The sequence below is a fragment of the Rana temporaria genome, chromosome 1 (genome assembly GCF_905171775.1).
Source record: "Rana temporaria chromosome 1, aRanTem1.1, whole genome shotgun sequence".
NCBI lineage: Eukaryota > Metazoa > Chordata > Amphibia > Anura > Ranidae > Rana > Rana temporaria.
The window spans coordinates 213654636-213726724 of NC_053489.1; the positions used below are offsets into that span (position 1 = coordinate 213654636).

The following is a 72089-nucleotide window of genomic DNA, read 5'->3' on the forward strand; positions in this document are numbered from 1 at the left end:
ATAATTTAACTTGAGTAAATGTCAGACTGTGAGCATTTATACAACATGCCTAATAGAAGTAATATCTGCTGAAGGGGGCAATGCCAGATTTTGATGCCACTGGTGTACGTGCTTTTTCCCCCACATGATATTTATTGATATTTTTGCTTTAAAAAGATTCAAAAGACATTTTTCTTCAGGTTTCCTGTATTTTTATTCAGGTATCTTCTGATTAGGCACAGTTTACATTTTGATCTAATGCAGGGCTTGACAAATATTGCTTTGAATCTAGGAGCCATTTTTTTTTTTTTTTTTTTTAAGCGTTGCTCAACAGCAGTAAGGGCAAAGCAAGTAATTTTGCGCCCCCTAACTTACAGAAGAGCGTCCAGTCAATAAACCCAGCGTAATGCAGGGTTATAGGCTGGATGGAAAGAATGGCAATGAAAACCTGTTATTGGGAAACTGCACTGTTAGACCCCCTGTTCACACCTGGACATTTTGCGATTGTGGCAAAATTGCTGTGATTCTGCCCTCAATTTTAAAATGCACTACAATCACAAAACACGAGTTTGATGTGTCATTTTCAATGGCACCTACAATGCGTTGCAGTTTTGTTGCGATCTGCCGCACAGTTAATCATGCTTTGCATGAAGCTTGTCACCCAAAAAGAAGCTTAAGCTACTTTTGGGCGACAAGCTTCATGAGATGCTATTTACCATGCAACAGTCATGGTAAAGCTGCGCCACGTTTTAGGCCACCAAAATAAAGCTCTATTTGTGGGGGAAAAAAAAAAAGAATGCCAATTTTATTTGGGAGCCACGTCGCACGACCGCGTAATTGTCAGTTAAAGCGACGCAGTGCCGAATTGCAAAAAGGGGCCAGGTCCTTTACCTGCATAATGATCCGAGTCTTAAGCTATTAAAAAAAAAAAAAAAAAACGCACCTGTACTGAAATTGCATTAAAACCAGAATGACATTGCAATTTAAGTACACATAGGTGTAAACCTAGCCGCCACGGAAAACTGCCCCTTGGGTGGGGTTTGTCAAGCCCTAATCTAATGCATACCTGTTTAATCAATTCTCATCATACACGCTGTTCAGCTGCTGCATCCATTGTCTCCTTTGAAATGCGTCTTCATAGATAAAAATGAGTCAACTTGCAAAAACATGTAGAGAAAATACCTTAAGACCCCTTTCACACTGGGGCACTGTGCTGGCAGGACATCAAAAAAAGTCTTGCAAGGAGCTGTATACACCACTCCTAAAGCGCCCCTGCCCATTGAATTCATTGCGGGCATCTTTAACCCTTTATTTGGCCTCTAGCGGGGGTTAAAATCGCCCCCCTATCAGCCGAAAAGCGCCTCTAAACTGTTGGTAAAGCGGCGCTTTACATCCCCGACGCCCCTGTGCTGGCAGTGTGAAAGGGCTCTCAGGCCTGGTACACACACGATAGAGGATTTATCCGCGGATACGGTCCGGCGGACCGTATCCGCGGATCAATCCTGAGGATTTTGATTCGATGGAGTGTACACACCATCGGATCAAAATCCGCGCCGAATTCCCATCGCGGTGACGTGTCGCGCCGTCGACCGCGATGATGACGCGGCGACGTGCGCGACGCTGTCATATAAGGATATCCACGCATGCGTCGAATCATTACGACGCATGCGAGGGATGGGTTCGGACGGATCGATCCGGTGAGTCTGTACAGACCACCGGATCGATCCGCTGGAGCCGATTCCAGCAGATAGATTTGTTAGCATGTCTACAAATTTTTATCTGCTGGAAATCGGAAATATCCGCTGGAACGTATACACCAGGAGATCTATCCGCTGAGATTTTTCAGCGGATAGATCCTCTCGTGTGTATGGGGCCTAACAGTCAGTGTCCTGCTGTAGCTTTTGCAAATCAACCACTAGATTTGAGCTCAAAAGGTGTAATGAGCATTTATCCAACATTGGTGCAAACCATTTACTAAGTGAGGTTGAAGGTCCCCAAAACACTCCAACTTCCATAAATGGAGACAGTAGGATCATGTCCTCCTCAAAGGCTTGTCCTTATGCCAGAATATAGACAAGTCTTACTTTGGCACTCTGCCTTTTATACACACACACCACAATTGGACTGACTGTATCTCTATTGCAGAAATGCCTTTTACCTTCAGTTCTCTAGACGCTGCTTTGCAAACACTCCAGCGTACTAAAAAGAAATGGTAGTTCTGTGCCCATGCCACCTGCGGAAGGATTCCTCACTGTGCTTTGTCCACACCACCTCTGGGGACCTTCTCCACGCTGCTATGTGCTACTTTGTTCCAAAAATCTTTTAGATAATATAGTTTTTATTTTTTACATTTTATGTATAGAAGAGGGGTTATTGAGAAAAAAAAGCTCTTCCCATCTTAATTTTCTCTTGGTTCTTTGAATAATTGGAAATTATGGCAAGCATGAACTTAAAGTCTATATAAACCCAATTCATGACATTTGACCTAGGCACATATATCTGTACAGTTTACTTATCTCTCTCCAAAGCACTAGGTCCAATGTCTTTCTGCTGTTTCGTTGCTCTGTTATTAGTTCTATGGGATAACTTCTGACAAGTTCTCTGAGATTGGAGATAAAAAGTTTTGTGTCGGGGAGGGTTGCTATAAATAGATAAGCAGAGAGCTTGTCACAGCACAGCTCTGAAAGTATCTTTGTTCTTCTGCCTATGTGGGGGGGGAACTGTTTTTTCAGCTTTGTAATAATCATGCAACTGAAACTGCTTTACAAAAGTAATTTTTTATTTTTTTTATTAGGTATGGAAATCTTTTACAGTTTGATAATACTTGTACAGCGTGATGACAACACAAAAGGCAGTGCACGCAGGTTGTCGCTTGTGTGCTTTGTTTCAGCAATATCCTCCTGTACATTTAGTACCTTCATTCTCTCACAATGTCAGCTTGAAAATCTGGTCTTACAGCTCGTGCCAGCTCCTCAGCATACATTTCATAGCGTCCAGTCATCTGTGGGTACAAAATGTTATATATATTTATACGTAGAGGAAAACTCACCCAAGCTCTACCGCTATATAGTACAGTTGGTTTGTAGAGTAGTTTGTAGAGTAGTCGTGCTCTGGCTAATTAAAGGGGTGGTTCCCCCTTAAAACAAATTTCTAACAATACATTTGGAAGACTGCTTACACTGCGGGTAGGCTGGTCGGAGGAACGTCAATCAACTAGGTCCAGCAAGACTCATACCCGGAAGCCGAGGGATGAAACGGCGATATGATCGAGGTATGTATGAAAAATAAATTAAAAAAAGCCAGCCTACCCGCAGTGTAAGCAGTCTTCCGAATGTATTGTTAGAAATTTGTTTTAGGGGGAACCACCCCTTTAAGCTCACAAGTGATCCATAGAAAGTACAGGCTGGCAACTCAAAAGCTTCTTCATAGAAAATATTTATTGAAGCATTACAACAGTAACATCACCCCAAATCTGACACATTCGGCCTTAATCAAAAGCATGAAGGCCGAAACGCGTCAGTTTTTGCATGATGTTACTGATGTAATGCTTCAATAAATATTTTCTATGGAGAAGCTGTCGAGTTGCCAGCCTGTACTTTCTATGGATATATAAAACTTAGCCTGGTACCTGAAACAGTCAGATAAAAAGAAAAATCTATGGTTTGTAAAACCATTAATAATCAAACCAACAGTAGTGGACCACTTGTAAATGCTTTGTCAATCTCCATTTTCAAAAATCAAGATTCCAACTTCACAGAAATCAGGATGCAAACAAGCAACTGCAATTGTAGCATTAGGCCTCCTTTACATGCGTGACTAGGGCCGATCTATAAATTCTGGCAGAAGATTATTTTGTAGCCAGAATCCCAGGTTTTTGAGTTTAGCTAAGGCCACTCTGCCCATGTCAATGAATGACAAGCTGACAGCAGCTGTGACTGTCCGCTGGTAAACACATGGAGTGGTTACCTGCCGTTAGGATGATGGCCACTGCATCCAGGGTTAGACATTCATCCCTAACTGCAAATCCATGTGAAAAGCGATGGCTCTTCTCAGCTGGTCATTGCCTTGTACAGCCTAAGTGGCCACCACTGTTTGCATACACCTGTCATCCCAGCCACAAGAATCTGCTGATTCTTGCTGCTGGAATCTGTTGTATGAGGCCAATTGCATGTGTGAAGAGGGTCTTATAAAACACAGAATGACCTAAACCCAGGGCCGCCATCAGGAATTATGGGGCCTCTTATGCAGCTTCAGGCATGGGCCCCCTGGAGCACAGAATCGGGGGGGTAACCATTGAGAAGCGGGGGGGTAACCATTACAAAAAAAATAAAAAATAAAATATATATATATATATATATATATATATATATATATATATATATATATATAAAGAGGGGGGGGGAGGACCATCTGGGGACCTCTGGGCCCTTTAATAATAAATATATAAAAAAAAGGGGGGGGTTGTCATCCGGGGCCCTGGGAACCCCCAGGCCCTTAAATAAAAAAAATAGATTTTTTTATATAAAAAAAAGGGGGGGGTTGCCATCTGGGGGCCTCCGGGCCCCTTACCAGTGTACCCCCCTGATGGCGGCCCTGCCTAAACCTAACCTGTTGGTAAGTAAAATTTACCTCTTCCTTAGTTTCATCTCTCAAGTGCACGCTTTATTTTTTTTCTATCCTAAAACTTCCTGGCGACTAAGCTGGTTTTCCATTACCCTTTGTGTATGTGAATAAAGCCACCATTTCCTGCTCACTTGAGGTGGACTACACATCTACCTGCAGTAGCATTTAGCGCTATGGGATTTGTAGTACACATGGAGTGGATCATGTGACCAGAAATAACAGCACCGCTCACTCCACACTAGTCGCAGTGAGATGCATCAGTGGAGGGTAAAGAGTGTGCGCAGGACACAAAAAAAACAACTTCGAAACAAGTGTAAGCGACTGTAAAAAATAAATAAAAATACATGGCGTTGGTGAGGTTGGTGGCACTTTAAATTTACCAAAGAGTACCTGTCGCATGGAACATTTCTGCTGCTTTTCTCCTATTGATATTTAGATGTACAGTATATATCAGGGATATGCAATTAGCGGACCTCCAGATGTTGCAAAACTACAATTCCCATCATGCCTCTGCCTCTGGGTGTCGTGCTGGTGGCTGTCAGAGTCTTGCTATGCCTCATGGGACTTGTAGTTCTGCAACAGCTGGAGGTCGGCTAATTGCATATCCCTGGTATATATGGATAGTATCATAAGACCCTATTAAGACAAATAACAGCTCACCCTTCACTTCTGAGACCCCCAGTCAATTAGGAATTGGAAGTGCATGATCGGCAGTTGCCATATCCTTGTACACACTTTATATACTATGATCAGCACATCCACTTATACAGAAAAAAACTTCACTTTTTTGTAATGTATAGTAAAACAAGTAGGTGAATAAATATATGTTGCACTTAAAGCAGAGTTTTTAAAGCAGAGTTCCTACAATAAAAAAATAAAAGTCAGCAGCTACAAATACTGCAGCTACTGACTTTTAATAAATCGGACACTTACCTGTCCCAGGGTCCAGCGATTCGGGGGGAACGAAGTCCCGCTCATCTCCCCCTCCCATCTGTGGCACCGGCATGGTCACTGTGACTTCACAGCTGGGCATGCGCAAGCTGCGCACCGTGACTGGCCGAGCAATCATCTGGGAACTGTGAAGTGTCCCAGATGATTGCAGAGAGGGAGGGGAACTTCCTTCCGGTGCCCCGGGAGGAAGTGGGACCTGGAACCCTCTAATAAGAAGGTTCCCCCCCACCCCAAAAAAAATTTGGAAGTACCATTTTTGGGTGGAACTCTGCTTTAAATGAAATAAACAGTAAATACATGATATAAACAAGTGAGTCCAAGAGTCACAAAAGTGACACAATAGTGAAAGTTTGAATGTTGTGTAACCAACTTCCTCCACCTTGTGCGACCACCACCAAAACAAAAATAAAAAATAGTATGTGCCCTTACCAAAGAGGGTCAACATAGGCTTGTATGTCTGGAAAACTCCACGTCTGTAAAGAGGTCCACTCAACGGGAACTTCAAGCCACCACCGGGGAAGACATCAGGTCTCTTTTACTCCAACCATGACATCAGGTCATATACCCCGAATGAGAGACAAAACGCCACAATAGTGTAAAACCTTTGTTACCCGGATCGAATGATGCACTTACATGAAAAGACGGTTAAAAGAACATGTACTGGACACAGTGGTTTCAGAGGTAGATTCTCTAAACGCGATGACAGGAAAATTACGCTAACGCTCGACCAGTTTCGTCGCTAATCTCACTTCTTCCGGAGCATAAGCGTAATTCCCCATCATCGCCATGAATACCCTCTGTGGGTCAATACCTCGTTTCCATCGCCCGCTCTGTGCGATTCTTCCTGTGTAACCAAGCCTCATTCTGTGTGATACTTCCCGTATAACCAAGCCTCACTCACTCACATACTAGGGCCAATTTAGACAAGAGCCAATTAACCTACCAGCATGTTATTGGAGCTAATGCTTTGTAACCATTTGCTGGATCATTTTTACCTAGGATTACAATAAAAGTGAAGTTGTATCTGTATGAACGATTGTGTAGGAACAATGATGACACCCACCTTGAAATTCCATTTGTCGCAGGTTTGGCGGCACAGATTAAGGTCCATCTCGGCAATCAAAAGTCCTTCACTAACCCTACTTAGGCCAGGAGTTCGACTCCCATCTGGAGATGAAACATAACTAGATCCATAGAAATGCCCAAAATCATGATGGGCTGCAAAAAGATAGAGACATACATTCAGCATGACAGTGACAGACACTGACAAGGATTAATACTTTAGGATCTCAAATAACATTTTAGTGAAAAATATATAATTATTTGCGGTTTAACCGCTTGCCAACTACCCAGCGCACATACGTTGGCAGAATGGTACGGGCAGGCAAAGCAAAGTACAGGTACGTTGCTTTGAATCTGCCGCCTAGCAAGTGCACCGGCCGCTGGCTCTGTGACCGTGCCCACGGGACTCGATGTCCGCCGGTGTGTCACGGAGAGGCAGAATGGCGGGATGCCTTCGTAAACAAGGCATTTCCCTGTTCTGCCCAGTGACAGGACACTGATCTGCTGCTCCCTGTGATAGGGAGCTGTGATCAATGTCATGTCACTGGTAGCCCAGCCCCCACACAGTTAGAATCACTCCCTAGGACACACTTAACCCCCTTCCTCGCCCCCTACTGGTTAACCCCTTCACTGCCAGTGTCATTTACACAGTAATCGGTGCATTTTTATAGCACTAATGGCTGTATAAATGACAATGGTCCCAAAATAGCGTCAAATGTGTCCCCCATAATGTCACAGTCACAATAAAAAACACAGATGGCCGCCATAACTAGTAAAAAAAATTATAATAAAAATGCTATCTATCCCCTATTTTGTAGACGCTATAACTTTTGCGCAGACCAATCAATATACGCTTATTGTGATTTTTTTTTTACCAAGAATATATAGAAGAATACATATCAGCCTAAACTGAGGAAAACATTAGATTTTATATATATTTTTGGGGGGGATATTATAGTAAAAAAAAATATTGCTTTTTTTTCAAAATTGACGCTCTTTTTTTGTTTATAGCGCAAAAACAAACAAAAAAAAAAAAAAACACAGAGATGAGCAAATACCACCAAAAGAAAGAAATATTTGTAAAAAAAAAAAAAAAAGGGACGTCAATTTTGTTTGGGTTTGGGTGCAACGTCGCACAATTGTCAGTTAAAGCGACACAGTGCCGAATCACAAAAAGTGGCCTAGTCATTGGGCACCCAAATCCTCCGGGGGGGCTGAAGTGGTTAAGAAGTGTGACATCTTGGGAATTTTAACTTGCTGATAGGCAGGATGTGCTGTTGCAGGTTTTGTGGGTCATTTACAAATATTTCAATAAATCCTATTGCATTGCGAATATATACAAGTATATTTTGTCACCTTTCTTGCCATCTCCAGATGTGAATTCATTTTCAAAATGCTCCTAAAAATAAAATAGCCAGGGAAAATTACTGATGGCACAATAAATGTGGTTACTTTGTTAAAGCAACTAAAATAATCAAAAAAGTAGAACTAAAATAATATATATATATTTTTTTTTTTTAAGACAAGTGGATAGAATTTCACACTTACAGTTCCCACACGGTTGATGGCACATGTGAAGCAATGATTGGCAATGGCTGCATTCCTTGCCTCTATTGGCCACAATGACTCACTAAAAAGGAAATAAAAATACCCATCGTTCTGTTCACAAAACCTAAAACGTGCTATGATATGTAGAGATGTAAACATAACAGAATTTTCTTAGTGAACATCATAGTGTATTTGCATATTCACAGCCAAACGCAAAAAGCGTAGTTTTTATTGAAATGTGTCCAGTCTTCTCCCCTCCACCATGCTGTGACTGGACAGTGAAAGGAGAAGCAGCAGACTCATGAGATCATCTCTCCATGTTAATTGTACTGCAGCACCCCTGTCTGGCTCTTTGTGCTGCTTCTCCTCCTCTCTGAGTTGTACTGTACAATAGATTGGGTAGTCAAACTGCTTGCATTTAAAGTAGAACTGTAGGCAAATCTTTTTTTCCACATTTTTGGAAAGAGCAAGGGAGGGTAATAATCCCTGTAATATTTTTACCATCTGGGCATCATTGCTGAGATTTTCCTTCTCTTCCTGCCACACTTAAAAGGAAGTGAGAGGAAATCCCTGGAAATGAACTACTTTTCTACTTACGCTATAGTCGAAGCGCAGTTCTCCAGTTCTGGGAGGGTGTCCAGGATGTCCTCCCAGAACAGTGCCTCCCCAGCTGTGTCCTTTTCACACACCTGATCACAGATTACGGTAAAGGGTCAAACACAGCGACCCTTTAACATGTGATCAGCTGTGTCCAATTACAGCTGGTCACATGGAAACAGACTTGCTGGTTATCGGCAGTCCTTTCTTCACACGCTGTGTCCAGGGGCGGACTGACCGAGGGCCCCATGTCACTAGGGGGCCCCATCAGGGTTGCCAGGCTCAGTAAAACCAGGGACAGTATGTAAAAATCTATGTTTTTTTTACATCTGTCCCTGATATGTCTGAAACCAACATGCTTCTGATGGAAAAATCCCGAGATTTTAGCTGCCCCGCCTCTGCACTGCCTCCTGGCATGGTGGCCATCTGGAAGCCCAGGGGCCCCATAGTCTTCTATTGCCCGGGGGCCCCATGAGTTGTCAGTCCGCCCCTGGCTGTGTCTGTGTGAGAAAAAGGAGTTGATAATTGGCAAGGCTGACAGGGGCACAGCGAGTACCTTCTTTACACTGATAAGCTTCACTGATGATCATCAGTAGGGTGACCACATTTCCCTCCCTTCTAGATTGTAAGCTCTAACGAGCAGGGCCCTCTGATCCCTCCTGTATTGATTTGTATTGTGACTGTACTGTCTCCCCTGATGTAAAGCGCTGCGCAAACTGTTGGCGCTATATAATAATAATACACTGATAAGCTTCACTGATGATCATCAGTAGGGTGACCACATTTCCAAACTACCATTCAGGGACACCCCCCCCCCCCTTCCCAAAAATCAACTTGTGCTGTAACGAATCACAGCACAGTGATTGGACACAAGAGGCGGGATTTCTGATTTCTCCTTTTACAAGCAGGGGGCGGGGGATTGTGCTCCCCCAGGCATACTGTCAGTGATTAAAGCAGTGATGTGGCAGCCTTTTTTGGGGGCATCAGATTGGCCCAGGGTGTAGCTGTGTCGGTTTCATTCCAAGACACTGTAATGTCCTGGAATGAAGGTGCCCGGGACAGACATGCAAAATGCGGGACTGTCCCGGGTAATCCGGGACATGTGGTCACCCTAATCATCAGTGAAGAAGAAAAATTACTTATTTGCAAAATTTTATAACAGAAACTTAGAAAAACATTTTTTCAAAAATGTCTGTTTTTTTATTTCTTTAGCAAAAAATATAAAAACCTAGTGGTGATTAAATACCACCAAAAGAAAGCTCTATTTGTCTGAAAAAAAAGGCGTTACAAAATGTCATGAGTACAGTGTTGCATGTCCATGCAATTGTCACATTTATTTTTTTCTATTCTTGTTGTCCATCATCCAGTTTCATTACCTTAGTTCCCCAATAGTGGCTGAAGGGTTGAAAATAATTTCTGCTCCATTAATGCTGTACATGAGCCAGTTTAATGGATGATGTCTTCCATAGCAGATATTCACAGCAATCCTTCCAAATGCAGTCTGGAAAACTCGATGTCCTGTATTTCCCTCCATGTAATAGGTGGACTGGAACAAATAATTAAAGTGATTGTAATACAATACATTCAGTTTAAAATAGAAATGAAAGGCAAACCAACTGGTAGGGACACCAGGGATTTCACAGAAAGGAAGCAATACAAAGAGAACATGATACTTTATCATACAAGTACATGGCACATATCAGGAATATGATGTGTTGGGGTAACAAACGATTTAAGAGACTTGGTTATCTAAGAAAACATAGGGGGTATTTATAGCAAATGGCTGGGAGTCCAAAGGCCTTCACTTCTACCGTGAAACATAGTAGAGGTCCCACCACAACATTAAAAAATCTTTTTTGGATCCCATGGGGACCAAGTGAATATAGCACTTGACTCTATTCTGATCTGTGGCCCTGTTGATTAAAAACACCCATTTATTTCTGCTAATGCTGGTTGTAGAGGTCCACCCCAGACTGGAGCCCAATTTGTTCCAATGGGGGGGCTACACCCATCACTGTAGCCACCTCCCCCTCTCTCAGTAAAAAAATAAATTTGAGCAGTGTTCCAGCTTGCCCTGCAAGGACCAACTGTGGCAGAAAAAGTTTGTATTACTTCCCAAAAGCTAGAAAGAGAAAGCTGTGCAGGCTTCATTCTGGGACGACTGTCATTTTATGCGGACCAATTTTATGCAGTGTGCGGTGTAAGGTCTGAGCACTGACAGGCTGACCCCCCACCCTGAGTGGAACCTGTCCTGTTAAACCGCTGTATGGTCTTGGCCACCGTGCTGCAGCTAAGTTTCAGGGTCTTGGCAATCTTCTTTTTTTTCCAGATCCTTATGCCGCGTACACACCATCACTTTATGTGATGGAAAAAAATGACGTTTTCAAAAACGTCACTTTAATTGACCGTGTGTGGGGGAAAACGTCATTTTATGTCTTGTAAAAAACGACCAAAAAAAATTCAAGCATGCTTCAATTTTATGTGTCGTTTTTTAAAAGTGCACTTTTTACTTCACAGAAATTGACCGTGTGTAGCAAAAAACGTTGTTTTCTAAGACGTTTTTTCATCCACGCATGCCCAGAAGCTACTTATGAAGCGAGCTTCAATGGTAAAACGTGGTGGAACGTAACCTCACTTTGCAAGAACATTGTGAGAAAAACGATGGTGTGTAGGCAACTTCGTCTTTGAAAATTGAAGTTTCAAAAACGTCATTTTTTACTTCACAGAAAGTGTCGTTTTTTTTCATCACATAAAGTGATGGTGTGTATGCGGCATTAGAGTTCTTTGCCATGAGGTGCCATGTTGAACTTCCAGTGACCAGTATAAGAGAGTGAGAGTGATAACACCAAATTTAACACACCTGCTCCCCATTTACACCCTAGACCTTGTTACACTAACGAGTCATATGACACCAAGGAGGGAAAATGGTTAACTGGAACCAATTTGTAAATTTTCACTTAGGGATGTACTCACTTTTGTTGCCAGCGGTTTGGACATTGTTGGCTGTGTGTTAAGTTATTGTGAGGGGACAGCACATTTACACTGTTATACAAGCTGTACACGCTACATTGTAGCAAAGTGTAATTTCTTCAGTGTTGTCACATGAAAATAAATAATAAAATGATTACACAAATGTGAGGGGTGTACTCACTTTTGTAAAAAACTGTATATGGCAAGAGGAAAAGCTCACTGCATACCCCCAGCACATTGACCCAGCTGTCACCGATCGGTCACAGCTTCTGATTGGGAGACAGTGAGACAGGCTCCGATCATGCAACTGCTGTAAAGGCCAATCACAGAAAAGTGATGCTGCCTCCCAGGTCTCCAGGAGACAGCTGAAGTTGCCTAAGCCAACATTTTGCAGAGGTCACAATAACAATAAACCATGACATTCCTCTCCCAACTAACAGTATCTGTACATAGAGGCTGTTGTGACCTTGCTCCCGATAATGTGACAATTCCCCAGCAATACCTTGGTAATCCAGCAATCCCAGACTAAAAAAAAAACAGTTTTTAGAAAAATAACAATAAATACACATTTTTTAGCAGGTAAAAAATACGGGCAACTAGATACAATTTGACAGGAAGAATCAAACAGGGCCGATCCACCCTATAGGCTCACTATGCAAGGCGCTTAGGGCCCCGCAAAGCTGCGAAGGGCCCCCAAATTACTAGAGGCCCCGCCTGGTGAGAAGTCATTTTCGCCCCTCACCCGCCTTTTCAACTCGCTAGCTGCATGGGAGAAGAGGTAAGAAGTCAGCACCCCCCGCTTCGCAATTTAATGTAAGATGTCATTTCCGACAGCAGAACACCCCCTCCCCCCGCTTCTCAACTTTCTTTAATGTGACATGTCACTGTGGTCAGCGCCCCCCGCTTCTCATTTTTAATGTGCCATGTCATTTTGCTTAGGGCCCCAGGGAGGTCAGGATCGGCACTGGAATCAAACTATCACGGCGCTCACCCATACGCAGCAAATCAATCCCTTTTAGTTACTTGCATGAAAATACCTCCCCTCTCCCTATAGGTGAGGGACTCACCAGCAAATACAAGGGAAGTACATTCTGGGGGCCTATCCCCATCTATATTAACAACCCCTTTATTCCTGCAAGTCCTTTATTATAGCCAGGGGTCAAGTCCAGGGGGAAAAAAGTGTGGGAACTCCCACCCAAGATCCTCTCCCCCACCAAAAAAAAAAAAAAATGATATGCTCATATGCATAATTACTAAACCGCATATTTTTTTTTGTTCAATTCAGTGAACCTTAGTAATCCTTTATGTTACTGGCCGCTTCCTGTATATGGATTCATCGGGTAGCATGTTCTTTCTAAATCCCACGATTACTCGCGGCAGAACTCTGCAATGTCTCCTGGGAACAATGACAAAAGCTCCCAGGAGACATTGCGGCATTGAGGAAGTGACGGAATACCCGCACACTACCCGATGAATCCATATACAGGAAGCGGCCAGTAACATAAAGGATTACTAAGGTTCGCCTGCCCCTGACAGTGACTCGAGCTGGGCATCGCCGCTTAGTGAAGGATTGTCTCGGCTGCTCTAGTCCTGCAAAGGGAACTGCGTTCCTGCTGTGAAAAAAGTGCAGGAACTCCGTTCCCACGCGTTCCCGCAGGACTTGAGCCCTGATTATAGCCCTGTGCTAAGGCCCATTTCACACTGGGGCAGAAGGTGCGGGGTCGGTAAAGCACCGCTATTTTTTAGCTGCGCTTTACCGCATTGCTGGTTGTATAGCCGTGGTGTCCCATTGATTTCAATGGGCAGGAGCGGTAAACACACCGCTCCTTCACTGCTCCAAAGATGCGGCTAGCAGGACTTTTTTTTACCGTCCTGCTAGCGCACCGCTCTAGTGTGAAAGCCCGCATCGGCCGTTTAGGGTCGGTTTGCAGGTGCTATTTTTAGTGCAATAGCGCCTGCAAAACGCTCCAGTATGAAAGGGGTCTTTCAACAACTAAAATCAGGTTTTAGAAGCATATTTTCTATTTACTTTGATCAATAGCACTAGACTATCTTCCGATTGCTTTAATGTATGCATGTGGTACCACTTCAAGGAAACGTTCGGCCAGTAAGCACATTTCCAATCCAGATTCAGAATGCTGGGAGAAATCCTTTGCCAGTATATTTGGTGATCTCACCTCGTTGAAGTCTCCCACTCTTGGGATGTGATTTTTACGGGTCTTCCCCAGAACGGCTCCTGTGTTTGATATGACCACGGCGGTGTTCCATAGTGTATCTCCATGGCTCTCATCCCTCTCCAGAATTGGAGAAACAATTACCATGTTGTGCTTCTTTGCAAGCTGAAAACATTAATGGACAATGCGGGCATTACATAAGAACCAATAACATCTGCACCAATATCGCGTGCAGTTGCCATCTATTATGAGCAATTACTTCATTGCATTTTGATTTTAAAGAAAATGTGACATTGTAAATCAAGTTTCACTGCACTACTTGTTAAAATTTCACAAAGTCGGACATTCACAGAATATTTTGGAACATTAACACACATGCTATATTTAATACTGAAAAACATTTTGCATATAAAAGAATCTAGCCAAGCTTTGGCTATACTTCTCCTTTTATCCATTACAAAACATATCGAGAATTTTCCTCCAGCCTGCACAAATGTTGTGATGTTCTTCTATTCATTTGTATCTACATTCAATACATTACACTTTTTCATAGGCTACTGAAATCTTTTCACAAAAAAAAAAAAAAATCAGTCCTTAACCCCTTTCATACAGGGCATTTTCACCCCCCTTCCTGCCCAGACCAATTTTTAGTTTTCAGCACTGTTGCACTTTGAATGACAATTGCGCGGTCATGCAACACTGTACCCAAATGAAAGCTTTATGTTTTTCCCCCCACGAATAGAGCTTTCGTTTGGTGGTATTTGATCATCCCTGCGGTTTTTATTTTTTGCGCTATAAACAAAAAAAGAGCAACAATTTTGAGCGATGCCGCGGGTGCGCACGCCCTCTAGTGGCCGCGATGCAAAGGACGTCATATGACGTCCACTCTCAGGGAGAGACAGTTCCTGCCGACGTCATATTACTATGGCTTGGTAGGGAACTGGTTAAAGGCGTTGTAAAAGTACATTTTTTTTTCCTAAATAGCTTCCTTTACCTCAGTGCAGTCCTCCTTCACTTACCTCATCCTTCCATTTTGCTTTTAAATGTCCTTATTTCCTCTGAGAAATCCTCACTTCCTGTTCAGGGGCCAGATTCACAAAGGTTAGCGGATCTTTAGATCCGTGTAACCTATGTGTTTTAAGATCCGCCCTCGCAAGTTTGTGAGGAAAGTGTCAAATTCACAACACACTTACCTCCAAACTTGCGACGGCGGATCCTAACTCCCCCAGCGGAATTCAAATTCCGCGGCTAGGGGAGTGTCATATTTAAATCAGGCGCGCTCCCGCGCCGATTTAAATACGCATGCGTCGTCCGGGGAATTTCCCCGGCGTGCATTGCTCCCACTGACGTCAATAGGAATCGGCGTACGCAAACGACGTAGGAAATTTCAAAATCGACGCGGGAACGACGGCCATACTTTTTTTTTTTTAATCAGAAAAGTGTTTATTTTGAAAAAGAAAAACAGTAGCAGTACAGAATACCAGGCATGTACCGTACATACAAGTGACCAAAAGGAAACAAGGCCATTCAGGGTACATATTTAGTTGAACACCAAGCCAAGAAGCAATACATAATCTTAGTACAGTACTAAAGCGATTTTTCCATACTTCCGGTATTCCACCTCGTGGCACATTAAACATAAGAGAAATATAAAGACTAAATAATAATAAAAAATGGAGAGAAAAGAAAAAGAAAAAAAAAAAAAAAAAAAAAAAAATTGGGAAGGAAAAACAATAAGGGGGGGGGGGGGAACCAGCCCAGCCTGATGCCGAAGGTATCACGTTTGTTAGACCATACATCCCATTAGCTGCTCGATCAATAGTCTGGAGAGATGATCCCATCCCACCATTGCATTTAACTAGGTCCTCAACCAAGTAACAGCCTATCAAGTACCAACTGTTGAGGGGCCACTTCCGGGGAACCCAGCCATCCCTGCCATATGTTGTCAAATTTTTGTGGTGCCTTTCTATGCAAATAGGTGTTCTTCTCCCTTATAAGGATCCTATTGACCTCCTGTATCCACTGTCGGCTCGACGGAACCCGGGCAGACAACCAGTATCTCGCTATAAGCTTCCGTGCCAAATACAGTAGTCTAAGCAAGGCAGTGTAGACAGGAGGCAGGTACAGGTCCTCATCTACACCCCCCAGCAAACACACCAGTGGGCTTACCGGCAGTTGGACCTGATAGGTAGAATTAATGATCTTAACCACAGCGTTCCAGTACCTCACTAGCTTGGGGCACCTCCACAGCATGTGGATGAGGTCACCCGGGTGGGCCTGGCATTTGGGACATATGGGTGTATCACGCCTACCCCAACGATGCAATTGCACTGGAGTCCGATAGACTCTATGAAGAATAAACAAATGTGACAGTCTTTGGGCCGCTGAGACTGAAACCAAAGGACCTGTACTCAGTATTTGCTCCCATTGCTCCCCATCTATGGGCCCTATGTCACTCTCCCATTTCCCTCTGCATGGAAGAACATCAGGTGCTTGTATGGGTGCCAGTAGCTGTAGGTATGCCCTGGAAATAAACCCCTTTTTCTCAGTGTCATCAAAGACTGAGCCTAAGAAACGAGACTCTTCCCGTCGCAACATGGAACAATGACCCTGGGATCTAATCGCATGTGCCAGCCTAATGTATTGATATTGTGACCCGACCAATAAGGGGAACTCCTCCTTCAACCTTTCAAATGATTTCAGGGCCGCCCCATCAAAGATTTGACTTAAGTATTGAATGCCCGCTGCCTCCCATCTGGAGCAGTCCTGAATTTTAACTAACTCGGTATAAAATCTGTTCCGCCAAATGGGTGTACTAGGTAGGAAGCCCGTGATCCCCATCCTTCTCCTAACAGCATTCCACACTTTCTTTAAGAGGCAAATCGTAGGGCACGTATCCGGGGCCCCAGGGAAACCCATCTCCATGTGAGACATCGCAGAGTATGAAGTGGTCGGGTCAATGAGCAAGGCCCTTGAAGGGTCCGTCACTGCTGGCTGGTTCCAACCTGCAAAGTGCTGTAATTGGGCTGCATAGAAATACGTCTGAGCATGGGGAACCGCCATTCCTCCCTGATCCTTAGGGTATTGTAAAGTGAGGAGTTTTATTCTGGCCACCCGATTGTTCCAGATAAGGGATCGGAATTGGGAGTCTATGCGTTGGAACCAACATTTCGGGATCCACACCGGGGCATTATGCAAGATATACAACAACTGTGGGGCCCAGACCATCTTAATCAGGTTTACCCGTCCTGTTACTGTCAGGTGTAACTTACACCAGGCAGAACATTTAGTTTTAAATTTATGCAGTAAAGGTTTAAGATTTAGGGACACATAGTCTGTTGGGTCTTTAGTCACTGTAATTCCTAGGTATTTAAAGGAGTCTACTATTTGAATTCTGGACGCTATCCCCGGTAATTCCGAAGGCAAGTCATCGAGTGGGAGGAGCACCGACTTATGCCAGTTAATGGCAAAGCCAGATAGATCCCCAAAACGCTCAATGAGTTGCATCACGGCAAGCAGGGACCCCTCCGTGTCCCCCAAATAGAGCAGTGCATCGTCCGCATACAAGGACAGTCTGGTCTCTCCATGCCTGCGCCGAAACCCCACTATGTCGGGGGACGTGCGTATTCTAGCGGCCAAGGGTTCCAATGCTAGGGCAAAAAGCAGGGGCGACAAAGGGCACCCCTGCCTAGTGCCCCGGAACAAAGGGAAGGCCTCCGACATTTCGTCATTTATCCTAATTCTCGCTGACGGGGCTGCATACAAAAGTTTTACCCATTTGATAAAGTCCTCCCCCAGGCCAAATCTGTTCAACACCGACCAGAGATATCTCCACTCGACGCTGTCGAAAGCTTTGGCAGCGTCGAGCGAGAGAATCGCCCTATGCCCCGGATTCTCCACCGGCAACTGCAGGTTCAGGAAGAGTCTCCTAATGTTCAGTGCCGTGGAGCGAGCAGGGATAAAGCCTGACTGGTCCACATGGACCAGCCTAGCTATCACCGTGGAGAGCCTTGTTGCCAGAACTCGTGCCAGAATTTTAACATCTGAGTTTAATAACGATATAGGCCTGTACGAGTCAGGTTGCAAAGGGTCCTTGCCTGGCTTAGGAAGTACCACCACCACAGCTTCTCCCATAGAGGTCGGTAATCGACCCATCTTAAAGGATTCATTGAGTACCTCTAACAGCCCTGGTAATAGCGTTCCTCCATACCTTTTATATGTTTCTACGGGTAACCCATCCGCACCAGGTGCTTTACTGTTTGCCATTTGTGACACAGCCAGTGACAGTTCCTCTAATTTAAGTGGAGCGTTCAGCATCAACACTTCCTGGGCCGAGGCCTTAGGTAAGGTACATTGGTCCAGAAAACTGGAGACCGCTTCCTCGGTGGGATCCACTTTGGATGTATATACCTCTTTAAAGAAGTCTGTAAACACCGAGGCAACATGAGCCTGATCACAGACTGTGTCCCCAAGCGGCGTTTGGATGGCAGCTATATGTGTTTTACCCTGCTGTGCTCTTGCAATCACCGCCAGAAGGTGCCCTGTATTCTCCCCCTCATTAAAATAGGTTTGTTGGATAAAAAAACGTTTGTTTTCGGCTGCATTTAATGTGACTTGTTGATATAACGTTTGGGCCTCCAACCACTTCCTTTCTGTAATATCTGAGGGGTCTTGAATGTATTGTATTTCTGCTTCTCCAGCCATATTCATAACTGTATTTTCCCATTCCTTGGTTTTAGTCTTAATATTGGATATCTGTCTGATAATAAGCCCCCTCATGTGAGCCTTCAGGGCGTCCCATACCACCGCGAGGTTAGCGGTGTCCTTATTGACTGAGAGGAAATCGGAGATTTCGCCAGAAATCGGGTCAGGGGCGGGGAATAGATCATACCAAAATGGATTTACTTTCCACAATCTAGATTGTGTTTGTTGAGTAAACCTGACACCTATTACCAAGGGGGAATGGTCTGAGATGTTCCTGGGGACATACAGCACTGAATCTGTCTTATCTTGTGCCCCTACATTCCCCAAGCAGAGGTCAATACGTGACAGGCAATGGTAGGTGGCTGAGTAACATGAGTACACCCGTACCTCAGGATTCCTCTCCCTCCAAATGTCCCGTAGGCCCAACTCATTGATCAATTTAGCAAATGGAGTCATACCCCCCATAACAGCCCCACTCACCGTCCGGGGCGAGAATCTATCTAGACACCTGTTGAGCACATTATTGAAGTCGCCCAGTACCCATAGTGGAACATTAGAATGCAGGGCCATAAACTGAGAAAGCTTAACTAAGCACTCGGGCGTGTATGGAGGGGGTATGTATATATTAGCAATGATACAACAAACCCCCATTACCTTACAGAGCAAAAACACATATCGACCCTGATCATCAATAACTGACTGTATCAACACAAAGGGAGTAGTATTGGCAATTAAAATGCTAACACCTCTGGAATATGCAGTATGAGTGGAGTGAAACTGGATTTGGTAGGAGCCTCTTTTAAGAGCAGCTAGGGTGTCCGGCTGCAGGTGAGTTTCCTGCAAGCAAACAACCGCCGCCGCATGTTTCTTTAAAGCAGTAAACAGAGCTACTCTCTTCACTCCGTCACTCAGCCCACGCACGTTCCAAGAGACAAAATTCAATACAGATGCCATATTCTAAAATAATAGCATTAATGAGTATGGGGCGTGTCAAATACATGTATTGTAACAATGTAATATATGGCCCGAGGCTCAGAGGCATCCTCCGTACGTGCCACAAAGTCTTATGTCCAGTCCAGCAGCTAGTATACACTTCAGTACAGGTAAGTAAGTACATACCAACCCCAGTCATCACGTGTAGAAGTCCATAGAAATGACAGGTAGCAGGCATACTGTGTTTCAGTTTCGCAAGAAGATATCGGCAAAAGGCTGAAAAAAAAACAAAATCAAAAAGGGACAAAAAAACTGAAAAAAAAATATAAAAAATAGGGGAAACAAAAAAGAGCAGCAAAAACAGAACACATCTTTGCTGCAAGAACTGATCCTCGCAGGACAAGTGGGGAACTGGGGGGGCCCCAACGTCTCGATACAACACAACGATCGAAGGAACTTGCATCTGTGCTCTTCACATCAGGACGCAACCAAACAGCTTCTTCCAGAGTTCCATCCATCCGCCTTTACAGGAACATAAAGCAAATCCGTATACAGATTTAAAAACCCCCCGTATCTTGACCATAAACAGGAAAAACTCTTGACAACCATGGTGAGGTAGATGAAGCTTAGTGAACAGGAGGGGGCGCACCTCTTAACGAGTGCTCCATTCTGTCTAGCCAGGCGGATGCAGTGGCGGGATTCTCAAAAAAATGGGTTTCGTTGTTAGCAACAACACGTAATTTAGCAGGGTAGAGCATAGCGTATATCACCTCATATTTTCTGAGGCGCCTTTTAACATCAGTGAACTGTGCCCGTCGACGTTGCACCTCCGCAGAGAAATCCGGATAAAAGGATATCCTGGCATTATCAATTTTCATAAGGTCACCCTTGGTTCTGGCATATTGCAAAATAGCATCGCGATCCCTGAAATTCAGGAGCTTAAAGAGGAATGGGCGCGGGGGTGCACCAGGCCTAGGAGGCCTAGCTGGGACTCTGTGAGCCCTTTCCACAGCAAACATTTTTGAAAAGGCTTGCTCCCCAAACGTATCCGTCAGCCAGCTTTCTATGAAGGCCACTGGGTTCTTCCCTTCCGCTTTTTCTGGGATCCCCACTGCCCTTATATTATTCCTTCTTAGTCTGTTTTCCATGTCCTCTAAACGGGCAGTGTGACCAGAGGAGTGAGATTGTAAATGATGCACTTCCCTCAACAATGGCGCCACATCATCCTCCACATTGCTCATCCTCCCCTCCAGGTCAGCGGTGCGGTCACGAAGCTTTTGCATATCGTGCCTGAGCAAATTGACCTCCAGCTTCACCCCCTTAATTTCTGTGGTCAAGGCAGTGATGGCCACTTTGCAGGATGTAACTGCTGACAATACATCTCTCAGAGTGGGTTCCGCCGCAGGCCCAGACGGACCCGGCTCCTCAGCGGTTGTAGGGAGGGGGGCCTGTGTACTCACTGCGTCCCACATGGCGGCGTCCGCGGTGTCGTCGGACCAGACCAGCCCTGAGGCCTCCATCTCCTCACGTTCCGATCGGTCTGAGGATGAAAGGTCAGACCGAGGAGGGATATCCTTAGTCCCGGGCTTGGTAAAGAGCCGTATAGCTGCCTCTTTCGCTGAGCGCGTGGAGCGGGCGCCATCTTGTGCAGCATGGTCTGCCGCGGCCGAGAAGTCTTTCCCCCTCCGGGACATATTTGTGTGCTGCCACCGGTTCTCCGCAGGATCGCGATCCCCTCCGGGCCTCGGGAAGCTAGGTAGTGAAGTTTGCGGTAGTGTAGGATGAGTAAGTCAGGATCTATTACAGGATACCCGGCGGAGCTAGAGCTCAGAGCGTCCTACTCCATCGGCTGCAAGCCACGCCCCTGACGGCCATACTTAACAATACTTACCCCTGCTTTTAGCAGGGGTAAGTATACGACGGGTACCGCGCTACGGAAACGACGTAAGAACACAGCGTCGGGTCCGCGTACGTTCGTGAATTTCGCGTATCTCGCTGATTTACATATTATTCAGTGTAAATCAGCGGGAACGCCCCCGGCGCCATTTTTAAATAAAAAAAAAGATCCGACAGTGTAACACAGTGTGACACTGTCGGATCTCAGCCCTATCTATGCGTATCTGATTCTATGAATCAGGTGCATAGATAGGACCAGTAAAAATCCGAGATACGATGGTGTATCTGAGATACTCCATCGTATCTCTTCTGTGAATCTGGCCCCTTCTGTCTAACTCCACACAGTTAGCTGGATTCAGATAGCTTTACGCCGTTATATCAGTAGATACGGCGTCGTAACTCTGAATCTACGCCGTCCTGAATTTTTTTTTTAACATTAGATTGATGCTCGTTTTGTCAAGGGGAATCGGGTGTTTTTTTAAAATCGAAGCAGTACTTACCGTTTTAGAGAGCGATCTTCTCCGCCGCTTCCGGGTATGGTCTTCGGGACTGGGCGTTCCTATTTGATTGACAGGCTTCTGACGGTCGCATACATCGCGTCACGAGTAGCCGAAAGAAGCCAACGTTGGTGTGGCTCTATACGGCGCCTGCGCACCGACGTTCGGCTACTTTCGGAAAATCGTGACGCGATGTATGCGGCCGTCGGAAGCCTGTCGGAAGCCTGTCAATCAAGTAGGAACGCCCAGTCCTGCAGCCCATACCCGGAAGCGGCGGAGACGATGCATCTCTAAAACGGTAAGTACTGCTTCGATTGTAAAAAAAACACCCGATTCCCCCTTGACAAAACGAGCCTCAATCTAATGTTTAAAAAAAAGGTTTTTGGGTGAACCTCCACTTTAAATTAGGCTAAGATACGAGCGGCGTAAGTCTCCTACGCCGTCGTATCTTAGGGTGCAATATTTACGCTGGCCGCTAGGTGGCGCTTCCTTTGAGTTTGGCGTAGAATATGCAAATGACTAGATACGCCGATTCAGAAACGTACGTGCGCCCGGCGCATTTTTTTTACGTCGTTTACGTACGCCTTTTTTCGGCGTAAAGTTAGTCGAACAAATAGCTGGACTAGTCGATGTTAATTATGGCCGTCGTTCCCGCGTCGAAATTTGAAAATTTTATGTTGTTTGCGTAAGTCGTCCGTGAATGGGGCTGGACGCAATTTACATTCACGTCTAAACCAATACGTCCTTGCGGCGTACTTTGGAGCAATGCACACTGGGATATGTACACGGACGGCGCATGCGCCGTTCGTAAAAACCGTCAATCACGACGGGTCACCAATCATTTACATAAAACACGCCCCCTCATCCTCATTTGAATTAGGCGCGCTTACGCCGGCCCCATTTACGCTACGCCGCCGTAACTTAGGAGGCAAGTGCTTTGTGAATACAGCACTTGCCTCTCTGACTTACGGCGGCGTAGTGTAAATACGATGCGCTACGCCGCCTCAAAGATACACACGTCTACCTGAATCTAGCTAAGTAATGCAAGGCTTTCTCCCTGGTGTGGAGTGTCGTGCTTGCCCCATCCCTTGGACTACAGGAGAGTCAGGACGCTCTCTACGTTGCAGATAGAGAAAGGAGCTGTGTGTTAGTGGGCGTCCTGACTTTCCAGTAGTCCAAGGGAGCGAGCACGACACTCCACACCAGGGAGAAAGCCTTGCATTACTGTGTGAAATTACAGACAGAAGAACAGGAAGTGAGAGATTCTCAGAAGAAATAAGGACATTTAAAAGCAAAATGGAAGGATGAGGTAAGTGAAGGAGGACTGCACTGAGGTAAAGGAAGCTATTTAGGGGGGAAAAAAATTGTACCTTTACAACCCCTTTAAGCTGGCTATAGATGGAGCAATTTTCTTTCCTGCAACCATGGGTCAGTGTTGATGGGAATCCCTCCCGCGGAGCCATTGTATTCTCTTGGCAAGGGGGACACAGTGATCACTACTAGTGGCTATTATAATCACACGTAAAATCCGACACCCTGGTTATACCTAATTTGATCAATCAAATAACTTGGGTACATTCAACCTGTCCATACATAGTTTGAATCCCGGCCAGTCCCTACTGTCTATAGCTGGCTTTAGTTCATGTACCTGGGAGTTACAAGTCTGATATCAGCTTTGGCCTCAAATGCTTATGAGTGGCACCAAACAAACGTTCAGTCAGTCATTGAACTCTAAAAGGGTTTACCGGTGGTAATCTGCTCTATTGTTACCTCCTGGCAGAATTTGGTAGTTGCTCCATTTTCAGCTGATTCAGCAAACTCTGTCCATGGCAACCTCTCTCTGGTGCAGAAAGCAAATGGCATTGCTGTAAAAAAAAAAAAAAAAAGACACATACGCCTGGTTCAGGTAAGTAGGTAAGAAAGTAGGAATGAGCAATAAGGAATGCTACATTCAAAACTGTGTATTAAAGTGTAATTAAACGGTATGTATAGCCCAAACTTTGGGCCAGATCCACAGACGAAGTACGCCGGCGTATCTACTGATACGCCGGCGTACTTTCAAATTTCCCGCGTCGTATCTTTAGTTTGAATCCTCAAACCAAAATACGACGGCTTCTGGGTTCGATCCGACAGGCGTACGGCTTCAGATCGTAGGTGCAATACTTCGGCGCCCGCTGGGTGGAGTTCAGGTCGTTTTCCGCGTCGGGTATGCAAATTAGCGATTTACGACGATCCACGAACGTACGCGCGGCCGTCGCATTTTCTAACGTCGTCTGTAGTCGGATTTTTCTGGCGTATAGTTAAAGCTGGTATTTTGCGGCGTATAGATAGACTTGCCATGTTAAGTATGGCCGTCGTTCCCGCGTCGAAATTTTTTTTTTTTTTTTGCGCAAGTCGTCCGTGAATAGGGATGCACGTAACTCACGTCTAAGTTCAAAAAATGACGTCGTTGCGACGTCATTTCGCGCAAAGCACGGCGGGAAATTACTGGACGACGCATGCGCAGTTCATTCGGCGCGGGGACGCGCTTCATTTTAATGAAACCCGCCGATTTGAATTCCGCTGCCAGAAATACACTACACTACGCCGCCGTAACTTACGGCGCGAACTCGCTGAGGATTCAAATATACGACAGGTAAGGTACGGCGGCGTAGTGTATCTCTCATACGCTGCGCCGATCCAAATGTATGTGGATCTGGCCCTTTATTTTTTTTAAAGTGGTTCTAAACCTAGTTTCACCACTTGTACCTACCTTGTAGGTACTGTAAATATTTCCTAATTTTCCCTGGCCAATTTAGGAGAGATTTACCATATACGCTTGCACCAACGTCACTGGCGCATGCGCACTGAAGAAACGGCCTGCTTGTGCCGTTTCTTTAGAGCCGGTGCCGGGACCGGCGGCTCCCGCGTGCCAGCGCGGGAGTGAAATCATCGCGGCTCCAGCCAATCACTCCGGGAGACATGTCGCCGGTCACAGCAGTGTTCAGGGAGGGACCGCTGCAACAGCTTAGATCTAAGGTAAGTATTTCATAATAAGCTAGTATGGTCTTATGCGGGGGGTTCGGTTTACAACTACTATAAGTTTTGGATGGAGTAGGGAGGGGTTAAAACCTCTGTCTGTATCGATTATATTGGACCTCTTTGTTTGTCCTTGTAATTACTGGGACAGAAAATCCAAAACGTTACAGTCGTCACCAGAGTACAAGGTAAGGATAAATCTTCTATTGGGGACATCTTTCTAGTGACAACTATGGGCCAGATTCAGATACATTTACGTTGCTCCACGGCAGCGTAACGTATCCCATTTAAGTTACACCGCCGCAGGTTTACAGCATAAGTGCCTGGTTCACAAAGCTCTTACCTGTAAACTTGCGGCGGTGTAACGTAAATCCGCTCGGCACAAGCCCGCCTAATTCAAATGGGGCGGGCACCATTTAAATTAGGCGCGTTCGCGCGCCGAACGTACTGCGCATGCTCCGTCGGGAAAATTACCCAACGTGCATTGCACTAAATGACGTTGCACGGACGTCATTTGTTTAGACGTTAACGTAAATGGCGTCCAGCGCCATTCACGGACGACTTACGCAAACGACGTGATGTTTTAAATTTCGACGCGGGAACGACGGCCATACTTAACATTGCTTAGAACACCTAGGAGGTAGCCCTAATTTTACGACACGTATCTCGACGGAAACTACGTAAATTAAGATCGACGGGCATCACGGACGTTCGTGGATCGCCGTAACTAGTCATTTGCATGTTCTACACCGACCGCAATGGCCTCGCCACCTAGCGGCCGGCATAGAATTGCATCATAAGATCCGACAGTGGAAGTCAATTACACCTGTCGGATCTTAGGGCTATCTATGCGTAACTGATTCTATGAATCAGCCGCATAGTTAGGATGGGCGGATCACAGAGATACGACGGCATATCAGGAGATACGCCGTCGTATCTCTTTTGTGAATCTGGTCCTAAGAGTTTGTTCTCACAGGCAGACAGGGTAGCAGTGAAAGCAGGTGGTTTTAATGCCCACCAACCACTTGGCTAGAAGAAGTGCAGAAGCTCAGAACTGTGCACATGCCACATCCGCAATGCTTTGCTTCACAGCTGTAAAAACGAAACAGCATGACACATTTGGCGGGTGGTACCACCTCCAAACGCAACCCATTTAGGCATAATGCATGCAGTAGTACAGCATTTACAAGGTTAAAACAGGCAGAGAGGCGGGGACATTCTCCTTCTCAATACCTGTCAACTGCCTCTGAAAAGTTATCACTTTTCAGAAGGTTGGCAACAGCTTCCACACATATGAACGAGCCCTAATGCCCCGTACACACAATCGGAAATTCCGCCAGCAAAAGTCCGATGTAAGCTTTTGAACGGAAATTTCCGACCGTGTGTATGCTCCATCGGACATTTGCTGTCGAAATTTCCGCCAAGCAAAAGATTGAGAGCTGGTTCTTAAATTTTCCGACGGAAAAAAATTCCTATGGGAAAATCCGGTCGTCTGTTGCAATTCCGACGTGCAAAATTCCGATGCATGCTCGGAAACAATTTGACGCATGCTCGGAAGCATTGAACTTCATTTTCTTGGCTCGTCAGTGTTATACGTCACCGTGTTCTTGACGGACGAAAGTTCAGATAACTTTTGTGTGACTGTGTGTATGCAAGCCAAGCTTGAGCGGAATTCCATCGGAAAAACAATCCAAGGTTTTTCTGACGGAAAATCTGGTCGTGTGTACACGGCATAAGAGTAGAATTCCCTTCATATTGTACAGATTTCCTCTCACTTTCTGTTGCATGCCTAGGCCAGGAAGTGAAGGGAAAACTTCAGAGACAAGAACAAGACAAAAAAAAAAGAAAAAAAAAGGAATGCGATTTAACCTGGGGTCACCTCATCCCTTTAAACCCTAACACGTATTATTTACACAGGTTCTGTGGCTGATTGGGGGTAATTCAATTCACTTGGTGTCTTAACTGCATTCAATTAGCCTCAGAACCTGTGTACTTCATAAGGTCGAACCGTCTACTGCTGGCTTCATCTAAAAAAAAAATAAGGAATATAATGTAAACAAGGAACTGGTCCACACTCACTGATTGTTCTAGGCTCACCGATTGGTTGCTAGAGAGTACTGCGCATCATTATCACTCTCTGATTGGTTGCTAGAGGTTACTGCACACTTTTACTGCTGACTGATTGCCTGCAACACACAGGGGGTCATTTACGAATAGCAAATCCACTTTGCACTACAAGTGCACTGCAAGTCACTGTAGATTTGAGGGGAAGATCTGAAATGAGGGGAAGCTCTGCTGATTTTATCATCCAATCATGTGGATGCTAAAAAAAATTATTTTTTTCCTTGCATGTCCCCCTCAGATCTACAGCGACTGCACTTTCAAGTGCACTTGTAGTGCAAAGGGGATTTTCCTTTAGTAAATAACCCCCCAGTGTCATTCTCTGCAAGCTGCTCTGTTCCTGCCGCTGCTCTATTAATCTCCCCCTCACTGCTGATAGAAAAAGGGTGAGGGAGAAGAATCCACAAACACAGCACTCTCTGTGTGCCTTTGATCTCCATGCTGCTGACCAGAGAAGGGAGGACATGTGGGGGAACACAGAGAGCCACTCTGCCTCACTCCGTGTCACAGCCGCTTCATTCTTGAAAGAGCGAGAATTTTTATTTGTGGGATCCAGCACATACAGCCCACAGCAGTGTTTCTCCCCTGTCACAGTGTGGCCAATTGAATTAACTGGCCATGAAAACAAGCGGGAGGGGAAAGGGGGTGGGAAATCGCCTGCACCCGCTACACCTGGAAAAATATTTACGGGCTGAAAGGGCAACAACAATGAATGGCCCTAGCGCAGCTGCCCCTTTTGCCCCGCGTTAAAAATACGGCCCCGACACTGCTCCTACAGTGACCTGCATGAGTGAGCGTTGTCATTCTAGGACAGTGATGGCAAACCTTGGCACTTTTGAAACTACATTTCCCATGATGCCCATGCACTCTGCAGTGTAGTTGAGCATGATGGGAAATGTAGTTCCAAAACATCTGGGGTGCGAATGTTTTGCCATCTCTGCCCTAGGAGCCGACGCTCCAAAGAAGGCAGACCAGCAGGTAAAAATGGCAAACATGAATCCTTGTAGCAGTTTTTGTTTCTGCCCCTGACTACACAAAAGCAGAATCCTCTGCCTGTCCTTGAACCGTTACCTCAGCTGTTTTCACAGGGAGGTCATCTTGTTACAGTATAACAGCATGTTACACATTTACTTCACTAACCCTTGGCTACCTCTAACCTGGATAATTCAAATTCTCCTTTCAAGGGGTGGCTTTCCTATTGTCAGTAAGAGATAAAGACGGAGTCCAGTAACCTTGACCACAGCTTGCCTTTATGTACTCCTGTGCACTGGGGTCACATACAGCTCTGTGCTAACATCATTAATTGCTTAGAACTTGTAAATATGCATAATAATAATAATAAGCCTTTGGACGATTAGGTGGCTCATGATATGTCTCAACCCCCCGCACAGTAGCCTGTAATATTCCTTCATTGCCAGGCCATTTTCAGTTCTGTGATAGTTTGACTGACAATTTCTCGGACATGCAACACTGTACCCAAATTAATTTTAAATTGATTTTTAAAACAGATTTTTTTTGGGTGATATTCAATATTGACTGGAATTTTTAAATAATTTTTTACTATATTTTTTTTTTTTTCTTATAAACACATCAAATAATGATGACAAGACAGTACGAACACGGCCAAAATGACCCCTTTTTGGATAGTGGACTCATCAATTCCAAAGACATGCTGGTAGGTTTATCATATCCTGTCTAAATTGGCCCTAGTATATGTATGAATGTGTAGACAGTAGGGACCTTAGGTTGTAAGCTCCTTGAGGGCAGGGACTGATGGGAATCTACAATATATATGTAAAGCGCTGTGTAAATTGATGGCACTATACAAGTACCTGAAATAAAAATAAATAAAATAAAATCAAGGGGGTAGATCCACAAAGAAGGTACGCCGGCGTATCTATTGATACGCCGGCGTAATTTCAAAATCCCAGCGTCGTATCTTTGTTTTGAATCCTCAAAACAAGATACGACGACATCTGGGTTAGATCCGACAGGCGTACGCCTTCGGATCTTAGATGCAATTTTTTGGCTTCCGCTAGGTGGCGTTCCCATCGTAATCCGCGTCGAGTATACAAATGAGCTATTTCCGACGATCCACGAACGTACGACCGGCCATCGCATTTTTTACGTCGTTTCTGTTCGGCTTTTTCCGGCGTATAGTTAAAGCTGCTATCTGGTGGCGTACTCAATGTTAAGTATGGCCGTCGTTCCCGCGTATAATTTTGAAAATTTTACGTCGTTTGCGTAATTCGTCTGTGAATGGGGCTGGACGCCATTTACGTACACGTCGAAAACAATGACGTCCTAGCGACGTCATTTGGAGCAATACACCCTGGGAGTTTTGATGGATGGGGCATGCGCAGTTCGTTCGGCGCGGGGACGCGCTTCATTTAAATTAAACACGCCCCCTACCCGCCCAATTTAAATTCCGCGCCCTTACGCCGCGAGAGATATACTACGCCGAAGTAACTTACGACGCAAATTCTTTCAGGATTCAAAGAAAAGAAAAGTAAGTTACAGCGGCGTAGCGTATCTCACATACGCTGCGCCCACACAGATGTATGTGGATCTGCCCCAAGGTGATCTCAATTTTTGCCAACATTTTCTGAAGTAAGGAAACATGCTGTTATTGTGGTATTTAAAACATAGAGCTTGGTAATGGTGAATTAGATACATGGGGGGTTATTTACTAAAGGCATATCCACTTTGCACTACAAGTGCAAACTACATGTGCAAAGTGCACTTGAAATTGCACTGAAAATGCACTAGAAAGCTGTAAATCTGAGGGGTAGATCTGAAATGAGGGGAAGCTCTGCTGATTTTATTATCCAATCATGTGCAAGCTAAAATGCTGTTTTTTTATTTTCCTTGCATGTCCCCCTCGGATCTACAGCGACTGAACTTCTAAGTGCACTTTCAGTGCAATTTCAAGTGCACTTTGCACATGTAGTTTGCACTTGTAGTGCAAAGTGGATTTGCTTTTAGTAAATAACCCCTGTGGTATTTTTCATGTACAGATCATACAGAGGGAAGAGGAGGTGAAAGGGTTAATGTACAGGTCACACCACAATGGGAGGATGGAGCCAAAGTGGTTAATGTGCAGGATAAGGGTTAAAATACAGGTCACATAGAGCAGTGGTTCTCAACCTCGGTCCTCAAGTACCCCCAACAGGCCATGTTTTGGGAATTTCTCCTAGATAAAAAAACTGTCCAAAATACTAATCCATTGACTCGGATTTAAAGCACCTGTGCAAGATAAAGGAAAACCTGAAAACATGGCCTGTTGGGGGTACTTGAGGACCGAGGTTGAGAACCACTGACATAGAGAGACCAGATGAAGTTGAGATGCACAGGAGAGGAGGGTAATGAAGGGGTTGAAAAAAAAAAAAAACTCACAATTCATTAAAACTCTTCCCCATGAATCTGATGATGCCTATGATCCCTTAATTGATAAACTCTCACTTTCTCCATTTTTAGAATAAGGGAAGGGTTCTCAAATGTAAACACCAAAGTGTTTACATCTGTGATGGCTGTATTTGGTCATTACAGCTATCACAAGGTACAGAGCTGCTTGGATCAGATCTGTACATTGTGTCTTTAATCTTAGCCATCCAATGAGGACTCTAATCACAGCCATTCACAGATGCACTGTGTGTGTGTGTGTGTGTTTTCTAAAAGGATGTTTATAACCGGCACTCCAGAAATACAGGTCAACCACTCCATCATTTTACAACATATGGAGGTATTGAAGTGATTATTGTAAAAATAGTTGGGTAGTTCAAAAATTCTAAAAGTTATGAGAATCTACATAAGCAGCTAAAATGATTTGCAAATCTTGGCTCCTACATAAAAGTCTAGCTTATCCCCCCCCCCCCCCTTTCATGCTTTCTGGTGATTTTTTAATGTGGGAGTAGACTCAAATAGGTAGATTCAGACAGAGTTAGGCCGGCTTATCTACAGATAAGCCGACCTAACTCTGAATCTGCACCGACCTATGTTTAAGTGTATTCTCTAACAGAGATACACTTAAACATATCTAAGATACGACGGCTTGCGCCGTCCTATCTTAGATTGCAATGTTTCTGATGGCCGCTAGATGGCGCTTCCATTGCGGCCGGCGTAGATTATGTAAATGAGGGGGATACGCCGATTCACGAACGAACGCCAGGCCGACGCAGTACTTTTACGCCGTTTACGTAAGAGATAGGCCGCGTAAAGTTAGTGCTAGGCTCTAGTGGAATAGTAATGTTAAGTATGGCCGCCGTTCCCGCCGCGAAATTTGAAATTTTTACGTCGTTTGCGTAAGTCGTCCGCGAATCGGGATTTACGTCGTTTACGTCCACATCGAAATCAATAGGCCCGTACGGCGTACTTAGCCGCAATGCACACTGGGAAATGTAGTCGCCCGACGCATGCGCAGTGACAAAAAACGTCAAAAACGTGAGGTCAAGCCTCATTAGCATGAAACACGCCCCCCCAACCCATTTGAATTAGGCGCCCTTACGCCCGCTCGTTTTAGGCTACACCGCCGTAAATTAGCAGGCAAGTATCTTGAGAATCATTACTAGCCTAGCTAATTTACGGCGGTGTAGCCTAAACAGGCTAGGCTACGTCGCCCTAAAGTTAATCCATTGTACCTGAATCTACCTAAAAGTGCAAAAGGGAAACTTGGGAAGCTAAGGCAGCCCATTCATTAGTCATTTTATTTCATTCAACAGGTAGGTTGAAGGGTGAAAAGTGACCCAAATCCCCCATCCAAACACTCAACGTGGATGGGGGAATTGCTTCGCCTGTGCTATTTTATTGACAGTGCAGAGATTTCACTGCCATCAGAATACACTGACCAGTGCTGCCGGCCATAGCCGGCTTCACTGATCATTTAGGAAAAACCTGACAGGCTGGTTGTACAGAAATTGATTGGAAGCTGTACATCTAGCCTGCCCATACATGGAGCAAAAATCGGCCAGTCCTAGCTGAACCGGATGAATTTCAATCCATGTATTGCCAGATTAAAAGTGGAAGCGAGATTGGCTAATTCAAGAAATGTGGTCATTTGCATACCACTTCAAGCAGCCGGTGTCTACGATTCTATGGATTCTTCATCATATACATCTTATAAATTGCATACGTTTGTGACAGGTATACTTTATCTGCCGGTTCGGTACATTATGGGTAGACTCACTCCATGCTTCCTGGAAACAGACAATGTTCACATCACACATAGCCGCTACATCCACAATCTCTGCGATACGTCTGTGAAGGGCATTCACCTGTTAGAACAAATAGAACAGGAGTGAGGTAAATGGCTTCCACCCAATGTCTCTTTGGCAGCATTGCCATGCCTGGAATTCCGTCATGTAGCCAACCTTGGCAGTGCATTCCCAGCTTTGTATTCCCCACAAAATGTTTTAAGCCGTAAAATTTCAGATCACTTTGTGTATTACAAATGTATGGTTAGCAGGTATGGTATATTCACACATGGAGGCCTGGTGTGTACACGGAGCCTATCAATATTGCCTACACAGCACTGAAAGGCATCAATGATTTAGGAGGAAGGTTAGTGCTTCCTCTTTCTAAATATATCTTCTGTGACACTGACATACAGGAACAGAATTCTGCTTGCTCTCTCGGGATATAGGTGCTAAAACATTGCATACAACAAAGACACAACCTGGATCCTCTTAGAGCCCACTAGCTTAAAGGCGTTGTAAAGGTTTGTTTGTTATTTTCTAAATAGGTTCCTTTAAGCTAGTGCATTGTTGGTTCACTTACCTTTTCCTTTAATTTCCCTTCTAAATGTTTATTTTTCTTTGAATTTCTCACTTCCTGTCTCTCCTCAGTAAGCTTACCACCATCATCCGAGCCGTTCTGACTGGGGGTTAGTCAGCCAGAACAGCTTACTGAGGAGGAACAGGAAGTGAGAAATTCAGACAAAGAAAAAAAAAAAAACATTTAGAAGGGAAAATCTAAGGAAAAGGCAAATTAGCCAACAATGCACTAGCTTAAAGGAACCTACCATATTTATCACGGTATAACGCGCTCCCGCGTATACCGCGCACCCTTAAAGTGGCCCCGAATCCTGTGGAAAAAAAGTTTTTTTGTACTTACAGTTTTGGTGTCTTGCGCGGCTTCCATCGGCGGCCTCGTCGGGTCCGGCGTCCGTCTGCGGCTTCGGGTGTCCTCTTCGTCGGGTCCGGGGTCCGTCTGCGGGCTTCGGGTGTCCTCTTCGTCGGGTCTGGCGTCTTTCTGCGGCGTCCTCGCGTCCTCCCCGCTCGTTTCCCGCGCCGAGTTTGAATACTGTGCCGACATATACAGAGCGCAGTACACTCGGGTATTGTCGGGCAGGCTCGGCAACACTCGCGCTCACGTCCTGTACGTCCAGGACGTGAGCGCGGAAGGAGCCGAGACTGGCCGACTATACCCGAGTGTACTGCGCTCGGTATATGTCGGCGCAGTATTCAAAACTCGGCGCGGGAAAGCGGGTATCGGCGTTTACCGCGCACCCACGATTTTGCCCTGATTTTCGGGCCAAAAAAGTGCGCGGTATACGCCGATAAATACGGTATTTAGAAAATAAAAAATAACCTTTACAACGCCTTTAATTCTCAAAACAACGTTATATATATGAATCCGGAAAGTATTCACAGCACTTCACTTTTTCCACATTTTGTTATGTTACAGCCTCATTCCAAAATGAATTAGATTCATTATTTTCCTAAAAATTCTACAAACAATACCCCATAATGACAACGTGAAAGAAGTTTGTTTGAAACCTTTGCAAATTTATGAAAAAAATAAATAAAGGAATCACATGTACATACATATTTAAAGCCTTTGCCATGACACTAACAATTGAGCTCCGGTGCATCCGGTTTCCACTGATCATCCTTGAGATGTTTCTACAACTTGATTGGAGTCCACCTGTGGTAAATTCAGTTGCTTGGACATGATTTGGAAAGGCACACACCTGTCTATATAAGTTCACAAAGTTAACAGTGCATGTCAGAGCACAAACCAAGCCATGGAGTCCAAGGAATTGTCTGTACACCTCAGAGACAGGATTGTATTGAGGCACAGATCTGGGGAAGGGTACAGAAAACTTTCTGCAGCATTGAAGGTCCCAATGAGCCCAGTGGCCTCCATCATCCGTAAATCTAAGAAGTTTGGAACCACCAGGACTTTTCCTAGAGCGGGCCGCCCGGCTAAACTGAGCGATCGGGGGAGAGGTGACCAAGAACCCGATGGTCACTCTGACAGAGCTCCAGCATTTCTCTGTGGAGAGAGGAGAACCTTCCAGAAGAATAGCCATCTCTGCAGCACTCTACCAATCAGGCCTGTATGGTAAAGTGGCCAGATAGAAGCCACTCCTCAGTAAAAAAGCACCAGACACCTGCCTGGAATTTGCCAAGAGGCACCTGAAGCACTCAGACCATGAGAAACAAAATTCTCTGGTCTGGTGGAACAAAGGTTGATCTCTTTGGCCTGAATTGCAAGCTTTATCTCTGGAGGAAACCAGGCACTGCTCATCACCTGGCCAATACCATCCATACAGTGAAGCATGGTGGTGGTAGCATAATGCTGTGGGGATGTTTTTCCAGCAGCAGGGACTGGAAGACTAGTCAGGATCGAGGGAAAGATGAATGCAGCAATGAACAAAGGCAAGCGCACTGCCCCTGGTGTGAAAAGAGGTGGATGTATTGCAAAATAAACTGCATTTTGTAAACAATATTTTGTAAGATATGATCTATGGGACTTTTTGTACTATTCTTGGCTTGTTATTATACAAAGTGGGACTTGCTTACTATATATTTTTTTATCATTTGTGCTCAACTTGAACTAAAATATTCTTGCGTTTAATGATCTCCCCTTACCGAGGGTTTTGTGGTTTTATTAATCTACTTTATTTGATGCCACCAAGAAGTTGAAAAATACATTCCATGTTCCAGTGAGCTGTTCTTCCATCTCTTCCTGTTTTTTGTAATCTTTGTAGTATTGTGAACATTGGACTTTCCTCAGGCACCAACTCCCCTCCCTGCTAAAGGCCAACACATAACTAAAGCACATCACTGTGACACATATACAGACCTACTGTATATAGACTGCTATGTTATATGTAATATGTATTGAAACATCTCCGTTTGCACTCTTTTGACACATAGGATACCTCTGTTCATATATGCACCCAGTGCCGGCCCAAGACATTGTGCTGCCTGGGACCAAGAATGAAATGCTGCCCCTCCCCCCCCCCCAAAAAAAATCACGTCATGGCTCTATACATGTATAAAGAGGACCTGTCATGGCTCTATTCATGTGATAAAGACAAAATTGCTTAAGGAAAGCAACCAATGGTCTGACTTTATAGGCAACACAGACAGGAATAGCAAAAAATATATAGTTTTATTACAAAGTAGTTACATAAAACAAAATTAAAAAGAAAACCATACAAGATGTCAGGTATATATGTTGCCTATAAATGTCCCCTGTGTGTCTACGTGTTTCGCCATGAGGCTTCTTCAGGACAGACAAGAGAGGAAAATAGTCAAAGTCATCCGAACCACATAGGCATAGGCATAGATATATCCTGTACACAGGCTGTCTCCCGGGGGCAAATGCTGCTATCCAATCTGCCATAATGAGTAATTACATTGTACCGGGGACACGCACAGGGACGGGGCGGTATTAGGATCATAAGAATTTGTGGGTAGAGTAGGAGGGAGCGGCAATGTAGAGGGCTGGAGAGGCGGAGTTCCGATCGGAGCCGAGAGCTAGGGGGAATAGATTCCGACGGGCAACCATTCTCGGCACAACAGGTTCCTCAGAGGGAGCGGCGCCTACCTTTCTCACTCGCAGACTGCTCCCCTCCGGCTGTGAGTGTCCTCACAGGCAGCAGAGTGGGCTGTCTGGCGGGCGGCAGAATGCTGCCCCCCTAAAAGTGCTGCATGGTACCACCCGGTCCCATCATAGGGCCGGCCCTGTATGCACCTATATACATGGTCTGAAGTGTTCATTTAATGTAATGCAATACCTAGTTTGTAATAATTTTGTTTAAGACTTTAAATATGTATTCAATAAATGTATAAACTCTGTCACAGGTATATTTTTATATATGCCTGCTTCCTTGTTCTTTCTCTCCTCCCCCTTTTTTAATATTGAATGAACTTGTATCAAATATGGTATTTAAATTTCTCTATCAACATTTCTTGTTTCTAGAGTATATACAATATTTCATTGTGCTACTTCCAAAGGCCCTGACGAAGCGGAAATCCGCGAAATGCGTAGGCCCTATGCTTGGGAATCGCACACTCTGAACTTGAAATTCTCAAAACTGTAACTTGATTTTATTTCATGTTTTGAATCTTTTTGATATTACTGCCACATGGCAGGAAAATAAAAGTTGTTTATATTTTTTATATCTGTGGTATTATTATATTTATTCACTCCTGTGAGGCACATATAAAGTCCCACCCCGCTCAACCCTCTTTTTGACACATAGTCGCATAGACTGCTATGTTAGTTTTCAGTGTGGAGATTTTCACGCCAGAAATATAGAAATGTATATCAAGTCAGATACTAATGTTCCAGGCCTCAAACCCATCACAAATTGTTAATTTGAACCCAAGACTTCACTTTGCTCTTACCAAAACCCCAAGGGTCCTTTGTCACAGGCTAACAGCTCCATTCATCAGGGGATCGGTCAGTAAGCAGATCCCATGCTGAATCAGAGGTGACCGGAATGGATGCCAGTTTTGGGACATCCGCACCTGACAAGTTGGTGTCGAAAAGTAGGGATCAGCTTGTGAATGATCTCAGGGCACTTAGGACCACCGCCAGAAAACAAACCATTGGTAACACAATACGCTGCCATGGATTGAAATCCTGCAATGCCCAGAAGGTCCCCCTCCTCAAGAAGGCACATGTAGAGGCCCATTTTTTTTGTTGATGTCACAATGTAGAGTATAAGATTCCCTATCTTCTGTGCCCAGTCTTGCCACACAGAGTTAATCCAGCGCTGAGCAATCCTCTTTTAATGTTCAGTGAAAATTAACAGATTTCCAGATAAAAACTTGCCAAATTATAAAGTCCGTTTCTCTGTTCTTGCTTTGTGTTACAGGTTATTTACATATCTAGAGCTTGGACATGTTTATCATATGTTATGTTATGTTTATCATAATATGAGGTGATCCAAAGTTCATTGTATATTACCAGTATATGTAAATAATGCAATAGGCTGCGCACACCTATGTACTGATCTGATATATTTGATTAACGTACCTGTTCTGCTACTGGACTAGTAGTTGGCAACTGGATTTTATTCTGGATCAGTCCCACGCGAACAGTTCGAGGCCTTCGTAGTTGTTCTAAGGCAGCTTCAAAGACATAGCCTTTCAATTCAAAATTCTCCTGTGATGCAGCATTGACAGCAGAGCTGGGAAGATCTAATTTCCTAGGAGAGATCAATGGTACTGTCACTGCTTTTCAGTATTGAATCAAACCTACAAATATTGTATAGATTTGTGACCCGCACATTATGATATGCTCAATAATCAGATCACTCAGCACAAAGGCTGCGTTACCAGCATTGGTGCAACAATAGCCATAGCAGTATGTGCAGCTGCTGTGGGGCCTGGCAGTGGAAGGGGGTCCCAAGAGGAAGGATCTTAAGGCAATTTAAACATAGAAAATCTGAATGCATGTGAGGATAACAAATTCTTCACTGTATCATGAAGGATGCAGAGGTTGCTGTAGACACTGGGGTAGATTCAGGTAGGGCTGTGCACTCTTACGGAGGCGCAGCGTACCGTTTTAACGATACGCCTCCGTAAATTACTTGCGCTACGCTTCATTCACGAAGCAGTAGCTCCATAATTTGCGCGGGCGCTCCGTAAAACTGGGCGGTGTAAGCGCGCGTAATTTAAATGATTCCGTAGGGGGCGTGGATCATTTAAATTAGGAGCGTTCCCACGCCGAACGTAGTGCGCATGCTCCGTCGGGAAACTTTCCCGACGTACATTGCGGTAAATGACGTCGCAAGGACGTCATTTGCTTCAACGTGAACGTAAATGGCGTCCATGTGCCATTCACGATTCACTTACGCAAACAACGTAATTTTCAAAAATCGCGACGCGGGATCGACGGGTATACTTAGCATTGGCTGCTCCTGCTAATAGCATGAGCAGCCTTACGCAGAAACCGACGAACGCAAACGACGTAAAATGCGAACGCCGGGCACGCGTACGGTTGTGAATCGGCGTGAGTATGCAATTTGCATACTCTACGCTGACCACTACTGGAACGCCACCTAGCGGCCAGCGTAAGAATGCAGCCTACGATACGACGGCATAAGAGCCTTATGCCAGTCATATCTTAGGCTGCAGTCGGCGTATCTAGCTTTCTGAATCAGGAGAAGTCAATACGCCGGCGCAACTAAGCAATTACGCTGCGTATCTATGGATACGCCGACGCAATTGCTTTCTGAATCTACCCCCACTGTTTTTGTACCCCCCAGTTCCAATCAAGAAGAGCTGATGTCAGATACATAGGAGGTGAAATGTTGCACTAGTCACAAATACCCCTTTTGCAGGCTGTGCATTGAGAACAATTTTCTTAGCCTTCTCAAGCTTGTAAATACACTGATCAAAATTCATCTGGTTCCGCTCAGCAGGGAATAGTCAATTTTCGATCAGTGTGTCGCTGCCCTGCTCGGCAGAAGTGTGATCAACTAAAAGCAGAAGGATGAAAAGGTAGGGGTTTATAAAAGACACATGCAAAGACAGTGGGGTCCTGAAAGAGGTATGCAAAGAGAGGGGGTGCTAAAATATGTATGCAAAGTGAGGGGGTGCTGAAGGACACATGCAATGCACAGATAGTATGGCTGAATTTGCATCACTTTCGGACAAAACTCGCACAGGACCCTTTTCGTGGTCCGCACCAGAATCAGATTGCATGGGTGATCCGATTCCTGTCCGAACTTTCAGTTCACACTGCGATATGTGAACTGAAATGGGGGTGTCATTACCATTGTACTGACACTCCCAGCAGTCTGCATATGGCAATGTGAACTGTCTTGCGAGTCAGGTGCGATGCGGAAACCCACAGTGGATTTGCAATGTTCCCGCATCGCACCTATGTAAACTGGGACTAAAGGCAAACGTTTGGGGATATTGGTAAATTGTTTAGTTTTGGATAGAGTGGAGAGGGATTAGAACACCTGTCAGTTTTTATTGCTGTCTCTGCCTCTGTTAGAGAGAGTCACCCTCTCTATTTGTCCTGTTTAAAGCGGGGGTTCACCCTAAAATTATTTTTTTGCCTAACCTATCTCCAGCCTTAATAAAGGCTTGTAGCGTTGTCAATTTTTTTTTTTTTTGTGTACACTTACCTGTCTTCAGCCGCACTTCCGGGTCTTCGTCCTTGCAGAGAGTGGGCGTGTCGCTCCTTTTCCCCGACGGGGAGCTCTGCATAGATGATTGACATGCGCGTCATCGCCTTCCGAAAATATCCGACGGGGTCTTGGCTCTTTACGGCGCCTGCGCCTGCCGTATCCCACTCGGATATTTTCGGAAGGCGATGACGTGCACGTCACTCATCTATGCAGAGCTTAGGAACGCCTAGAACGCGAGAACCCGGAAGCCGGGTGAAAACGACGGATAAAGGTAAGTACAGACCGGAAAAAAAAAATTCCAGCATACTGTTGATGTCAGCAGTACGCTGGATAGAACAGTTTTTTTTTTTTTTTTTTAGGGTGAACCCCCGCTTTAACATTATCATTGAAAGGGAAAGTATTAGAAAATCCCAAATTTTGGGTTGTCCACAGAAAAGTAATATAGGGGACACTAGTTCTGGTGACCTAGGGGGGTCCCCAAGGAATTTCCTTAATTTGCAGGGATTTCCTCTCACTTCCTGTTTGGCTATGGGACAGGGAGTGAAGGGAAATCTCCCCAATGAAACACAGATGGCAAAAGAAAATCTGTCTCTATCCAAAATGAAAAAAGGTTTTGCCTATAGTTCTACTTTAAGATAAAAAATGTCTCATTCCCCTCACCTTGCTATATACTTACCTGAGTCCTATATCGATCCAGCACTGTGTCCACCTGCAGCCAACGCTGCTATCTGGGGACACAAGAAAATAGAAACGGGGCTGCTCTGTGTAATACCATTACACAGAGCAGGTAAACATGACATGTTTGTTAATTTTTTTTTTTAATTTAGGCCTTTACAATCACTTTAGAACAGGAGGCAACACAAGCTGAACTCACAACGATTTGCATCTGGCAAATCCCCTTCTCCCACAATTAGATATTTTTTTTAATCTAAGACTGGGTTCACACCATCTTCGCATGTGGCTCGCAGCAGGGGTCTGATGTGTCCCTGTTCACGATTTCAGCCCAAATTTTTGGATGAATTCAGACTAAAAGACGCACGGGACTCCTGTACAAATGTGCACCAGAGCCGCAGCGGAGATATGTGAACCAGCTCCATAAAGACCCCGTCAAAATCTCCTGCTATTGTGAATTGGATGCGAAGAAACCACATCCAATTCGCAATAGTGTGAACCGAGCCTAAAGCCTCATACACACGATTGAATATTCTGCGGACAAAGTGTAGGACTGTTGTCCAAAGGGCATTGGCCAGGAACTTGTATTGCATACAAACGGCAAAGAATTTTTGGCCAACAAACACAAAACTACGTGTTTTTTTCAGCTCTTTAGCGCCACTCATTAGGCAACTTCTGCTAATGTTGTGCTATGGTGAGCATTGCTTCTGAGCATGCGTGTGTGTACATTGGAGTTTTGTCCGATGGACGTCTTCTATACACATGATCGGATAATCAGACAACGCACATTTGTTGGCAGACAATTTTAAAGCATGCTATCCCACATTTGTTGGCGGAAAATCCGACAATTGTCCAATGGAGCGTACAAATGGTTTGATTTTCCGACAACAGCCTGTCAGCACACAATTCCCAATCGTGTGTACGAGGCTTAAAGCGGAGGTTCACCCATAGCCAACACCTTTTCCCCTTAGATTCCTGCTCGTCTTGTCTAGGGGAATCGGCTATTTGTTTTAAAATATGATCCGTACTTACCCGTTTACGAGATGCATCTTCTCCGCCGCTTCCGGGTATGGGCTGCGGGACTGGGCGTTCCTTCTTGATTGACAGTCTTCCGAGAAGCTTTCCGACGGTCGCATCCATCACGTCACGATTTTCCGAAAGAAGCCGAACGTCGGTGCGCAGGCGCAGTATAGAGCCGCACCGACGTTCGGCTTCTTTCGGCTATGAGTGACGCGATGGATGCGACCGTCGGAAGCCTCTCGGAAGACTGTCAATCAAGAAGGAACGCCCGCTCCCGAAGACCCATACCCGAAAGCGACGGAGAAGATGCATCTCGTAAACGGGTAAGTACGGATCATATTTTAAAACAAATAGCCGATTCCCCTAGACAAGACGAGCAGGAATCTAAGGGAAAAAAAAAAGGAATTGGGTGAACTCCCGCTTTAAGTGTTTCCGATTTCTTTTTTTTTTGTACTTCCTTTTTTCTTTCCTAGATGTAAGTGATCTTGCCCTCCTGGTGCCATCATGCACCACCTGAGTCATGTGTGCACAGATGTTCTGCAGGGCTTCAGGACTCCATAGTGACCTATGGCACATCTGTGCATTAATGAAGACATCACAGGCATGGTGGTCCCAGATTTTCTGTGCATGCGCAGAATGCGTAGATGTGCCGCAAGTGCCTGGACCTGAAGGCTGTGCATGTGCTGTATTTTACAGGATGGCAGCACTGGAGTTGGGGGTGGGCCAGCATTACTGGGAACTGAAGTTCCCTTTTGGGTTCATCTCTGATTCCTACTGTATTAAAGTGTATTTTAATTGTACTGTCTTCCCTCAAGTTGTAAAGCGCTGTGTAAACTGTTGGCGCTTTACAAATCCTGTATAATAATAATAATTTACAAAGTAGTGCATTCCGTACTTTTTTTTTTTAGCACTGGCAGCTGGTATGCACTGCATGCATAGGGAAACATTTTTTGTTTGCCATGCATTGGGAATGCGTTTACAAATGGACTGCGGTGCATTTATGAACGCATTCCCAATGCATGGTTCTTTATGCATGCAGTGCATACCAGCTGCCAGTGCTAAAAAAAAAAAGTACAGCATGCACTTCTTTGTAAATTATTATTATTATACAGGATTTGAATAGCGCCAACAGTTTACGCAGCGCTTTACAACTACAGCATGCACTACTTTCAGCGCAAATGCAACATGTTCAAATGTACACAAACGCACTGCAAAGAAAATCAAGGCAAAAAAAAAAAATGCATTACAAAAAGCGCAATTTAACGCAGCGCGCATGTGTTGTGGTGAGAATGAAACGAGACCTTTAAGAGAAGAGAGGTCACCGGGGTATTTTTCTATGGGGTCAGATGATCTGTGAATGTTTTGTGCAGTAATAACTAAACTTGATCTCCATTTACCAACAAATGTATAAAAGAATCTGATTAAAGACTAAGTATACTGGGAAAATAATTCCCATACCTTACTGATGATACAGAAGGTGGTTTTATTCATATAACACACACACTGTATTAGTGCTGATGACCTTAGAAATCAGTGTGATGTCAGCTGTCACTAGGAGATGACATGTGACAGTGACACCAGTCTGATCCCTATGATATCTTCTATAGAGTCCTGTATGGGGATCATATGATCTCACCTGAGCTCCTTCCCGTACAGGATCCTCCACACCTCGCTCAGATCCTCAGCCGGGACATGTTTTCCCAGGAGCCCCTCCACACTCATCAGCTGGCCGGACATGGTGATGATAATGACAGCTAGAGCCCAGAGCTCAGGACATGTAGAGGAGGGGCGGGGAGACGAGCCCCTCTACTGCCCAATCCCGGCACTGGATTGGTCTGTGTCTGGACGGGGGCTGGCCGCAAGAGCTGATAATAATAAACTTCTCTCCTAGAGCTCAGGAGACGGAGAGTTCAGCTGCTACAAACTAAGGAGTCATTACATTTCCCCAGTCCAGGATGGCCACTTACTATACAATCACATTTATGGTGGCCATACACACTTCGATAAATGATCCATTTCGTTTGCTGATCGATCTCTTCAGATAAGAATAACTGACCTGTAGCTGACAATCCATGTTACTGATATGTCAGACAAGCAAGAGAAGTATCGATGCATCTCTGTCTCTCTAATCTCATATTCTGACTGATCAAAACATACGACAGTGTTCATAAACAAAGTATCGCAGTGCTGCCGATTGTTGAAAAGCAATCAATAATTTTCCACGCTGGCCAATTGACTTGGCTTGATCGAAGCCGATCTAAGTAGAGCAGTGTTTCTCAAAGCCAGTCCTCAAGGCGCCCCAACAGGTCATGTTTTCAGGCTTTCCATTATTTTTCACAAGTGGTTTGATCAGTTTCACTGCCTTAGTAATTACATACCTCCCAACTGGCACGGATTGTGCGGGACTATCCCGCAATGACGTCTTCCCGCATTCCCGCAAGAGATGACACTTTTTCCCGCATAATACATGCGGCCGAGGCTGAGGTCCGCAGAAGAGGGGGAGAAGGACACTTGAATGCCAAACGTAAGTAATTTTTTTTGGGCGTTCCGCGGTAGCACCCCGCTCCAAAACTTGAATGCCCAATGATTGTAAAAGACCTGTTTTTGGCGTCCCGCAGTAACAACCAACCCCTGGGGGCGGGGTGCGAGTGAGGGGGCCAGGTCTGTTTTGCGCCCCCCCCCCCCCCTAAATTTTGACCACCAACCGCCACTGGTGTTGAATTTGGTATAAGAGAGCTGCTTTGTAATATTTGTAGGTAGGTGCTAGGAGAGAGTATAGTTTGGGTCTTTTTGCTTATGAGGAAGATAGTCAGATAAAACTTAACGTGCTCTCTGCCTACCAGGGAGCATCATCTATTGGTTAGGTCTGCTCGTTGCGCTCAGGTGCAGCTCAGCTTGTCTGAATGTCCCACACTGATCCTTTTGGCCCCTTTCACACTGGGGTGGGAAGTGCGCTGGCGGTATAGCGCCGCTATCTTTAGCGGCTCTATAACGTCGCATTTGCGGCGGTATTCGGCTGCTAGCGGTGCGATTATAACCCCCGCTAGCGGCCGAAAAAGGGTTAAGACCGCCGGTGGCGCATTGCCGGCGGTATAGCCGCGGTTTCCCATTGCTTTCAATGGGAAGGAGCGGTAAACACACCGCTCCTCTCACCGCTCCAAAGATGCTGCTAGCAGGACTTTTGGAGCAGTCCTGCTAGCGCACCGCTCCAGTGTTCACCGCTGTAGAAACAGCAGCCGCTGTTTAGGGTCGGTTTGCAGGTGCTATTTTTAGCGCAGTAGCGCCTGCAAACCGCCTCAGTGTGAAAGGGGCCTTAGGGAGGCATATTGGACAGAAGGAGCGAACTTTATAAGTGAGGGCACAGGCATTGTTACAGCCCTGGCTATTGGCAGAGTAAAAGGGCCGCATTGCATGCTGGGATACTGTATAAATGCCATGGGCACATGTGCTCAGGAGTCGAGTTGGAGAGCAGGGTCCAGGAGGGAGGGGGCGGCTGAATGGAAGTGGGACACCAGTAAAGATATGATTCTGCCTACAGTAAATACAGATGTGGTTCTCAAAGGACAGGCCCAGAAGACACACCACTTCAGCTAGAAGAGTCAATGGACGGGTGTCAGTCAGTTGGATGCTAGAGTAGGGTGACCACATTTCCAAATTACCATTCAGGGACACCCTCCTTTCCCAAAAATCAGCTTGTGCTGTAACGAATACCAGCACAGTGATTGGACACAAGAGGCGGGATTTATGATTTCCCCAATCACAAGCAGGGAGCGGGGATTGTGCTCCTCCAGGCAATCCCGGCCAGGACAAGTACTGTCAGTGAGTAAAGCAGTGATGTGGCGGCCTTTTTTGGGGGAATCAGACTGGCCGGGGGGTGGCTGTGTCAGTTTCATTCAGGGACACTGTATTGTCCAGGAATGAATGCGCCCGGGACAGACCTGCAAAATGCGGGACTGTCCCGGGCAATCCGGGACACGTGGTCACCCTATGCTAGAGAGTATCCTGAAGACAAAGAAGTTGCATCAAGTCTGCTGCTAGTGAGAGCAAGAAGACTTAGGCCCAGATTCTCAAAGGGTCTACGACGGTGCAACGCCATGTACGCCGTCGTAAGTCCTAATCTGGGCCGTCGTATCTATGAGACTGATTCTTAGAATCAGTTATACATAGATATCCATTAGATCCGACAGGCGTAAGGCTCTTACGCCGTCGGATCTTAAATGCATTTTTTTTTTGTCCGCTAGGTGTCGCCTCCGTCGTTTTCCCTGTCGAGTATGCAAATTAGCTAGATACGCGAATTCCCGAACGTACGGGCGGTCGACGCAGTGAAGTTACGACGTTTACGTTAGGTTTGCCCGGCGTAAAGTTGCCCCTGCTATATGAGGAGCAACCAATGTTAAGTATGGTCGTCGTTCCCGCGTCGAAACTTAAAAATTTACGTCGTTTGCGTAAGTCGTCCGTGAATGGGGCTGGACACCATTTACGTTCACGTCGAAACCAATGACGTCCTTGCGACGTCATTTGGAGCAATGCACCCTGGGATATTTTACGGACGGCGCATGAGCGGTACATTCGGCGCGGGAACGCGCTTGATTTAAATACTACATGCCCCCTACCCGCCTAATTTGAATTAGGCGGGCTTGCCCCGGGTGATTTACGCTACGCTGACGCAACTTTACACGCAAGTGCTTTGTGAATAAAGCGCTTGCCTGTAAAACTTGCGGCGGCGTAACGTAAATGAGATACGTTACGCCCGCACAGTTTTGCGCGATTCTACGAGAATCTGGGCCTTAATTCCTCCATACATGTGGCAGTAGGGTTAAAGCGGTGTGTCGGCTTCCACAAATCTTCTAGTAAGGCCAAGTGAGAGTTGTGCTTATCTACTGTGAATAGTTCAAGTTGGAGTATCCTACTGTAGCAAGGTCCCGGAACTCCAGAAGCCTAATAGTGACCCCCAGAGTCAGGGACAGCTGATATCCTTCTGTGTAAAGTGGGTTACAAGGCATGGTGGGTGTAATGCAAGATGAAATGGTAGGCACCAGACACTTTTTTAATGCAAAGAGAACAGAACTTTACTTAGGGCCAGGACACCCTTAAGTAGATGCAATGATAATTGGCAGACTCCGAGACTTCTATAGGAAGACAACTTTGAAAGCACTGCACTGGCTACCCGTTACTGAATGGGTTTTGTTTAAAGTGGGTTGTGTGGTGCATAAAGCCACCCATGGGAAAGGCCCAGGGTACCTGCAGGAAAAATTTGCCTACTACGCTCCTAGCAGATTATTGAAATCTGCTAATCAGGCAAAATTGATCATTCCTAAATTCAAAAAAGAAAAAATGCGGAGGGAGGACGTTGAATGTACAAGGAGCCACATTTTGGAATTCCTTACCTCTATATGAGAATGATCTATTAAAGCAGGCCCGGACTGGGACAAAAAATAGGCCCGGGCATTCTAAGCTGAGCAGCCCATTTTGTTAAAAACCAAAATTGGGGGGGCAATTTATCAGGGAAATGACTAATGTTAGCGCTTCAATGATCATGGCACCATGGTTGTTATGGTATCAGGATGATTGAAGAGCATTATTTCTATTATTACCTTGTAATATAAAATTAATTGGTTCAACTCACCATAATATCGAATCAGTGGGAGCCCCGAGTGTGCCACTTGCCACGTCACTTGCCACAAGTTGCGGATTGTCACTTGCCACGTCACCTGCCACAAGTTGCGGATTGTCACTTGCCACGTCACCTGCCACAAGTTGCTGATTGTTACTTGCCACATCACCTGCCACACATTGTGGATTATCACTTGCCACGTCACCTGCCACAAGTTGCAGATTATCCCTTTCACGTCACCTGCCACACATTGCAGATTGTCCCTTTCACATCACCTGCCACAAGTTGCAGATTGTCCTTTTCACGTCACCTGCCACAAGTTGCAGATTGTCACTTGCCACATCACCTGCCACACGTTGCGGATTGTCACTTGCCACGTCACCTGCCACAAGTTGCAGATTGTTACTTGCCACATCACCTGCCACACGTTGCGGATTGTCACTTGCCACGTCACCTGCCACAAGTTGCGGATTGTTACTTGCCACATCACTTGCCACATGTTGCGGATTGTCACTTGCCACGTCACCTGCCACACGTTGCAGATTGTCACTTGCCACGTCACCTGCCACAAGTTGCAGATTGTCACTTGCCACGTCACCTGCCACAAGTTGCGGATTGTCACTTGCCACGTCACCTGCCACAAGTTGCGGATTTTTACTTGCCACATCACCTGCCACACATTGCGGATTGTCACTTGCCACGTCACTTGCCACATCACCTGCCACAAGTTGCAGATTGTCCCTTTCATGTCACCTGCCAAAAGTTGCGGATTGTCACTTACCACATCACCTGCCACACATTATGGATTGTCACTTGCCACGTCACCTGCCACAAGTTGCGGATTGTCACTTGCCACATCACCTGCCACACGTTGCGGATTGTCACTTGCCACAAGTTGCGGATTGTCACTTGCCACATCACCTGCCACAAGTTGCAGATTGTCCCTTTCATGTCACTTGCCACAAGTTGCATAAACTGAGGAAAAAAAATGTTTTTATATATGTTTTTGGGGGATATTTATTACAGCAAAAAGTAAAAAATATTGAATTTTTTTCAAAATTGTCGCTCTATTTTTGGTTATAGCGCAAAAACTAAAAACCGCAGATGTGATCAAATACCACCAAAAGAAAGCTCTATTTGTGGGGAAAAAAGGACGCCAATTTTGTTTGGGAGCCACGTCGCACGACCGCGCAATTGTCTGTTAAAGCGACGCAGTCCCGAACTGTAAAAACACCTTGGGTCTTTAGGCTGCATATTGGTCCGGGGCTTAACTGGTTAAAGGGGTCTTCCAGATTCTGATAAGCCTCCCGCCCGCAGACCCCCACAACCACCGGGCAAGGGTTGTGGGGATGAGACCCTTGTCCCCATCAACATGGGGACATCCTCCCCATGTTGAGGGCATGTGGCCTGGTGCGGTTCAGGAGAGGGGGGGTCGCACTCTGTCCCCCCTCTTTTCTGCGGCCAGCCAGGTCAACGTGCTCGGATAACGGGTCTGGTTATGGATATTTAGGGGGAACCGCACGTAATTTTTTTTTTTAATTGCCGGCGGGGTTCCCCTTAATATCCATGCCAGACCTGAAGGGTCCTGTTGATGGCTTAGAGCCGAAACGCGTCGGGTAACATGCTTAGTACCCCATACTGCCTTTTATAACTATTCACGTGATTTTATTGTTTAATTTTTTTACAAATAAAGCCTTCACGGTTTTTTTTGACCTGCACCATTGGAGCATTTTTTTTTTTTTTTTTTTTTTTTTTTTTTCCCTTTCCACACATGCTGTGTTGATCCATGAGTCATCGGCCCTGTCCATTTGGGTTTCTGTTCCTGAGAGAGGTATCTGAAAAGATCGGTTCCATCGTTCCAGTTGGAGAGACCATCCCACAGATCCATCCGTACAGAGCCCAGGGTCCGCTGTGACCACCATGCTGTATCCGACTTGATGTTAGTACTAACATGCAAGTCCACCTTAGCTGGTAAGAGTATCCACCCTCTTTATATGATTTTCTGAAGATTGCTACAGACAAGCCATGACTGCTACTTTCTTTATCTGAACCAGCATTACGTTTGAAGTGTTTTATCCTTCCACTGGGAAGCATACCTATGAACTGTTTCCATTTGTTCATTGAACTTTTCATTGTTCATTGCACCTGGTCGGTGTTTCCATTCACCTGTTTGGTTATACACACATGGACTCATTACAAGCATTGCCCCCATGCTGAGTGAATTCCCATTCACATTCCTCACAGTCCTCTGTTGTTCTCACTTCCAATGATATGTGATTTTGGCAACATTTTTCCACTCAATATCAACTTTAGCGCTGCACTTATTGTTTTCTATTTAGGGGGAACCGCACGTCATTTTTTTTTTAAATTGAGGGCGGGGTTCCCCTTAATATCCATATCAGACCTAAAGGGTCTGGTTATTGAATTTGCGGGGACCTCCACGCATTTTTTTTCCCCGAACTCCGATCCCGGACCCAAACTTTTTCCAATTATTCGGGTTCGGGTCCGGGTTCGGGAAAAACCCAAAGTCCGTACCGAACCCGAACTTTACAGTTCGGGTTCGCTCAACTCTACTTATGGTCCCAACTTAGGATCAGACATTAGTATCGTGTCTATTTTTCTTTTAAATTCTGTTTTTATTTGTTTTTATGATTGTTTTACTATGTACTAGGCTGAGAGATCTTCTGTATATGGGATATGTTGGTTTTATGAGCGCATCGAGGCCCTCGGGTGAAGACTGCGCTCTCAATAAGCATTTTTATAAATAAATAAAACTATACAGATGAAGGTCTCCAGCCGGACACCACTTCTGTATAGGCATGACCACTGGCACCAATCTTGTTGCAATTACTAATGGTAGTTGTATTCAATTATTGGCAACATAAACAGTCCTCCGCTTACTAGACAGTCACTCACTGTGGGTCTTCACTCAACGAACTGCCAGTCTTTCACTAGATTTCGGATAGCCACTGGATCCCCTGAGCTCTTCCACTTTTAGCACTCAGTATCTTTCTCAAGCATCACCCCTGCTACCCTGCTGAGTCCCTGGCTTGGCACTCACAGATACTCTTCAAACGTCACCCCTGCTGACCCGCTAGGTCCCTGGCTTACCTACTCATACTTATCATACCTACTCATGTCTGTGAATGTCGGAGTTTTGCAATGCCTAATGGGATTTGTAGTTCCGCAACAACTGGAGGGCCGAAGTTTGAGGATCCCTGCCCTACAGGGACAGTGCTACATATTGAACACAGGGTAGTCACATTCTTCCTAATTGTTTGTGCTTTGTCATGGTGGAGAGAGGAATTCAAGGCAGCCTTTTTCAAGCAGAGTGCCTTCAGGTTTCTCTTCAGGGGCGCCTTGACAAAATGCTTAAAAATTCCCCAAAAATGATATACAAGCCAGCAGGTGGATCATGCCTGCCTTTTGGTTACATACAGGTTTTTATTGTGCACCATTACAATGTTCCAGGCAGCGGCACCCTAACAACCAGTAACATCACTGGTTGATATGTAGGCCGTCGGGTGCCTGCACAGCATCCTTGTTTGCCCATCCCTTATCCCTCTCCATCATCGCTGGGGTACTTTGACGCAGTAGTGGTCTTAAGCCCTATATGGCCATATGGTGTGACCAAATCCCCATATTTGCTTATTATGTTCAGGTACTTTAACTGGTTGCCGACCAGCCGCCGCAGTTCTATGGCGGCAGGTCGGCTCTCCTGCGCGAGAGCCCATAGCTCTACGTTGGCAGGCGAAGCGGCCACTAGGGGCGCGCGCAGGGCCGGATTTCCCACAAGGCCAACAAGGCCAGGCCTCGGGGCGGCACTGTGTGCAGGGGCGGCGGAGGAGACAAGTAACTTTTCAGCAGTGCGGGCCGTGCGGCAGCGGAGAAAGATTCTCTCATTGCCCACACTGCTGTTACAACTTCCGCCCTTACATACAGGCTGCGTGACACAGAAGAGAGAGAATGACGTCATCTCTCACCGCCCGTCTTCACTCTCCTCTCTTACTCTCATCTCATGTGCCTCTGTTTTACAATTCACCTGCAGCTAATTTCCCCGTGCAGGAGAGGAGAGGCTGACAGCGTTGTACCTGGCTGCAAGTACTCTGTAATGCTGGGGGGGGCTTGATTTTACATGCAATTGGTGACAAACTGTTTTTTTTTTTGGGTGGCAGCCAGTTAACTATGGCAATCCCCATCTGGTGGCAGGCAGGGTGGTAAGTGACATTCCCATCTGGTGGCAGGCAGCATGGCAAATGACATCCCCATCTGGTGACAGGCAGCGTGGCAAGTGACATCCCCATCTGGTAACAGGCAGCGTGGCAAGTGACATCTCCATCTGGTGGCAGGCAGCGTGGCAAGTGACATTCCCATCTGGTGGCAGGCAGTGTGGCAAGTGACATCCCCATCTGGTGGCAGGCAGTGTGGCAAGTGACATCCCCATCTGGTGGCAGGCAGCGTGGCAAGTGACATTCCCATTTGGTGGCAGGCAGCGTGGCAAGTGACATTCCCATCTGGTGGCAGGCAGTGTGGCAAGTGACATTCCCATCTGGTGACAAGCGACGGCCACAAGTGACACGCTCAGGGCTCCCACTCATTCTGCTTTATAGTGAGTTGAGCTATTTCATTTTATATTACAATGTAATGATGGAAATAATGCATTTCAATCATCCTGACACCATAACAACCATGGTGCCGGAATGATTGAAGCACTAACACCAGTCATTGTCTGCGAAAAATCGCTTACCCCCCTTGCGTCGCCCCCGCCCCCCTATGTGATGATGGGGGGGGGGCGGCATTGAAGGACCCGGCCTTGGGGCGGCAAAGGGAGTAAATCCGGGCCTGGGTGCGCGCGCCCCCCGCTCGCTCCTGACTCCCGCGCGCATGCCCGGCGGTCGCGATCACGGCCGGGCACCTGCGATCGCTCGTTACAGAGCGAGAACAGGGAGCTGTGTGTGTAAACACACAGCTCCCGGTCCTGTCAGGGGAGAAATGCCTACAATGTAGGAACAGCGATCTGTCATTTCCCCTAGTCAGTCCACCCCCCCTACAGTTAGAACACACCCAGGGAACATACTTAACCCCTTCCCCGCCCCCTGCCAGTGGCATTTTTATAGTAATCAATGCATTTTTATAGCACTGATCGCTATAAAAATGCCAATGGTCCTAAAAATGTGTAATGCCTAGTACACACGATAGGATTTATCCGCGGATACGGTCCTCCGGACCGTTTCCGCGGATGAATCCTCTGAGGATTTTGATCCGATGGAGTGTACACACCATCGGATCGAAATCCGCGCCGAATTCCCATCGCGATGACGTGTCGCGCCGTCGCCGCGATGATGACGCGGCGACGTGCGCGACGCTGTCATATAAGGAATTCCACGCATGCGTCGAATCATTACGACGCATGCGAGGGATGGGTTCGGACGGATCGATCCGGTGAGTCTGTACAGACCACCGGATCGATCCGCTGGAGCCGATTCCAGCGGATAGATTTCTTGTTAAGAAATTTTTATCCGCTGGAAATCGGTCGGCCCGAAATATATCCGCGGATAAATATCCGCTGGATCGTACACACCAGCGGATCTATCCGCTGAAACCGATCCGCAGATCAATTTCAGCGGATCGATCCTCTCGTGTGTACGGGGCCTAAGAAGTGTCCGCCATAATGTCGCAGTACCGAAAAAAAATCGCTGATCACCGCCATTACTGGTAAAAAAAAAATATTAATAAAAATGCCATAAAACTACCCCCTATTTTTTTTTTAACAAAAATTATGTAGAAGAATACGTATCGGCCTAAACTGAGGAAAAAAAAAGTTTTTGTATATATTTTTGGGGAATATTTATTATAGTAAAAAGTAAAAAATATAAATTTTTCTCCAAAATTGTCGCTCTATTTTTGTTTATAGCGCAAAAACTAAAAACCGCAGAGGTGATCAAATACCACCAAAAGAAAGCTCTATTTGTGGGGAAAAAAGGACACCAATTTTGTTTGGGAGCCACGTTGCACGACCGCACAATTGTCAGTTAAAGCGACGCAGTGCCGAATTGCAAAAAGTGCTCTGGTCTTTGACCAGCAATATGGTCCGGGGGTTAAGTTAAGTGGTTAAATAGCCTTGTAGGATTTAATTAACATTTTTGTATGTGTGCGCTATAATCTTTTATTCTGTTTGTTTGGTCTTATAGCAGCACCATCTTTAATGTGATGCATAGTCAGGGTGTGCCCCCCAAGTCTTTGTCTGAAAAAACATAGTCGCACTCTTGAGCCCCTGTGGCATAAGACTACATTTCAGAAAGATTTCAACCAATATAAATCTGCCATCCAAAGATACAATTCCTGCCTCCTCACTGCCAAGCAGACCTATTTTATCACTCTCATTAACAACTTATGCCGTCCCCGTCAACGCTTCTCTACCTTTAACTCTCTACTTTGTCCTCCACTGCCTCCTCCCACTAAATCACTCACTGCCCAGGAGATCGCCAATCACTTCAAACATTTCATGAGATCTCCGCTACCATATCCACTGAAAGTAATTGTAAAGGCAGAAGATTTTTTTATCGTAATGTATTTTATGCATTAAGATAAAAAACCTTCTGTGTGCAGAAGTCCTCCTAATACTTACTTGAGCCCAACTCCATCCAGCAATGTCCACGACCTCCGGGACTCTCCCTCCTAATTGGCTGAGATACAGCAGCGCCACCATTTGCTCCCACTCCTGTCCTGTTCTCCCCCCTGTGGTCTCCACCCCTGTCCCCCCCCCCCAGTGCTTCCTACCCCTGTTCTTTCTGGCCCCCCTCTCAAGCTCCACTCATCGCTCTCCAGCCCCCCAGTGCTCTCCATCCCTGTTCTTTTTGGTTCCACCCTCCAGTGCTCTCAAGCTCCCCCAGCACTCTCCCCACCTCTGTACTCTCCACTCCCCCTGAATTTTGCCCCCACCCATGTGCTCTCCAACCCTGCCAGTGCTCTCTCCACTACCCCCTGCATTTTGTCCCCACCCATGTGCTCTCCCACCCCGCCAGTGCTCTCCGCTCCCCCCTGCATTTTGTCCCCACCCATGTGCTCTCCAACCCCGCCAGTGCTCTCCGCTCCCCCCTGCATTTTGTCCCCACCCATGTGCTCTCCCACCCCGCCAGTGCTCTCCGCCCCCCATAGTGCGCTCCAGCACCTCGTACTTTCCACCCCTGTTTTTTCTGGCCCCCACTGGTGCTCTCAAGTTCCCCCCATTGCTCTCCACTCACCAGTGCCCTCCACTCCCCCCTGCTCTTTGTTCCCCCCAGTGCTCTCCAGCCCCCGTGCTCTTCATCCCTGTTCTTTCTCCCCCCAGTGCTCTTTACCCCCACACTCTTAGCCCCCTTAGTGCTCTCCAGCCCCCCTCTCAGCCTCCTGTGCTCTCCACCCCTGTTCCTTTTTGCTCCCCCCCCCCGGTGTTTTCAAGCCCCCCTAGTGCTCTATGCTCCCCACCCCTGTGATCTCCAATACTCCCTGCTCTTTGCCCCCACCCATGTGCTCTCCAACCCCGCCAGTGCTCTCCGCTCTCCAGCTCCCACCCAGTGCTCTCACTTCCCCAGGACCAGAGGACAGGCTGACTGGGGGCAGAAAATGAGGATGGCTGAAGGTGCAGGTGGCCAGGGACCACTCCATCTCATAGCAAACAGATCCTCTGGAAGGAACACTGTCCCCATCAAAAACAAGAACAGAGTCTGCCTGCTGATGGCGATCATGGATATCCTGCTGGCATGGAAGGTACTGTACCGAGCATCAACAACATACCTTTCCACAGACAGGGACTGCAGACTGGGATATGGGGCATAGGAGGGGCTGCAATGATGGGCACAGTGAGGCTGCATTCATGGGCACAGTGAGACTGCATTTGATGGGCACAGCAAAGGGTTGCAATGATGGGCACAGCAAAGGGTTGCAATGATGGGCACAGCAAGGCTGCAATGGTGGGCACAGTGAGGCTGCAATGGTGGGCACAGTGAGGCTGCAATGGTGGGCACAGTAAAGCTGCATTTGATGAGCACAGTGAGGCTGCATTTATGGGCACAGCAAGGCTGCATTTGATGAGCACAGTGAGGCTGCATTTGATGAGCACAGTGAGGCTGCATTGATGGGTACAGTAAGGCTGCATTTGATGGGCACTGATGAGGCTGCATTGAGCTCTTGTATCATGTCTGCAGTCTCTGAGGTAGTCTGGAGAGGAGTCAAGACAGAGTGATAGCACTGCCGGGATCGGGGTCATGGGAGAAGTCAAATGTGTGTGGACTGTGGAGAGGAGACTATATAGGATAAAACTAGAGCCAACGAGCTGGAGCCAACTGACTAAGCCCTGCACGGTGCACCTGAGAGGAGGTCAGTGACAGCACCGCTAGGCCAGTCTGAGGGGGGGTCACTGATGTAAGAGGTAAGTAAATACGATAATGTAAGGGGGCACTGATATGAAGGTTTCCCCCCTATATCAGTAACCCACCCCCCTTACCTTAGTGTATTCTTTCTGCGGAAGGTGGTCCCCCCCACATTCTGAGTTCCTGGGGTCCCCCTTGATGATTGACCACTTTTTATAAATATAAAGCCCTATGTGCTTTTATATCTGTCTTATTTATATATGATACATTCATTAAATGTGCTTTAAAATGCATGGTTTTTCGTGAACAAGAAAATAATGACGCTATGCTGTTACGCTGGTATAATAATGCTGTGGGGCTGGTATGAAATTATTTCCAGGGCTGATTTTTATTCCCAGTCCGGCCCTGTTCTACTCTGTTTGCTTTTAGAAAATCTCCTCTTGAGAGAAGCCTATCCTACCCACACCTAACATATTTGTTAATATATATTCAGTGGGCCAGATTCAGATAGGAGATACGACGGCGTATCTCCTGATACGCCGTCGTATCTCCGAGTTAGGCCGGTCGTATCTATGCGAATGATTCAGAGAATCAGTTACGCATAGATATGCCTAAGATCCGACAGGTGTAAGTGACTTACACCGTCGGATCTTAGGCTGCAATGATCTCCAGGCCGGCCGCTAGGTGGCGCTTCCGTGTCTTTTACACTTCGAATATGCTAATGAGCACAATTCAGAAATGAACGACCGCCCGGCACTTTTTTTTTTTACGTCGTTTGCGTTCGGCTTTTTCCGGCGGAAAGTTACCCCTATAGCAGGGGTAAATGCGGCGTATCCTATGTTAAGTATGGGCGTCGTTCCCACGCCGAGTTTTGAATTTTTTACGTCGTTTGCGTAAGTCGTTCGCGAATACGGCCGGACGTAATTTACGTAAACGTCGAAACCAATGACGTCCTTGCAACGTCATTTGGAGCAATGCACGCTGGGAAAATTTCCGGACGGCGCATACGCTGTACGATCGGCGCGGGGACGCGCCTGATTTGAATAGTACACTCCCCCTAGTCGCGGAATTTGAATTCCGCCGGGGGATTTACGATATGCCGCCGCAAGTTTTGAGGTAAGTGCTTTCTGAATTAAGCACTCGCCTCAAAAACTTGCGGCGGTGGATCGTAAATCAGATAGGTTACGCGGATCTAAAGATCCGCTAACCTATCTGAATCCGGCCCAATGTCTTCTACCATAAAAGCCTACCTGCTGGTATTTTTTTCCCCCAGCATTTATTCCTTCAGAATAATTGCTTGCTTCAAAAGTTGTATAGTTTTCTTCCAGCAGAGGGCAGCCAAGTCCATAATGTGTATCCAAGCTTAGTCTGTGTAGTACATTTGGCACAGATCTATCATCTTGTTGCAGCTGTTAGGAAGTGATGGAGAGATATGTATTTTTTTTTTCCTTGATCAAAGCTACCACATTATTAAAGATAAACTCCAAGCCATTAACATGTTTCAGGGATAACTGACACCTTGAAGAACTTTGACCAGATATTGCGAATTTACAAAGTCTAGATTCAACTTACCTTGACTGCTTTTCTACTTAAACCCTGGTGTCACATTGATCAATAGTAAGGGAAATTCCTCAAAATTAAGTCATAGGCAACTCATAAAAACAGAGATTGGAATCCTTCCTCACCTTGTTTAAAGTGGAAGTAAAGTCTACAATATTTATCTCTGCTTCCACAGTGTGACAACCGCGAGGGTCCTCATTGGTGCTGGCGTCTTTTTTTCTGGCGCCAGTCTTGATGGCACACAGGCACTGTGCCGGAATGTAAACGGACCATTTTTTACAACGTTAAAAACGTTGTTAAAAAATAAAGCATGTTCGATTTTTTTTTTTTTGCCCGTTTTTTAGAACCCGAATAATGCTCTGAAGCCCACACACGGTCGTTTTTAATGACATAAAAAAAAAACGTAATTTTTTAGAAACCCGAAAAATTATCGTGTGTACGCGGCATGACTCAGAAAAGAAGAATAGCTAAAAATTCTTTGGCCTTACTTCTCTTTTAACAGAGAACTTCAGGGATTGGATTGCATCACACTTACTTTGGGCCAGCTTGGCTTAAACTAATTATCCAGATGCCACTGGACAAAAATGCAAAGCTTCCCCTGAATGATGAATTTGTGGGAGCAAGCGGCTTTCTTTATTTAGAACACAGAGGAAAGTTGCTGGTGCCCTGCCAGAAGAGGATGCTTGCCTAATAAGTGTGAAAAGTAATCCAATTACTGGTGTTCTTATAATATTATGATAATAAAGTAATACATAACCAGGTTATTTGTTTTCTATGCAATCTATAGAATTTTTTTTTAATTATGGATTTTTTTTGGAGCTGAACTGGAGGTGGCTGCACCTCAGCTTTGGTATTTTTCATTCATCTCTATGGGGTGCATTGCCAGATAGTTCTGCCTATCCGCTGGTCATCTCTTTCCACAACTTCCTTAAAGCGGGAGTTCACCCAAAAATCAACTTTCTGCAGTTAGATCCAGCATACTGCTGACATCTGCAGTATGCTGGTCTATTTTTTTTGGTACTTATCATTTTAGCAGTATTTCTTCTATGGCTCCGAGCGGGGATTACTTCCTGGTATAGGCGTTCCCTTCAAGACAAGCAAGTTGATTGACAGCCTTCGATAGCGCGTCACGGCTTCCGAAAATACACGAGTGGCGCTCGGCAATTTACGGCGCCTGCGCAGTCAGCTCTACACGGCAGGCGCAGGCGCCGTAAACAGCCAAGTGTCACCTCGGCTGTTTTCGGAGGCCATGACGTGCTATCGAAGGCCGTCAATCAACTTGCTTGCCTTCGGGAACGCCCATTCCCCGAAGGATTCCCCGCTCGGAGCCCCCGCTCGGAGCCATAGAAGAAATACCGCTAAAACGATAAGTACCAAAAAAAAAAAAAAAAGACCAGCATACTGCAGATGTCAGCAGTATGCTGGATGTAACTGCAGAAAGTTGATTTTTGGGTGAACTCCCGCTTTAATTCCCTGCTTGATTTGCAGCTTCTCTGTTTACTTTCTAATACTAAGAACTACATATCCCATGGTACCTTGCTGCCTGCAAGCTGTGTTTTATTTACTGACTCCGCCTCCTGGAACTAGGGTGACCACATTTCCAAACTACCATTCAGGGACACCCCCCCTTCCCAAAAATCAGCTTGTGCTGTAACGAATCAAAGCACAGTGATTGGACACAAGAGGCAGGATTTATGATTTCTCCAATCACAAGCAGGGGGCGGGGATTGTGCTCCTCCAGGCATTCCCGGCCGGGACAAGTACTGTCAGTGAGTAAAGCGGTGATGTGGCGGCCTTTTTTGGGGGGCATTCGTTTGGCTTGGGGGGTGGCTGCGTCAGTTTCATTCCGGGACACTGTATTGTCCTGGAATGAAGGTGCCCGGGACAGACCTGCAAATTGCGGGACTGTCCCGGGCAATCCGGGACACGTGGTCACCCTACCTGGAACTAGATATGTGCATTCCCGTTCGTACGAATGTTATTTTCGTACGAAAATGTTCATTTTCATACCCGCAGAATAATGTGTACATACGAAAAAATTTAAGCACCAAAATACGAAAACGACGGGATTACGAATGAGTCGCATAACGAACAACCGCAAATACGAACGAACGATCCGACGAAAATACGACAAAACGAAAACGGCAAAAGAACGAATATGACATCTATAACAAAAGACTTGCATTCTGTATTTTGTTTGAATCCTTGTTCTGTTCGTATTTTGATTTTCAGTCGTATGTTCATATGACATCTAACAAAAGATTTTCATTCTGTATTTTGTTTCAATCCTTTTTCTGTTTGTATGTTCATATGACATCTTATAACACAAGATTTGTATTCTGTATTCTGAATTCCTTTTTTCTGTTCGTAATTTGGTTTCAAAATACAGAATGCAAATCTTTTGTTATAAGATGTAATTTTCGTTTTTTTGAATGGACAGTGAGTGTAGTTAGTTAGTGAAGCAGCTTCTCTTTTGTGCTGAGTACAGTAGTACAGTAGAGCCAAATAAACTTTTCTGTGGATTTTCGTCTGAAGGGAGAGATCAGTTGGCCAGACTTTTGAACCTGGAACCCAAAAATGGTTTTCTGATGGAGTTTAAAAACGAACGAACGTTCGGTAAAACGATCGTTTTTATGTTTGTTGTTAAAAAAGTCTGACCAAGTGTATGGGGCTTAACAATAGTTAATATGGATGAGCCGCGTGTTGAAAGTGCCGCGAATCCCGCGATATATTTACGAAAGTACAAAATGACGAAAATTCACAAAAATGATTGTCTAACAAGTAACGAACATGAATTAAACAGAATAACGAATCATCCCGCATGTACGAAAATAAAACGGTAACCAAAATACGAAACGATCGGAATACGAAAAAATCACGTCGTACGAAAAATGAACGGGAACGAACAGGAAAACGGGCGTCTTACGAAAAAAGAACGGGAACGAACCTACGGAACGATACGAAACAGAACAAAAAAAAACGAAAAAAAATTCTGTGCACATGTCTACCTGGAACTCCTCCCCTTAGCACATCTGTAGTTCAAAAGGCAGACTCTGTGAAATGTGTGACACAGCAGGACCTACCAATAGGGCATAGTGAATACGTATCACTGAATTCAAGAAAGTCAATGTGTGGGGATCTATACAAAGTAAGGTTACAAACTTCAAGATCATTCAGAATAATAGGAGCAAGCTAAAAATTATTGAGATTCATTGTGGAAATTCATATCTGATTTTACATTTTCACTATAGATACACTTCACCTGGCTTCTGATTATTGTGGGAACTCATTCAGGGATGGGAACTAATGGAATGGTACTATGTACATTGAAGAATGTTCAGTGGAGAATGGACTCGGTCACCCTGACTTTGCTGCTTGGCTACCGGCAGTCTCATAGTTCCAGTGATTGTGCACAACCTCTACCTAAAAATATACATCCTGTGAAAATCAAGAACAAATACATTAATAAGTAACTTTGTTTATGGTCCTCTAAATTTTTATCTTTGCCGAGACTGTGCAAACACAATAATAGCCGGTATGTTGAATTGGTATCCTGTTTATTTTTAAAGCTTGTTTAAATTTGACATACGTGCTTAGTAACCCATGTACAAGTGGTATTCTACAAAACCATGATCGGGAGGGAAGGCAATAATTGGAGGAAATAGAATAGGAAGTCACAATAGTATTTTAAGGCTTATTCCTTTATACTATTATCACAGTGCCAAAAATGTTATGTGCATACGTTCCATATTGCTTAACCCAGGGGTCTCAAACTCAAATTACCTGAGGGCCACAAGACAAGTTTTCATATGCCATGGGGGGCCGCATGCAAACTTTCAAACTTCAAAAACAACAGTACTGGTGTCAGCGAACACATTACTAACCCCCAGCACTGGTGTCAGCGAGCGCATTATTACCACCAGCACTGGTGTAAGTCAGGGTTTGACAAATTTGCTTGGAATCTAGGAGCCAGCTAAAAAAGTTAGGAGCCAGAAAACGCACCCCGTCCCGACGAGCTTGCGCGCAGAAGCGAACACATACGTGAGCAGCGCCCGCATATGTAAACGATGTTCAAACCACACGTGAGGTATCGCCGCGATTGGTAGAGTGAGAGCAATAATTCTAGCTCCTCTGTAACTTAAAACATGCAACCTGTAGATTTTTTTAAACGTCGCCTATGAAGATTTTAAAGGGTAGAAAAGTTTGTCGGCATTCCACAAGCGGACACAATTTTGAAGCGTGACATGTTGGGTATGAATTTACTCGGCGTAACATTATCTTTCATAATATTAAAAAAAATGGGGATAACTTTACTGTTGTCTTATTTTTTAATTAAAAAAAGTGTAATTTTTTCCCAAAAAAGTGCGCTTGTAAGACCGCTGCGCAAATACGGCGTAACAAAGTATTGCAACGGTCGCTATTTTATTCTCTAGGGTGTTAGGATAAAAAATATATATAATGTTTGGGGGTTCTAATTAGAGGGAAGAATATGGCAGTGAAAATAGTGTAAAATGACATTAGAATTGCTGTTTAACTTGTAATGCTTAACTTGTAATACCAACGGCCACCACCAGATGGCGCCAGCTCACATCTGGTGGTAATAACTTGTAATACCAACGGCTCACCACCAGATGGCTCCAGCTAAAAAAATAAAAAAATAAAAAAAAAAAAAATATTTTTTTTTTTTTTTGCTCCCCTCACTTCCACCCTGCCTGCGGGCCATTTATAACTGGTCCGCGGGCCGCAAATGGCCCGCGGGCCGGTACTTTGAGACCACTGGCTTAACCTGTTGCCTCCCAGGTAATGTATGTGTATCCATGCGCAGCAGAGGTTTCTGTGCGCTCCCAGCAGGTCTATAGTAATTATCAGGAGCCAGTGGCTCTAGCTTTCATTCATGTGACCACTGACAGCCAATCACATTGGTAGCGGTGCCCCCGTAGGAGCTGCTGAGTGTAGGAGTGGCCCACCTGTCGCCCTGCTCAGCCCGGCATTTACTTCCCAGTCACTTTTGAGCAATAAACAGTCCATGTGATTGTTTTGGATTTTTATTGAGGGATTTGAACTTGGATAGGTATAGGAATATGTGGGATGCCCAGTAGAACAAGCAATTGGTTGATTGTATATCAATCAGTTGGGACAACTATATACACTTGGCTTACTCCAGTCTCTTCCAGCACATCTCTGGCTTGCAGACCATTACTCTCTCTCTCTCCAGCACTTCAGGCACAGCTAGCATGTGCTTAGGCCAACCCTGACTCAGTCAGGCCTCAGTAACTGCCTTTTGCAGGCAGGGACCACGGGTCCCTTTAACCACATAAGGACTGGGCCCTTTTTTTCAAACCTAAAAATAATTTTTTTGCAATAAAATTTCTTAGAACCCCCAAATATTATATATATATTTTTTTCTAACACCATAGAGAAAAAAATGTCGGTCGTTGCAATAATTCTAAAAAACTTGACAACAGTAAAGTAAACGCAATTTTTTTTTATATTGTGAAAGATGATGTTACGCCAAGTAAATTGATACCCAACATGTCACGCTTCAAAGTTGCGCCCGCTCGTGGAATGGCGACAAACTTTTACCCCTAAAAATCTCCATATGCAAAGTTTAAAAATTCTACAGTTTGCGTGTTTTGAGTTACAGAGGAGGTCTAGGGCTAGAATTATCGCTCTCACTCTAATGATCATGGTGATACCTCACATGTGTGGTTTGAACACCGTTTTCATATGTGGGCGTTACTCACGTATGTGTTTGCTTCTGCATGCGAGTTTGGCGGGACGGGGCGCATTTAAAATATTTTAAATTATTTTACACTGTTCTTTTACTAAAAAAAAAATTGTGTCACTTTTATTATTATTACAAGGAATGTAAACATCCCTTTTAATAGAAAAAAAGCATGTCAAGAGCTCTTAAATATGAGATCTGGGGTCAAAAAAAACTCAGGGCCAGATTCTCAGAGCAAGTACGCCGGCGTATCTACTGATACACCGGCGTACTTTCAAATTTGCAGCGTTGTATCTTTAGTTTGAATCCTCCATCCAAGATACGACGGCTTCTGGCTTCGATCCGACAGGCGTACGGCTTTGTACGCCTTCGGATCGTAGGTGCAATACTTCGGCGCCCGCTGGGTGGAGTTTGCATCGTTTTCCGCTTCGGGTATGCTAATTAGCTTTTTCCGTCGATCCACGAAGGTACGCGCGGCCGTCGCATTCTCTTACGTCGACGCTAGTCGGCTTTTCCCGGCGTATAGTTAAAGCTGCTATTTTGTGGCGTATAGATAGACTTGCCATGTTAAAGTATGGCCGTCGTTCCCGCGTTGAATTTTATTTTTTAATTTTTTTTGCGTAAGTCGTCCATGAATAGGAAAGGACGTAACTCACGTCTGAATTCAAAAAATGACGTCGGTGCGACGTCATTTCGCGCAAAGCACGGCAGGAAATTTCAAAACGGAGCATGCGCAGTTCAATCCGCGCGGGGACGCGCTTCATTTAAATGAATCACGCCCCCTACCCGCCCAACTTGAAATACGCGCCGAGAGACACACTACGCCGCCGTAACTTACGGAACAAAATCTTCCTGGATTCGACTTAGAGCCAGGTAAGGTACGGCGGCGTAGCGTATCTGTGAATCTGGCCCTCAGATCTCATAATTTACACTAAAATGCAATAAAAAAAAATGTTTAGAGTGAATCTTTAGTGAAAAAAATAGTAGTGCTCGGTTTCATAAAACAGTACTAGTAAAGTCATTATATTAAATAACATAAATAAACACATAAAAATTAGCACATAAAAATTAACAAGTGAAAGTGAACTAATAGTGCATGTGAATGATCCACAAACATAAAGAAAGTTGAAAAGAAAATGAATTCATATAAAAGTGTCCATAAATCACACCAATCTTCAAGTGATTAAGCAGTGATTGATTAATGAATGGTATCTTTCTTGAAGAAATCTTGATACAAACTTTCGACCACACCTCATTGCTTATGAATCCACTCCCAAAGGGAAAAAACTCACCAAAACAATGTGCCTCACATTCACATGTTCGGCACAATAGCTTGATAGCCCACCCGGGTTGATAGACAATTCCAACAGTGATCACAAATCAATCAAATCCACATGAAAAAATAAATAAAATGCTTCCAATGGTGAAGTATGTAAAACCAATTTATTAAAAAAGTGCTCGCAAATCCTCACTCATTGTACTCACATGTTAAAAAATTCACACAGGCACTTCAATCAAAAAAGTTCTCTAATGAAGGAGACTTGCAGTAAGAGGTTAGGTTATTGCGGTCACGGCGGACACAGAACACCCAGCAGATCTCACCCTCCACTTGCTCGCTCACTTCCCCAGCCGGAACAGCTACGTCCCTCATCGGTGATCGTACGTATACATTTCTATTTAAGTAGCAGCTGTAGGTAATCAAGTTTATCCTGTGCGCAGTGGTGGTTTAGAAAGTTACTATGGGGCGTTAATTAGCTTTGTTTATCAGCGTTTATTAACCACTTAAGGACCTTGGGTGTTTTTCAAATTTGGCATTTACAAGACTAAAACATTTTTTTTTGCTAGAAAATTACTTAAAACCCCCAAACATTATAAATATTTTTTTCTAACACCCTCGAGAATAAAATGGCGGTCATTGCAATACTTTTTGTCACACCGTATTTGCGCAGCGGTCTTACAAGCGCATTTTGTTTATATATTGTGAAAGATAATGTTATGCAAAGTAAAATGATACCCAACATGTCACGCTTTAAAATTGCGCCCGCTCGTGGAATGGCGTCAAACTTTTACCCTTAAAAACCTTGATAGGCAACGTTTAAAAAATTCTATAGGTTGCATCTTTTGAGCTACAGAGGAGGTCTAAGGCTAGAATTATTGCTCTCGCTCTAATGATCGCGGTGATACCTTACTTGTGTGGTTTGAACACCGTTTTCATATGCGGGCGCTACTCACGTATGCGTTCGCTTATGCGCGCGAGCTCGTCGGGACGGGGCGCTTTAAACATTTTTTTTGTGTTTTCTTATTTATTTTATTATTTTTTACACAAAAAAAAAAAAATTGATCACTTTTATTCCTATTACACGGAATGTAAACATCCCTTGTAATAGAAAAAAGCATGACAGGTCCTCTTAAATATGAGATCTGGGGTCAAAAAGACGTCAGATCTCATATTTAGACTTAAATGCAAAAAAAAAAAAAAAAAAAAGGGAAAATGTTGTCATTTGAGAAAATGACATTTAAAAAATGTTGCCTTAAAGCGGGAGTTCACCCATTTATTTATTTTTTTACCTTTTCCCCTTAGATTCCTGCTCGTTTTGTCTAGGGGAATCGGCTAGTTGTTTTAAAATATGAGCAGTACTTACCCGTTTTTGAGATGCATCTTCTCCGTCGCTTCCGGGTATGGGTCTTCGGGAGCGGGCGTTCCTTCTTGATTGACAGTCTTCCGAGAGGCTTCCGACGGTCGCATCCATCGCGTCACTAGTAGCCGAAAGAAGCCGAACGTCGGTGCGGCTCTATACTGCGCCTGCGCACCGACGTTCGGCTTCTTTCGGAAAATCGTGACGCGATGGATGCGACCGTCGGAAGCCTCTCGGAAGACTGTCAATCAAAATAGGAACGCCCAGTACCGCAGCCCATACCCGGAAGCAACGGAGAAGATGCATCTCGAAAACCGTAAGTACGGCTCATATTTTAAAACAACTAGCCGATTCCCCTAGAGAAAACGAGCAGGAATCTAAGGGGAAAAAGTCATATATACGGGTGAACCTCCTCTTTAAGAAGCATGGGCGGGACTGACGTTTTGACGTCACTTCCGCCCTGCTATGCTATGGGGACGGGTGGGGGCCATCTTGCCCTCACTCGCATCCCCACACAGCACGTGAAAGGACCCGATCGCCTCCGCCGCTACCGACGGCTCCGGTAAGCTGCGGAGGGCGCGGGAGAGCGGCAGGAGGGAGGGCCCCTCTCCCGCCGCCGATAACGGTGATCTCGCGGCGAATCCGCCGCGGAGACCACCGTTATCGCTTACAGGACCACTCACGCTAAAGATGGATATATCGGTTGTGGCAGCAGCTGCTGCCGTTACCAAGATATCCATCTTTAAAAAAAGGACGTATATCTGCATGAGGAGGTCCTTAAGTGGTTAATAAAAAAATGTTGTTTGAAAAAATAAATTAATGTTACTTTGAAGCCTCGTACACACGATCAGTCCATCCGATGAGAACGGTCTGATGGACCGTTGTCGTCGGTTAACCGATAAAGCTGACTGATGGTCCGTCGCGCCTACACACCATTGGTTAAAAAAACGATCGTGTCAGAACGCGGTGACGTAAAACACGACGTGCTGAAAAAAAACGAAGTTCAGTGCTTCCAAGCATGCGTCGACTTGATTCTTCGCATGCCTGGATTTTTAACTGATGGTCGTGCCTACTAATGATCGTTTTTTTCCCATCGGTTAGGTATATTTATCGGTTAAATTTAAAGCAAGTTTTTTTTTTTTAACTGATGGTTAAATAACCCATGGTGCCCACACACGATCGGTTTTGAACGATGAAAACGGTCCATCAGACCGTTGTCTTCTGGTTAACCTATCGTGTATACGAGGCCTAAGAGCTATGGGCGGAAGTGACATTTTGGTGTGACTTCTGCCCTGCAATGGTATGGAGCCAAGCGGGGGCCATCTTCCTCCTCAGTCAGCTCCATACCACAGACCGAGAAGGATCTGATCGCCTCCGCCGATACCAACTGTTCTGGTAAGTGGTGGAGGGCATCTTTATCTGAAAGCGGACCGCCCACTAAAGAAAAGGATACCGGGGTTATGGCAGCCATCTGCTGCCATAACGATATTCCTCTTCAAAGTCCCGACGTATAACGATGGCGGGCGGTCCGTAAGTGGTAATGTAGCAACATTAAAAATAGTAAGTCTTGTAGTGCTAGCTGTCCTATAGCGAACTACTGCTCCCAGTAAGTCTTCTTCAGGCCTTGCCAGCCTTCCTGGCTGCAGCTGCCCGAGTTTACTGCCTGTGACATTGCAATCCTTACTGGCTCCACACCTAGCTCTGACTGTTTCCTTTCAGCCCTTTCTGGTATGCCTCTCCAGTCCTCCCGACTGCCCATGTCACTCACCAGCCCTCCTGGCTACAAACCGGAGGCTCCCTCCTGAAGACTTGCCCGGCAGTACTAGCTCCTCCTGTCCTCTCTGATTCCTCTCTGTGCCTCCTGTTCAGATCCTCCACGTATTCTTGAAAGGATCCGTCCTGCACCCGTGTCCCAGGCCCAAGGTCACCCCCCCAGACTGGGGAGCTCCCTCAAAGGCCCTGGCAGCCTAGTACTCCATCCTCAGTTCTTCCACCCGACAACTCCTCCCCAGCTGGGCTGACTCTGGGTATATAAGGAGGCCTGCCCCCTGCCAATCCCAGTTGGGGATTGGTCAGGGCTCCCTGAAACATCCCAGACTGCTCTTCCACACTTCGGCTCCTCTTCTTCTAGAATTCTTTAGAAAAAAGAGGGGGTAAACGTGGAGTGATGAGTCACAGATGCTGCACTGAGCCACTCCCAGCCCACACAGATCAATACATACAGGCCTGCTTAAATTTACCTGCATTCACCAAAAATCCTAACTCTAGCACCTACCTAAGTAGAGAGTGCTACACACATGATCAGAGAGACCCCCTATCCCTGGGCATAATATCCCAGTTAAAGGGATGCCAGGGATGAACAGGAGAGGATTCAACATGTGGACATGTATATTAAGTTTACTTTAAACCAAAGGGTAGCCTCCACACTCTATATTGGAGGTAAATGCCCAGGTGCTCACCCCTTGATGGTGCAGGATATGCAGATGTTACATTGGGAATGCATCAGGCTTGCATACAGTGTTTAAATAAATGGGCATCTGCAAGATTCAAGCATTATATACGTCTTGCTCTTTGCATTTTACATCCCCCTTTTCTAATGTTAAAAAAAATGTATGTATAGTTAAGCATTGATATGTTATCTGGGTGCGGTGGATCTTATTTTTCCTCCTGTTGAAATTCAAGTTCTCTTGTGGGGTATATGGGGTATGTATAGGGAACAGCTGGTTGATCATATGAGATCACGATCAGACCGCACCGGGGTGTTAATGGCAGGTGCCCACAGGGACCGGTTTTGTACTGGGAGGATCTGAGGATTAGGTATATCTTTGCTCTCCAATCCCCTAGACAAAAAGGAGCAGTTAACCCATGCAGTGCAGCAGGCACAGTGTTTTTGCACTGCATAGGTAGATAAAATTGGGAGCTTTATTTCGCTGCTTACCCTTGACATGCTTCAGTATAGTAAGCATACTCACCTAGCCAGCAGGTCCAGCGTTGAGCCGCTGGGTTACTTTTCTCTGCATCGGTGGCATGAGTCCGGAGATGCCATGTTGCCGGAAAGTGGCAGCTGGTGTTTTTTTGGGGGGGCTGTGGGTGCATTCCTACCCCCCGGTTGATTGGTCGCGTTACAAGCCCTGCACTTACCATATCTATGGTGCAGGCAGCGCTTCTCTCCCGACAACAAGTGGCGGCTTCCCCTGCATCACGGCGGCTGTGCATCTCCTCCTCGCCCAATAAGACCGCTTCTCCTTTCGTCCAGTCAGGAAACGGGTCTCAAGACCTGCTTCCCAAATGGCAGGGAGGAGAATCAGTGTGACAATAGTGAAAATTCATTCTCTGGTTCACCCCCTGTTCGGTTCGCACCAGAACCTGCGAAGAGACCAAATGTTTGTGTGAACTTTAGAACCCCATTGAAGTCTATGGGACTCGAACGTTTGAAATCTAAAGTGCTAATTTTAAAGGCTAATATGCAAGTTATTGTCCTAAAAATTGTTTGGGGACCTTGGTCCTGCCCCTGGGGACATGTATCAATGCAAAAAAAGTTTTAAAAACTGCAGTCTTTTCAGGAGCAGTGATTTTAAATGGCTTTTTATCCTTCAGAAATGACACTTTGTGCAGGGACAGTTCTAAGCACGGGAAACAAGCGCTGCTTTACAGGCATACTAGACACCCCCCTAGGTACGAAATTTAAAGGAATATTTTACTTTTATTGTTTCACTTTAAGCATTATTAAATTCACTGCTCCCGAAAAAACGTCAGTTTTTTTTAAAACTTTTTTTGCATTGATACATGTCCCCTGGGGCAGGACCCAGGTCCCCAAACATTTTTCATGACAATAACTTGCATATAAGCCTTTAAAATTAGCACTGTAGATTTCTCCCATAGACTTTTCCAGGGTGTTCTGCAGCTTTTCGAATTTGCCGCGAACACCCCAAATTGTTCGCTGTTCGGCGAACAGACAATGTTTGAGTCGAACACGATTTCGACAAGATATCAAAGTTCATCCCTATTCTCTGGCTCTAATCACATGCTTCCAAAAAAAAACCCATTGGAATCCATGTGTCTGGCACCCTGCATGTAAATTAGGGGACCGGATGTATGGTTAGGGGGATGGCTCTTCTGGGTGCAGGCGCCACTCGGCGCTCTCCCCTCCTCTTTGCTGAATGAGACTGCATGTCATGCATCTCGGGAGGCACTGGGGGCACTCACAGGGGCCTCGCGGCCGCCTAATTTGCCTCTGCTCATCACTGGACTGACCAACAGGCTTAGGGCACATAAAGCAGCTGAGCTGCTCCTTCAGCTTGCGCCGATCACCTGCCCTCTCCGTGTCTGACCGGCTAACTATTCGGGTCAGGAGTCGGGCAAGGCGGCGCAAACTATCCCTGCCCTATGACAGTCTGCGAAGGGGAAGGACTCGGATGAGCTCTGGTGGATGGATCCCCTCCCAGCGCCTTCTGCAGCCTGGCCGACCGCCGAGCAAAAATGTGATTGCCCGGCCGTGGCGCCCTCCTCCTGTGTTCCTGGATAGGTGGAGCTCCGGTGGATGCATCCCATCCTGGCACCTGTTGCAGCCTGGCTGTGCCACCCTCCTGTGTGCCTGGATAGGAGGAACGGCGGAGACAGCTGCATATGGAGGAATTTGATGTTTCCATATTTTTTCTGCAGCCAATGAACGCCCACAGAAGAAGCGGTCATTCAGCAGCTGCAGGAGGAATATGGAAAGATCAATTCCTCCATGTGCAGCTGTCCCCGCCGCTCCTCCTATCCAAGCACACAGGAGGGCGGCACAGCCGGGCACTCACTTTCTTTCTGGGCGGTCGGCCAGGCTGCAGCAGGCAATGTGCTCCCTAGTTCCTCCCAGTTCTCCCTGTATACCCCCTCTGCTCCCTGGCTCCTCCCCAGTGCTCTCTGGCCCCCGTGCTCCCTGGCTTTCCCACTGTGCTGCCCAGTCCCCCTCACTGTACTGTCCAGTCCCCCTCCCCCTGTGCTCCCTGGCTCCCCCACAGTGCTCTCTGCTCCTCTCTGTGCTCCCCCATGCTACCCCCACTGTGCTGTCTAGTCCCCCCCACTGCTCCTCAGCTCCCCCGCAGTGCTCTCTGGTCCCCTCTGTGCTCCCTGGCTTCCCCCCCCTGTGTTGTCCAGTCGTCATCCCCCCATAGCTCTTCACCTCCCCCCCAGTGCTCTGCGCTCCCTGGCTCCACCACACTGATATCCCCGCCACAGTGCTCTCTGGTCCTCCCTGTCTCTCCGCCCCATACTCCCCCCACTGCTTTTCAACCCCCGTGCTCCCTGGCTCCCCCAACATTGCTCTCCAGCCCCCCAGAGCTCTCTGCTCCCCACATGCTCCCTAACCCCTTCCAGTTCTACCTGCACCCCCAGTGCTCTCTGCCCCCTATGCTGTCCAGTTCTCCCCAGGTGCTTTCTGCCCCGCGGCGCTCCCTGTCTCCCCCTGTGCTTTCAACTTGCCCTGTGCTCTCCAGCTTCCCCCCACAGTGCTCTCCAGCTCCCCCCTTGTGCTTTCCAGCCCCCACTTTTCTCCCTGGCTCCCCCCCCCATGCTCTCCACCCCACTATGCTATCCAGCTCCCCCCCCAGTGCTTTACAACTACACCCCCCCCTGTGCTCCCTGGCTCCCCCCATGCTCTCCACCACATTGTGCTATCCAGCTCCCCCGATACTCTCTGGCCCTTATGCTCTCCATCACCTCCCCATTCTCTCTGCACCCGCCAGGCTCTCCACTCCCACCAGTGCACCCCACTGCTCTCCATTCCCCCAGTGCTCTTGCCCTCCACACTCTCACCCCCCCCCCCCTGCTGCTCTCAGCCTCACTCCTGTGCTCTCCACCACCCCTGTTCTCTTTTCTGGCCCCCTCATCCCCTAGCAGCTCTGCTAGGTTTCCCCCTCTTTTCACTCCGGCTGCTGCAGGGGTCTCAGGCTGGGTAGCAAGGAAGGCACCGCTATCATGGGCTGCTCAGTCTATTTTCTGTCCAAGTCCGGGCCTGGCGGGCAAATTGAGCAGCGAGGCTTGCAAGGATCCATAGTTCTGGAGGGAGAAGAGCTCTAAAGACCTCCCAGGGCTGGAGGACAGGCTGACTGGGGCTGGAAAAAGTTGACAGGTGGAAGGTAAAGATGACCAGGGACCATTCCATCTCACAACAAACAGATCCTCTGGAAGGAGCAGGACGCTGTCCCCACCCAGATTGAGAACAGACCCTGCCTGCTACTGCCCGTCATGAACATCCTGCTGTCATGAAAGGTACCATACCAAGCATCACACACAGCTTCCCACAGACAGGCACTGCAGACTGGTACACAGGAGGGGCTGCAGACAGGGACGGGGCTAGAGATCCCTCTCTCCCCCCTCCCTTTCCCTCTCTCCCCCTCCCTTTCCCTCTCTCCCCCCTCCCTTTCCCTCTCTCCCCTTCATCTCTCCCCTTTATCTCTCCCCTCTATCTCCCCTCCCTCCCTCTCTCTCACTCCCTCTCCCCTCTCTCCCTCACACTCTCTTCCTCTCGCTCCCTCTCTGTCTTCCTCTCCCCCTCCCTCCTCCCCCTCTCTCTCTCCCTCCTCTCTCTCCCCCCTTCTCTCTCTCTCCCCCGCCTCTCTCTCTCCCTCCCCCTCTCTCCCCTCTCTCTCGCTCTCCCTCTCCCCCTCTCTCTCTCTTCCTCCTTCTCTCTCTCCCTCCCTCTCTCCCTCTTCCTCTCTCTCCCTGCCTTCCTTCACTGGGATCCCCCCCACTCTCCTTCCTCTGTGTATGTGGATTGATTCAGTGACACCCCCTTCCCATTCTCCCAGGGCACAGGGGAAAATCCTAGAGGTTGTCACCTTGCTGGGTCCCAGATGTTGTATTGGCTGCATATGTCTGATGGGTGCCCTGGAAGTGGTGCTGATCGTCTGTGTGCTAGATCCATACATCTTTCTGCAGCCATTTTTACTTGCTTGAATTTCTTTTATCCATTATGGGCGTGAGTGGGGCTTCATGTCTAAATTTTGCCTAAGGCCTCACAAAGCCTAGAGCCGCCTCTGACTGGAGGCACGGTGTAATTTGCCTCTGCAAATTCCG

The 72089-nt window shown here is 45.9% G+C and overlaps 1 protein-coding gene across 1 annotated transcript; it reads right to left on the reverse strand.

Annotated features, from left to right (window-relative positions):
* Positions 1 to 2750: 2750 nt before the first annotated feature.
* UPB1 (beta-ureidopropionase 1) lies at positions 2751 to 42919 on the reverse strand. The gene is made up of 10 exons (XM_040349437.1): positions 42781 to 42919; positions 37346 to 37517; positions 32256 to 32343; positions 23705 to 23799; positions 13908 to 14069; positions 10137 to 10306; positions 8164 to 8245; positions 7972 to 8014; positions 6617 to 6771; positions 2751 to 2980 (listed from the first exon to the last, which is right to left on the reverse strand). The coding sequence occupies exons 1-10, from the start codon at positions 42879 to 42881 to the stop codon at positions 2897 to 2899; spliced, it is 1152 nt and encodes a 383-aa protein (XP_040205371.1). The 5' UTR covers positions 42882 to 42919; the 3' UTR covers positions 2751 to 2896.
* Positions 42920 to 72089: the final 29170 nt, after the last annotated feature.

Bases quoted from the DNA above. Each gene is read 5' to 3' on its own strand.
- UPB1 (XM_040349437.1), bottom strand. From the start codon at position 42,881: ATGTCCGGCCAGCTGATGAGTGTGGAGGGGCTCCTGGGAAAACATGTC. The intron at 8,246-10,136 runs GTAATGAAACTG...TTTCCTTTTTAG, and splicing joins GCCACTATTGGGGAACTAAG to TGAGTCATTGTGGCCAATAG. The intron at 6,772-7,971 runs GTGACAAAATAT...ATCTTTTTGCAG, and splicing joins ATCTGGAGATGGCAAGAAAG to CCCATCATGATTTTGGGCAT.